At 38.5% G+C, this 72,089-nt stretch overlaps 1 pseudogene; it reads right to left on the minus strand.

The window, feature by feature from the left end:
• Positions 1-11,412: 11,412 nt before the first annotated feature.
• On the minus strand, positions 11,413-43,233 carry LOC142859209 (elongation factor 1-alpha 1 pseudogene; annotated as a pseudogene).
• Positions 43,234-72,089: the final 28,856 nt, after the last annotated feature.

Here is a 72,089-nt window from a genome sequence, read left to right on the forward strand (position 1 = left end):
TGGTAAAGTAGCATTTGTTATATGTGTCCCGGGATTACATATGTTTTAAATGACTTTTTTTTACTAATAAGGGCTAAGGAGATAGGTCAGTGAATAAGATAACATGGTATCCTGAATTTAAATTCCTAGCATCCAGATAAAAATAAGGTCATGACACAAATACCTAAAACCCAGGGCTGTAGAGTGATTGGAAATGGGAGGATCCCGAGTTTGCTGCAGATTTAGGTGTCATCCCAGAGACCCCATCTCAAGGGAATATGATAGAGGGTGCTAGGGCAGAACAATCTGATCTCATTCTCTGGGTTATCAGCACACATTTACACACAGGTACATGTGTGGGGAGTGCACACACATGACACAAAATAAATATTGTAGCTTAGAGTTCTTTGGTTAATGTTCGTTGGGTAAGTGAGTAATGGACTAGCAAAATGATTCAGCAGATAACTGAACTAGTAAGTCTGACAACCTAAGTTCGACCCACAGGACAAGTGTGGTGGAACCAACAGCTCCCAGTGGTTGTATTTGACTTCTACATCGTTGCAGTTGTACAATTCTCCCTCCCCTTCTGCCTCTCATATACATAAATAAATGTAACAACCATTTTCAAGTAAATAAGTACATCTAGCAATATGTAAAGTCAACCTCATTCCCATTTAGGTGAGGCAGAAATTTGGTACCTGTATTTCCAACTTAACCTCTAACTTGTATTGTATACCATCTTGTTATATATTTCATCCTGGTTGTGTATGTCTGGGTGCAAAATTGTTACACTCAAATATAAGAGGCTCTTAGCAAATTCCATTGAACTTGGTAATACCCAGGAAATACTCAACACATTTGATTTTTCTGTTATAAATATGCACTGCTGTTAATTAACATGATGAAACAAAGATTGTTCTAATAAGCATAAACCTCCCACCTTAGGTATTAAATTGTCTATTGTTTTATCTATGCTAAATGAGGCACTAAAATTGCTAGAGATATTTATTAAGAAGATAGAAGACTTCCAAAAAGAGAAGCATAAAAAATAAGTCCAAATGGGGTAGTGTTTACATAGACAATCTCCCACAGAGCCTTAATAATGTGTGGGGGGTGGTTTGATTGAGTGATATTCCCACAGGCTCATCTGCCTAAACACTTCATCCCCAGGGGTGTTGTTTGGAAAGGTTATGGAACATTTAGGTGACAAATTTTTTTTAGAAGAAAGTCACTTGGGTAGGCTTGAAGATCTCCAGCATGGATTCTCAACCTGTGGCTTGTGACCCCTTTGGGGATTGCACATCACATATTTACATTATGATTCATAATAGTAGCAAAATTATACTTATGAAGTAATCAATGAAAATAATGTTATGGTTGGGGTCCCCACCTCATGAGAAACTGTTTTAAAGGGTTGCAGCTTTGGGAATGCTGAGAACTGGTATATATTCTCAGGCCAATTCCTGTTCACTCTCTGTTTCATATGTAGTTAGAAATGTGATATCCTTACCGCATTCTTTTCCTGCCAACTTTTCTGCCATTATGTAATATATATCTCTAGAGCTTTAAGCTAAAATAACCTCTTTATTCTTTATGGTATTTTTGTCATGGTATTTTGTCACAGTGATATAAAAGTAACTAATGCAGCATTAGCTAATCTGATATAAACATATGGATATAAAATATATGGATATGTAAAATATGTGGATTTATGGAATACTGTATTATTTAAAGAATGAGATAGGAACCTTGTTCACAATTTGTTGCTTATTTTGATACATGATTATTTCAATAAATAGATACAGAACATAAGGTCATTCAGATTCAACTGAGTATATACTGATTATTCTTACCAAGCAGAGAGAATCACAATGTAAATCCAGCAATACAAGAGATCAATACATCATGACTACATGAAGTTTATGTCAGAAATATGAAGATTGATTCAAGTTTTAAAGAAGGGGCAGAGTAATAGTTCATTGGCAAAAAACACTTACTGCTCTTGCAGAGAACGGGAGTTCAGTTCCTAGTGCCTATATCAGAAGTCACACACACACATACCTGCCTTTCCAGCTTCTGGAGTTCAGGTGCCTTCCTTCAACCTCCATGTGTGCCTGCATGCCTGCTCACAAATACAACTACAAAAGAAACACATAAATGATTTTTTCCAAAGGCCTGAAAGTAAGAAGGCCGACCAGTTGAGAAGAGGAGGGGACTGGTGTTAGTTTAGCAAAGACAAGACAGGGTGAAAGAGTTCAGATATGATCAAAATACACAGATACGTGAAAAGAAAGAACCACCTTTCACCCACTGTGTATAATTAGCACATTCTAATAAAGAAATATGAAAATCACTATATATGACCTCATGAATAGAATGTAGAGAAAATAGAGGATACATAGAGGAAAGGGAGAGAAGAAGGTAAGGATAGTTAATCTTGCCCACTAGTCTGTATCTGAGGCTAACTATAAAATCAACCCTAGTCTCATAGAAGAGAGTGAATAAACCCCTGGCATTGCTTCTGCTCTTGAAGTATGGAACACTTTCCTCTACAGGTGTCTCCTGTATTAGATATTATTTTTTAAATCTTATCTTATGATCTATTTCTGCAGAACTCAACAAATCTATAGCAAACTAACACAAGCAAACTTATAGTTTTTCTTAAATAGTAGGAAATGAAGAGCACTAAAGCAGCACAAAATTGTGAACTGAATTGGTACAGGTAATAGCTAAGGAAAACTAGTCTTTAGAAAAGATTAATACAGTAAGCACTAATAGCCTAAAAAGAAAAAGAAAATAGATATCTGTTTCTCACATACCTGTGGCTAACCACAGCTGGGAGTGAACTGAGGATAAACAGCCCCAACTCCAAGACTAGAAAACTGTAGGCTTGACGTTGCTAAGTGATGGTGTGGCCTCAGATGTGCAAGGATCCTGATACACCTACTAGAACCATTTTTTAAAAATGGAGTAAATTTTCTCCAAGCAAAATTTTAAATATTTGTAGAACCTAAGTATATTTACAATTGTCTTCATCAAAGGGGTTCCTAATAAAACTCAATCATTTAAAAATTATCCATAATCAGCAGGTTGGATTGGTAAATTTTATCCACAAAGAATGAGTAAGACCATTATCATTCTAAATTTTCTACAAAAGTTGTATTCTAAAAATATTCAAATATTATATATTTTAATTATATTGTAGAAAAATATATAAGAATTTCCCATCTTTAAGGTTCACATACATTTATTACCAACTCGCTGTAAAAGCATTTCAGAAAATAAACAATAGGCCACTTGTATTTACTATTGTATTTCGAGAAATACTATATTGCCCTGGCTAGACTGGAAACCTATTATGCAGACCAGGTTGGTTTCAACCTTACAGAGATGCACTTATCTCTGTTTCCCTACTACAAGCATTAAAGGTATGTGTCACCATACCCATCTTAGACCATCTCTTGTTGTGTGGTGATGTTTGAAATTTTAAACACAGCCTCTGAACTATACACAGATGTCTCAAATGCTGCAAACATCTGTATTCTCACTCTCTGATTGATGTTCTCTGTTAACAATGACCCTTACCTGAGCAGTCCCTTTCTGAATGCCAGCAGCTTGGCACTACAGGGTATTCAATCTTTAAATTCCTTGCCAACCCATTAACTTTTCCCAACAATTGAATCACTGATTCTGATACAATCAGGAGTCCTGTGGTCTTCAGGACCATAGCATGCCTCCCTTATCCCTGCTGGTGCATTTTCCTTCTTAATACAACCAGAATGTATGAGTGTTATGTTTCTATCTTTATATTTATACGTCTGTGTTAGTGTGTATTTGTGTGTCTGTGTCCATATGTTTCTGAATCTATTCAAAAGCTGTGTGTGTGTATGTGTGTGTGTATGTGTGTGTGTTGTGTGTATGTATCTATGTCTGTATGTAAGAGCATGACTTGTGGCCTCATTTTCCTCTATGCTGTAAGGATATGTAACTTAAAAAATGTTATCTCTTCTTTCTATTGCTGAGTATCATACAGACACTTTCTACTATACATGCATTTTTGTTGAGGAGGGGATTCCTTTTAGACCAAAAGTATGAGCAGAACGTTTCAATATACTTATAAATCTAGGTACAAAAACATCTAAGTAATTGTTAACAAGTTTACTCTAGTAATATATTGAGTAATAAAAATATCCATGTAATAAAATAGTAAGAGCATCAAAAATATATTTTAGAAATATGAAAGAGGCTGAATGCAAGAAAATCAATTAATGGGCAAACTAAATCTAAATTCAGGAACCTATGAAGTTATCATTAGATATAGGTGGTATATTTTAAGTATTAAATAAAATTTAGATTTTAAGAATTAATGATAAATAAAGAGAAGCTATTTACTAAGTGAACTGGATGTTTCTAAAGATTTATTTTGATATTTAGAGAGAGAGAAATGTAATAAAATTCTTTGTGAGAACTGAAAAAAGACATTTCAAAGATAAAAAATAAAAATATAGTGGTTTATGCTACCTTTAAGAAATAAGTTCATTTTATATTGAACAAAGGATTAAATTTCCTCAAAATAATAACAGGAAGAATCACTGAAATGTCAGAGTAAGTACAAACTTGAAAAATCAGAAAGCACTATAAAAATGGTAAAGGCATAGACAGATATGTCATATAAAAGGCATTGATGGCAGTAGGGGGTGGGGTGGCTCTGGAGAAACAGCTCAGCAATTAAGAGCACTGGCTGCTCTTTCCAAGGTCCTGAGTTCAATTTTCAGCAACCACATGGTAGCTCACAACCATCAATAATGAGATCTGATGTGCTTTTTTTGGTATGCAAGCATACATGCAGATAGAGCACTCATATACATAAAATAATTAAATAAATCTTACAAGGAATTGATGAAGCTGTCGTTCCCCCTGCTCCCAACTCTGGGACTTCAGTTGCTCATGGGCATGTGCAGGCCACTCCAAGTGAGTGACCCAGCTGCCACTTGAACCGTCCCACTCCTGGACAAGATTCCCAAAGACCTATTTTACGAACCTCCTGGCCTTGCAATCTCACTACCAGCCCTGTTGCTGTGTCCCTAGTCCCAACTCACTCAGTATCTTCAATCCCCACTTGTCTCCTTATCACAGTTTCCCACCCCAAACTCAGGTAGAGACTCCACCCCCACCCATGCTGCACCAAATGCCAAGGTAGCTGCCAGAAGTCCAGTCACCAACATGGACAGACACTCCATACTGCATAGAGATAATGCTGCCCACCAGATTTCCTTGCCACAAAGACCAGGAGACCAGTGAGGAAACAGAAACCAAAGAACAAAATACCCATTCAACAAAGACAGACTCAGAAACTATCATCTAGACCTATAATAATCCCAATCCCAGATGCTTAAACCAATGTAAGAACACAATCAAAAATGTAAGGCAATATGGCAACACCAAAACCCAGTTATCATACTACAACAAGACCTGACCTGAATATACAACACAGTCAAAGCACAAGAAAAATATCTTAAAACCTACTTATGAAGATGATAGAGGTCCTTAAAGGAGAAATGGAAAAAATTCTTTTAAAGAAATCAAGGAAAGACAAAAAAAGCATCAGAGGAAATCTACTAATCTCTTAAAGAATGCTAAAACAGCCAAGAAAACATACAAACAGGTGAAGAAAACTGTTCAAGACATGAAATGGAAATAGAAGCAATAAAGAAAACATAAACTGAAGGTATTCTGGAAATGGAAAATCTAGATAAACAAATAGGAACTACAGATGCAATCATCACCAACAGAATACAAGAGATAAAAGAGAGAATTTCAGGCACTGAAGATTCAGTAGAAGAAATAGAGTCAACCAATCAAAGAAAATGTTAAATCTAAAATATTTCTAACACAAAACATCCAGGAAATTTGAGACATTATGAAAAGACCAATATAAGAATGATAACAGAAGATGTAAATAATCCCAGCTCAAAAACCAAGAAAATATAATTTACAAAATCCTAGAATAAAATTTTTCTAACATAAAGGATATACCAATACAGGTTCAAGAGGCTTACAGAACACCAAATAGATCACATTAGAAAGGAAAGACCCTCCTCCACATAATAATCAAATCACTATACATATAAAACAAAGAAAGAAAACTAAGAGCTGCAAAGGAAAAAGACCAAGTAACATATTTTAACAGATTGACCACATATTCTGTCACAAAGCAAGTCTCAGCAGATACAAGAAAACTGAAAGAATCTCCTTTATCAGCAATAGAAACTACAGAAAGCCTACAAACATGGAAACTGAACAACTCTTTACTGAACAATTACTAGGTCAAGGAAGAAATATTAAAGAAATTAAACACTTCCTAGAATTTGATGAAAATGAATGCATAACATACTATAACTTATGGACTGCAATGAAAACAGTGCTAAGAGGAAAGTTTGTAGCACAAAGTGTCTTCATAAAGAAATAGGAGAGATCCCATACTAACGACTTATTGGCACACCTGAAAGCTCTAGAACAAAAGTAAGCAAACATACACAGATCAGGAGATAGGAGGAAACAATCAAACAGAGAGCTGAAATCAATAAAATATAAACAGAGAGAACAACACAAAGAATCAATGATACAAAGAGTTTGTTCTTTGAGTAAATCAATAAGATAGGCAAACCTTTATCCAAACTAACTAAAAGAAACAGAAAAATATCCAAATTAACAAAATCAGAAATGAGGCCCTACAGTGGTGGCGCACTCCTTTAATCCCAGTACTTGGGAGACAGAGGCAGGTGGATATCTATGAGTTCGAGGCCAGCATTTTCTACAAGAGCTAGTTCTGGAACAGACCCCAAAGCTACAGAGAAACCCTGTCTTGAATAAGTGAAAAAAATCAGAAATGAATAGGGGATATAGCAACAGACACTGAGGAAATTTCAAGAATCATCAGGTCATACTTCAGAAACCTGGAATGTGCAAAATTGGAAAATCTAAAGAAAAAAAATGTACTAGTTTTTCAACTGATACCACATAGCAAAGTTAAATCAAGATTGAATAAACAATTTAAATACCTATAATACCTAAAAAAATAGAAGTAGTCATTAAAAGACTTCCAACCAAAAAAAGTTCAAGCCAGATATTAGCTTAGAGTTCTTCCAGATTTTCAAAGAAGAACTATTATCAACTCTTCAAATTATTCCACAAAATAAAAACCTAAACCACATAAAAATTCAACAAAGAAAGAGAATTACAGACCAATTGCCCTCATGAACATTGATGCAAAAATATCTAATAAAATATTTACAACAGAATTCAAGAACACATCCAAAAGACCATCTACCATGATCAAGTAGGCTTCATTCCAGTGATGCAGGGATAGTTCAACATACAAATATCTATACTAAACAATCTATCACGTAGAAAAAAAAACGAGAAGAAAATATCCACATGATCATCTCATTAGATGCTGAAAAAGCCTTTGACAAAAATCTAACATCCCTTCATGAAAATGTCTTAGAGAGATCAGTGATACAAAGAAAATACATAAACATAAAAATGGCAATTTACAGCTATTTATGACATTTATAGCATAATAATGGCAATTTATACCAAATGTTAAATTAAATGGAAACTGCTAATATCAGGAAGAAGACAAGGCTGTCCACTCTCATATCTATTTAGAACATTATTTGAAGATCTCACTATAACAATGAGACCACTAAAGGAAGAAAGCAAAGTATTACTACGTGCAGGTGATATAGTAGTGTACATAAGTCACCCCAAAAATTATTCCAGGGAGCTCCTACAGCTGATAAAACACCTTCATCAAAGTGACTGGATACAAGATAATCAAAAAGGAAAGATCAATTACCCTCCTATATACAAATGACAAATGGGCTGAGAAAGAAATCAGAGAAACAACACTGTTTACTATAGCAAGGAATAATATAAAACATCTTGGGTTAATGCTGCCAAAGCAAGTGAAAGACCTTTATGATAAATTCTTCAAGTCTTTCAAGAAAGATGCTGAAGAAGATAAGAGAAGATGGGAGGACCTTTAAGGCTCATGGATTTCTATGATTAACATAGTCAAAAATAAAATCATCTTACCAAAAACAATGTGCATAGTGAATGTAATCACCATTAAAATTCCAGCACAATTCGTTACATGTCTTGAAAGTACAAAATTCAACTTCATGAAGAAAAATTAAGAAACCAGGATAGCCAAAACAAACCTGTATAAAAAAGGAATTTCTGCAGGCATCACTATCCCTGATTTCAAGCTGAACTACAAAACTGTAGCAATACAAACTGCATGATATTGGCATAAAAACAGACATGTTAATCAATGAAATCAAATTAAACACCCAGGTGTATGGCCACACATACATATATCCCTGATTTTTCATAAAGAAGCCAGAAATATACAATAAAAAAGAGAGAGCATTTTCAACAGATGTTGTTGGTCTAACTGGATATAGAACAATGCAAATAGATCTATATAGTCACCCTGCACAAAACTTAAGTCCAAGTGGATCAAATACCTCAACATAAAACCAGATATGCTAAACCTGAAACCAGATATGCTGAAAATAATAGATGATAGAAGAGAAAGTGTGGAACATAGCTTTGAAAGCATTGGCACAGGAGACAAATTGCTGAGCAGAACACCAATTGTTCAAGTACTAAGATCAATGATTAATAAACAGGACCTCTTGAAACTGAATAGACTTCTGTAAGGAAAAGGACACTGTCAAAAGGGCAAAATGGCAGCCTAAAGAATGGGAAAAGATCTTCAACCAATTTCATATTTGATGGAAGCCTAATTTCCTAAAGAACTCAAGAAACTACATGTCAACAAACCAAATACTCCAATTAAAAATGGGGAACAGATCTATACAAAATTCTCAGCAGAGGAATTTCAATTGGCAGTGAAATAACAAAATGTTCAACATTCTTTTTAAAATATGTGTTATTTATTTATTGATTATGTATACAATATTCTGCCTACACATATGGCTGCAGGACAGAAGAGGGCACCAGACCTCATTACAGATGGTTGTGAGCCACCATGCGGTTGCAGGGAATTGAACTCAGGACCTTTGGAAGAGCAGGCAATGTTCTTAACCACTTAGCCATCTCTCAAGCCCCAATGTTCAACATTCTTAGCCATAAGGGAAATGCCAATCAAAATGGCTTTGTGAGTCTATCTTACACCTATCCTAATGACTAAGATAAAACCTACAAGTGACAGCTCATGCTGGTGAGGATGTGAAGAAGGGGAACACTCCTCCACTGCCAGTTAGGGTCCAAACTTGTATAGCTGCTTAGGAAATCAGTATGGCAGTTTCTCAGGAAATTGGGAATCAATTGGCATTAAGAATCAGCTGTACCAGTCTTGAGCACATACCCAAAGGATGCACCATCCTGCCATAAGGACACTTGCTCAACTCTGCTCATAGCAGCTGTATTTGTAATAGCTAGAATCTGGAAGCAACTAGATGTTCCTCAACCAAAGAATGGATGAAGAAAAAGTGATACATTCACCCAACAGTATTACTAAGCTGTTAAAAACAATGACATTATGAAATTTGCAGGCAAATGGATGAAACTAGAAAAGATCATCTTAAGTGAGGCAATCCTCAACCAGGAAGACAAACACGGTATGTACTCACTTATTAGTCAATATTACAGTAAAATAAGTGATAATCATGCCATGGTCCAAACACCCAGAGAGACTAAGTAAGGAGTGGGGGTTGGGGGTGGAGTAAGTGCAAGGATCCCCCTGGGAAGGGGAAACAGAATAGATTTCATGGGTGGACTTGTGTTGGGGTAGGTTGGGTTGGAAACAAAAGGGATCAGGTGGGTGGAATGATGGAGAAAAATACCTGGAGAAATGAGTGGAACTGGGGGGCATTGAAGAGATGGCAAGATGGAAATGTAGTGTGAAGGAAATCCATAAATCTACAAGAGTAACCTTAACAATGACTCCATTGATGGGGGACCCAGAGCCTGGACTGGCCATAGTTTGTTACCAGATAAGACCTCAAATGGAAAGATTGGGTCACCAACCCAGCCCCAAAACCTTTGAAGTGTCCTGCTTGCAGATGATTTTAGGACCAGAGCCTAGCAGAATCATCATTAAACAGAACAGAGAGACTTTATCTAGCAGCTGACAGGAGCACATGCAGAGTCCCACAGCCAAACCTTACAGGAACTCAGGGAGACCTATGGAGGAGGGAAGGGAAGATCAGAGGAACCAGAGGGGTCAGAGACACCTGAGAACAAGGTTCACAGAATCAACTGACTAGGACTCCTGGGGGCTCACAGAGACCTGGGAGCTTGTAGGGGTCTGATCTAGGTCCTCTGCAAATATGTTATGGCTGAGTAGCTTTGTGTACTTGTGGAATTCATAAGAGGGGGAGCAGGGGCAGCTGTCTCTGACGCTTTTTACCTGCTTCTGAGACCTTTTTTCTCCTATTGAGTTCCCTCATTCAGCCATGATGTAATGGTATATGCCTAGTCTTATTGTTGCTTGTTATGCCATGTTTGGTTGAAGTCCCTGGGACATTTGGTTTTTGTTTTTTTCTGAGGGAAGAGAATCTGGGGGAGTGAGACTTGGAAGATGAGGGAGAGGAAACTGCAGTCAGGATGTAATATATAAAAGAAGAATAAAAAATAAATAAATGGATATGTGAAAAATGTATTAATGACAAGTGACTTGAGAAAAATCTCCACCAGAGTCAGTAAATAATTCATCCTGACAATAAATGTTTTTAGAACAAACACACAAACAAAATCAAATCATTCCTAAACCCATTCTGTACACCTGTAACAATCTTGAGGCCATTGTTAGTTGTTGTATTACAGGAGAGAAATCATAAAAGAAATTTGAGGATATTGGCATGTAAGGAAAATGTAAAAGATTAGCCATCAAGTCAACAATGTCTTGAAGAATGTGTAAGAAGTTAGATTAAAAATTTCAAGAATTTTTTGATGGTTAAATTAAAGCTATTTTAATCTATGATATAGAAAATTCTATTATACTTTAGCAGTAACTAAAATGTGTTGATTGAAGTGTTAATACTCCAAGCAAAATATAGATCTAAAAACATAATCATGAGATTTTAAGGATTTCTGTGCATTTATTTATCATTAGTCTTGTTTTAATAGGTCTCAAGATTCTGTGATGAATTTTTGGGAAAATTGTTTCCATTAAAAAGTACTGATTCTTAAAAGAAATAACTTAAAACTGTCCCTGGCCAAAAAAAAAAAAAAAAGAAAATGAACCACAAAACATTCCCCTTTCCTTTTGAAGGCTTTGTTAAACTGTTATCATTGAGCAGTCTTTTACTATTAAACATAAATGCTCAATGGTGACAAACAGATTTGAGACCTTCCATCACTGAGTCAGAATGAAGTGGTATGTGTTAGGGATAATATTTATTTAGCCTTCTGAGATTTCTGGGCAGACTCGTTGGCCCTGCCAGCTCCAACAGCTTTCTTGTCCACAGCTTTGATGACACTCACAGCAACTGTCTGCCTCATGTCAGAAACAAAACAAACAGAAAAAGAACCCAGGGAAGGAGAGTCAACAATGTTCTCAACACACATGGGATTTCCTGGGACCATCACCAAATTTCAAGAATTTAGTCATCCTCCAGTCTCTTACCAGAAGTGATATTTTCTTTAAGCTCAATAAACTTTAATGCCATGTGAGCTGTGTGACAATCCAAAACAATGGCATAATCATTATTGATTTGACCTGGGATGGTTCAGGCTAATCACCTGAGCAACAAAGCCATCTGATTCCACTGGTGGGTCATTTTGTCTGCATGTAGCAATGTTGCCACGTCTAACATCTTTGAAAGATGTTCTTTATATAGAAACACACCGTCCCCAGTAAGAGCTTCACTCAAAGCTTCATAATATGTATTTCAGAAGACTGTACTTCTATTTTGATAGTGACTGGAGGAAAGGTAACCGCCATGTCATATTTGAGGACATATATATTCAGTCAGCCCACAGGAACAGTGCCAATACCACCAATTTTATAGACATTCTGGTGGGGCAGTCCTTAAGGCTTGCCAGTTTGACAAGTTGATGGTAAGATACAATCCCAAGCTACCAGCAGGGTGAATGTAGTCACACCACCATCTTTACAGGTGACTCTCCATCCCGTGAACCAAGGCATATTAGTAATTAACTCCAGCATGTCACTATTCTAACCAGAAATTGAAACAAATGTTACTGGGTCAGGGTTGTTGCTAATTTTCTTAATGTAGATGCTGACTTCTTAAACTCTTTATTTATATGTCTTTAGGCTGTAGGGTAGCTTGACGGAATCCATTTTGCTGACACCAAGAATTAGTTGCTTCACACACAGTGTATACTCCTACGGGAGTGCTCACAGGTGTGCCCATTTTTGAAGAATCCAGCTTCAAATTCACTAACACCAGCAGTAAAAATCAGTATAGCACGATCAGCCTGATATGTGACTGTGATCCTCTCTTTAATAAACTCTCTGTATCCTGGGACACCAAGATAGTCATATAGCATTTCCTGTTCTTCAATTTACACAGGAGATGCCAATAGTGATTCCATGTATATACTCAACTTTCAGTTTGTCCAACATTCAGAAATATTTGAAGGTACCTTTCCCCATTTTAGCAGCCTCCTTTTCAAACTTCTCAATGATTCTGTTAGGAACATTTCTTCATACAAGCTCCTTGCTGACGCAATATTCCTAATCAAGCCAAATCAAAACATGCCAAATTAAGAAATATCCAGGTTTAATGGGAGATTTGCACTCTCGGGTGGCCCTGAGGGGGAACCAAGAAACCGCAGGAACATGACCCCCAGGAGGAAGAAAGGGAGACCACATGTTCTTCTTTCGGGAGATCACTTAAATACCCTGTGGAGTGGCCCTGACCCCATCCCCAGGGAGGGGTCAGGACGTGGCCTGCTGGGATTTGGAGTCCAGACAAGACCTGCGGACTGGGATAGATGCTAGGGGCAGGGGCCTATGCTCCCAACCTGACAGATTTATTTGTCAATTCTACCAGATTTGAAGATCAGTTGGCCAGTTGTGGTAGACTTGCCTAGAGCAACCAGGCTACTACATGTACTATGGTCCTGTACTACGTGTACTATGGTAATATGCCTATAACCTACAGCCTTCACTTCTGAACCATTCACAAGTTGGGCAAGGGCCTGAAGATTGACACACACACAGAGACACAGAGAGACAGAGACATGGGTCATCTTTGAATTCTCCATGAAAGCCCACTTTATTGTGTTCCAGGGCAGCTTATATATGGATCCTTAACTGATAACCACACTACTGCCAAACCCACCAGAAACCATGCCCCTGCCACCAGGTACTCCTGAGGGTCTCGTGCTCAGAGCAGCTGCAAACACAGAAAAACAAGTTGTTATGCTCAGAGCAGTTCTGAGCATAACAAGTTGTTTACAGGAAATTCAGGGTTGGGGGGTTCACAGCCCCCAACACTTGCCCAGGTATACAAGTCTAATGATGATTTTGCTGATAAGAGATGGTATTACAAACACCTGTGTGAGAAAGACTGCTTAGTTTTTAACGTAGGTGTATTTTGTGCCTCTGTGAGTTTATAGCATCATTTAGAGACTAGAAGAGGGACCAAATGCACTGACTGACCAAATGCAGGTGATTGTGAGCCCTCTGATGTGAGTACTGGGGAAATGAACTCAAGTCGTCTGCAAGAGCAGTGCAGACTCGAAACTGCTGAGTCAACTTTCCAAAATCTAAATGCTAGATTTTTAACATGATAGCATGGATTTTAAATTTAATAAGAGTTGGGTTATCCAATATATTTTAGTAAATCAAAATTAATATGACAACCTAAGGAGCAGATAACTTTATTAAGATGAAATATTTTGTATGTACGCATTAAGAAAAGTATTAGAAATCTATTAGTTAAAATTCAGAAACCATAAGAAAAAATAATACATTTAACTATGTGAACATTAAAAATTCCCATGTAGGGAATACATCAAATTTAAACCAAGCGACAAATTGTAAAAGGCTGTTATACATTTATAACAAAGGAAACATATTATATAAACTTACCTATTATAAGTCAATAAGAAAAGAAAATGATCCCAAAGAAAATCCGTACAAACAATATAGAAAACCACAAAAGCGTAAATGTGAAATAGCAATATAGCATGACCAGTGTTGGGCAGGGATGCCAGAAAAAATGTTTCTCTGAAGTTTTTCTTTAATCTTCAACATGCCTCATCAGCTGGGTGCGATCTAGCGCCTCATTTTATAAATGGAATAACCAAAGTGGGGTTAAATTTATACACTGTCGTGGGTGAAAAAGAAAGGAGGTAGGAATAAAACATAAAATCCAGTTCATTGAGATGGTTCAAAGGGTAGATACACCTGCTGCCTCACCTGACGATCCTGGATCCACACAGGAGAGGTGTCTCAGGTAGGGTTTCCTTGCCATTAAGAGGCACCATGATGACGACAAGCCTTATAAAGAAAAGCATTTACTTGGGAAAAGCATACCATTTCAGAAGTTCTGTCTTTAATGGTCACGGAAGGAAACATGGCAGCACATTGGCAGACATGGTGCTGGAGATGGAGCATAGAGTTCTAACTATGGACCTGCAACAACAGGAAGAGAGAGTGTCACTGGGCCTAATTTGGGTTTCTCAAACCCCAAAGGCCTACCCCAGCACACATTTCCTCCAGCAAATCCATGTGCACAATAGTGTCACTCACTATGAGCCTATGGCATTCACGAGAGGCAAACACATACTTACTCAAGTTTTCCTCTGGCCTCCACATGCACACTGTGGCATTCCACTTTCCCTATCCATAGCACATTCAAAATAAATTACTTAATTTAAAAACTTGGGATTCATTTATCCTCAATAGACATTGCAAAAATGAAACAAAATGAACCATTTAGTAACTATGCAGGCTTGAAAAAATTGACAGTTTTATATACTTTCATCGGGTGACAGTATTTGGTTCATTGAAATGCAGCTTGATATTATTCAGACCTAGTAACATGAATGTCTGCATGAAATGGAAAGCTGTATGTATTAAATTGCTTTTTAAAATAACAAAGCACTGTAATTCACCTGAAAATGTACCACTGGAGCAAGGAAATGTGTTAAGCATGTGGTATGGAGAGGATGCTGAACACCTTGAGCTCTCCTGGAACTCACGTGGTAGAAGGAGAGAACTGACCTTCACATTCCACACGTGTGCCATGGCATGCATGCACTCTTGCTTGATCTCTTGCTCTCTCTCATGCTCTTACAATCAAATATTAAAGATGAGTATCAAATATCTCCTTCATGTATGTACTGAAATATACACACACATGACAATAAACTGAGCATCTTTTTCAGAAAAAAAATTAGCTAATATTTTGATGGCAAAGAAAGAAGAACGTGACTTTCATCCAAGATCCTGCTTCACATATGTGCCCACTGTTTAGTTTTATGATGTTTCACCTGCATCTTGGCTTCCCATCTCAACAATCAATGCAGCAAATGTGTGAAAATAAACTTTCCATCTCTGTAGTAATAGAGGTGGCAGGGCTGCGTCCCCAGCACCCCGGCCGCCTGCTAGCTTATGCCCCAAATAACAACACACAAACTGTATTCATTTAAACACTGCTTGGCCCATTAGTTTCAACCTCTTAACCCATTTCTAATAATCTCTGTACCACCACGAGGTGCACTTACCAGGAAGATTCTAGCCTATGTCCATCCTGGGTCGGAGTTCATTGCATCTGCCCGGGAGCTGGGAGCATGGCGTCTCTGAGCTCACTTCCTCTTCTTCCCAGCATTCTGTTCTGTTTACTCCTCCCACCTATGTTTTAACCTATGAGGCCAAGCAGTTTCTTTATTACTTAATCAATGACCTTCCTCCATCACATCTCTCTTTGGTGAGGGTAGCATTATTTTTCTTGGGAGAAAAAATATAGAAACATATTTCAAACTCCCTGAAAATATTTATTGAATTTTAACGAGGAATTCTAGTCCTGATTTGTCTTCCTGGTGTAAATACATCTCTTCAAGTTTGCGAGTGGACAGAAAGTTGATCATCAGCTAAGAGCACTGAAAGGTAGTCAGGCTTCAGTAACAAGGGTATGGCCATTGTTGGGTGCACAGTGCTGATGTAAGCATCTTCCTTGCTATCTTTTTAAATAATTCACATTGTAGTTATAAAGCATAACTCTGGAGTAAGAACTCAAAATTTGTGTTTAGCATATTACTGGAGAAAATGGAGCTTAACTGCATTACTACTGAGATGCATGGATTTTGCTTCTTCCACCATTTTGCATGACATGTCTGGTACCAACTATACTATGCTGCCAGAATGCTCAGTGACAGTTCCAGTAATATTCATGCTAAGAGAAACAGAGATCTTACCCTGCCCTGTGAAACTCTTTATTCTCTCTTGACAGTATTTCTTAGTGCAGTCCTTGTTTGTCAGGCTTCAGACAGGCAATGGCTTAATACAATCATTCAGAAACTACAACATTCAATTATTCCAGGATGCCTAAGAGCAATAATTATCAGTTCCATGTGTTCTGAGATGAGTCAATAGTGTTATAAATAAAGTACAGCTGTGCATGGTGGTGTATAACTTTAATGTCAACACGTGTCAGCAAAAGGCAGCAGATATCTATGAGTTCTAAGCCAGCCTTAGAACTCTACATAGAGAGCTTCCCAGCAAGGGCTATGTAGCGAGACCCTGTACCAAAACAAAACCACAAACAGAATCTGACATACAGTCATGATTACCTAAGCAATCATGGGAACACTTAGATGCAATCCTGTAAGATCTGTATCAGGGAGTCTGTTCAGGTCCCATGCAATATGGGATGATGGAAACTGTTGTGCTCATGTTTCTATGGTTAGAACTCTAAGCAGTGATGTGACTAGAAAAATGGAGATTGCTTTCTTCTCACCACATATTGGCCAATGACAGAATATTTTATTTATCATGTGAGGTTCATTGAATCATCTTGGAACATTGGTTTCCTAGCTTAGATTTTTAGAAAATTTTAGGGTTGATTTTGCTGTTCTTCATTCCTCACAAACAAACATGACTGGCACTAGTATGCACAGAACTATCTGAATGTATTCACTAAAGTCACAAATATGTATCGAAGGCATCATGTGTCAGGCATTTGATTCAGACCCCAGGAGCAGAGCAGTAACAGAAAGCCAAAATTATATGATGCTAGTCCCAGCCATGAAGATCTTATTGTCTACCTGTAAAGAAACAAAAATAAATGATGAATTAAACAGCATATTTAATTTTTTAAACTCTATAAATTTTTAGTAAAATGTCAAGCATCTGTGTGCTTCAAGTTTTTTTAAAGATTAATTTTTATTTGTGTCTATGTGTTTATGCACAGCTGTGTGCATGAGCACTTGCATATATGTGAGTACAAAGGCTGTGGATCCAAAGGGGGCATAACATCCTACAGAGCTGGACTTGCAGGGGTTGTGAGTTACCTTCTGTGAGTACTGAGACTGGAACTCTAGTCCTCTGTAAGAACACCCAGTACTCTTAACTGTTAAATCATTGCCTTAACCCTGTGTGTTTCAGTTGAAGAGAGCTATTAGGGGATGTTTCATGGAGCAGATGTGAGATAAACACTTAAGTGTGAGGGATGGCAAAGACAGAGGTACAGTTCCACACCATAGCCTTCAGCAGTTTGGAGATTCCCTTAATCTATTGGAAACATTTATTTAGGTAAAACCAGATCATTGGATTCTATAGAACAAACACCAAACCTCAGCATGAATTATTATGAAGCCAAGTTAGGATTTATTAAAAACAGAAATGTACTCAGGGAAAGAACAAAGCACGTCTGAGAGCATGGGTGTGGACTCCTGGAAAGGAAATCATGGTATATTAGAAGACATTTCCATCATAGATTGTAAGCATGGGGATTAAGAGAGAGGGGCACTAGAGAAAGATTAAGATACTCAAAGAGTTCACACAGGTTTCAAGGGAGAGGCAGTCTTCACTTTCGCCACATAAACGATCTTAGTAGAAAAGGTACATTTCAAAGATAACTGAGAAACTTTTTTTCTTCTTTTTCTTGATAAGTAAGATGTGGGAAAACTCTGAAGGTAATTTAGGTAGGATTGTCATCTCACAAATTGAAGCTAAAGTCCACTGTTGTTGCACAAAGGGGTTAGGACACATCCTTTCCCTGTATGAAGGGTTTATAGTGAGATTCCTAGGTAATTGCTGCAAGGGGGAAAGGTTGTCAGCATGTCCTTAGCTATGCTGGAATTCTTGACTTTTATCAGATCAAGAAGCTTCAACAAGACTCCCAGGAAAGCAACTCCTTTCCCTTGTTTGCACTTCTTGTTTTTCTGCCACAAAAGAGAGAGTCTGCCCAAGTGGGTCTAGGAAAATCATTCCCAAGAGAGAGGAGCTAAAATAAGGCATCCACAGAGCACCAAAGAAGACAACATGAGAGGGAACAAAAAGCTGCAGGAGGCTGGAGAATCCAAGATCAGAGATGTAAGAGGCTCATACCAAAGAGATGGACTCACTGGGATACACTGGAAATTCTGGAAGGAAAACTTGGCGGGCCACTGTGACATGCCTAGAATGGTGAAGGTAATCTAAAGAGATGCATATGTCCCTTATTTTGGATATAAGACTACTGAAATAATGGACCCCAATAAATTGGTGTCTCTCAAGATGGGGGAATAAAAATCTAACACCTTGACAAAAGGCAGGACAGTGGGAACATACTGACAACTTTTAAAATCACCTTACAGACGAGACAAAGGATGAGCCTGATTCTGTACTTAAATTAACCTCACTTCAGGACCCTAAAAATGGATTTGAGTTTGGGAGGATAGATGGGTCAATTTGTTCCTCTTTCTATGATGTGGCCACCTATAATTTGCCTCCTTTCCTTTTTTTTATTTCCTTTTCTCTATTAATTTGGGAGTTTTAATTGCCTTTTTAAGGATTGGTGGCCTAAGGTGGTTTCACCTGTGACTCTCAGTTTGTTATTTTCTGCCACACTGCTCTAAAAGCTCTAAAAGGTGATTTGGATTCCCCAAAATGCCGTGATGAAGTGTTAAGATCACATTTATAGGAATTCTACTGACCATATTAGAACCCCCTGAAAAGTCATGCCACCTAGATGAGTAAGGGAAAATGTGAGTAGGGCGTCATGGGCTTCGGCGCTGAGCCAGCTGTGAGGCAGCAAGACATGTTCTCACTGTGATTCTGCCAGGGAGAATTCTTTGTCAGACAGACAACACAATGAGGCATAGTTGTGGATTCACACTGCATATGACCACGGTGAACTAGACTCACAGAAGTCCTAGAAATGCCCCAGAAAACCTCTCCTCTACTACAACTGTATCCAGGCTCTTTCTGACTAAGGCAGCAATGACTTACAGACCTGGTGAACATTGGTTCCAATGTGTGAAGAAAATCATTCATGATCTTATTTACAATGACTTATAAAGCTGCTCCAATTTGGTTGAACAATGACAGTTCCCCAGAAGAAAGCAATTTTGCTTCCAGAACTAAAATAACTTGTTCTAAACTCTTGCCCTTCACACTGGGGTAGTTCATTATACATTATAGTCCCCAGAGACTCCTCCCTGCCACAAGCCAGCAGGAGAATGCCAGACTTCAATCTCTACTATGAACTACATATCTTCACTGGTGCAGAAACTCCAACTCCTTCTGAAGTGTATAGGGGATGTTATACTTCCACCATGGACCTGAACCTTGCTCAAAGCTCCTGCCATGATGTGTCTGCTGTCGGAGGCATTAGTGAATCTTTCAATGAAGGATACCCCATCTCACTGTCCCACTTGAACCCAAGACCTTTATGAAATTATATCTCAGCAAAGTTGATCAGTGTAAAATTGCATCATTCCTACTATGACTGAGTCTGAGCACTTCACATAAAAGGGTCACAGAGCCTGAAATGAAGTAATTGCAAACAGAAAAATTAAATGTGAATCCCAAGTAAATCCTTCATCACCTTAAGTGATGAAGCTTCATTCTCTTTTGTGGTGGTCTATAAACACCATTGCCAACTGAGTGTTGATCTATATGAGGCAAGAAGAAGCTTGGTTCAATATAACTCTGTAGTATCTGTTGGTTTGGACTTCTGCAGTCTGACACTGGGGAGTTATAGGCATATTTAAGCAGAACACAATTTGGCTAAAATATTTCTTAGTGATAATTATCACAATCCCATATGTACATCAAAACTTAAGACATACTTATTCTCTTAGTTGGGATTTCTATTGCAGAAATGAAATACCATGACCAAAAGGAAGTTGTGGAGGATGGGGTATTATTTGGCTTATGATTTTTAGATAATAATCCAGTTTTAGAGGACATAAGGACAGGAACTCAAGCACAGCTGGAGCCTGGATGCAAGAGCTGATGCAAAGTACATGGAGAGGTGTTGCTTACTGGCTTCCTCTCCATGACTTGCTCAGTCTGCTGCTTTTTTACAGAACCCAAGATCAACAACCCAGGGATGGAACCACCCACAATGGTCTGGATTCTCCTCCATCAATCACTAACTAAGACAATATCCTATATCTGGGTCTTACAGAGACATTTTCTCAACTGAGGTTCACTCCTCACAGACAACTCTTGCTTGTGCCAAGTTGATATAAAACTATTCAGCACAATTACATTGAAACTCTTGAAACGTGCATGTGACATCTTATATGAATGTAGATTTGACATATTAGCTCAGAAAACAGGCTCAAGATAACAAATGTTTATGAAAAGAGTTTGGAGAGGGTCGCACTACAGATTTGCTGTAATAAACATGAGAATCTGGGAGAGCCAGTATAGTCTGGTTATAAAGATAGTGCAGAGATCAGCAGGATATTAACCACCTCTTTGGCTAGCCATGTGGGCAGAAAGCAGGTTCTCTCTTTTTGATGAGACAACCCTCTATGTGTAGCATTCCTGGTTTCCCTAATGCTTATCTGTGACCACGAGGACCTCATGTTTCCTACACTTTTTCTTTGAAACAAGTGTAGTGAGTTCTACTCTTCTTGGCAAATAGAATTGCACTGTGATGAGAAACTGATTGTCCACTGGACAGACACACTGAAGGTGTGTTTGGCAAGCACAATGATAACACTAATTACATTTTAGTAACCTTAGTCATATTCCCTTTAATACATCAGAATAAAATTTTATTGGGAGTAGAACCCAGAACTTACAGATGACCTCTCTAATTTGTTTTATTTCTTTTTCTTTCCTTCCTTCCTTGCTTCTTCTTCCCTCCCTTCTCTTCCCTTCTCCTTTTCTTTCTCCTTTTCTTCCTTTATTTATCCAATGTCAGACTCCAACACAATTTGAAATCATCACTACTTTTCAATAAGACATATGAAACTATTTTTAAAGACAACGGTAAAATTAAAATATACTGCTTTTCATGACACCCTTCAAAGCCTTAAAAAATGCACATTTGCCTCTATTTTATTTTTTTCTCAAGACAGAATATAAGATTTCTCTGTAGCTTTGGAGCCTCTCCTCGAACTCGCTCTGTAGACCAGACTGGCCTCAATCTCACAGAGATCTACCTGCCTCTGCCTCCTGAGTCCTGGGATTAAAGGTGTGGGCCCCAACTGCCTTGTTGCCTCTATTTTAATGAGGAAAATTTCTTCTGAACAAATTTGATGTGGGCTCTGAACTACACACACGGAATGCTCTGTAAGAGATGTTAGTCTCTTAGAAATAAGACTGGAGACAGCTGTTTGAGTGCACTAAGTTTCTTTTTCCTTTCTTTTCTTCCTCCCTTTCTTTCTTTCTTCTTTCTTTTTCTTTCTTTCTTTTTTTATTCATTCTTCCTTCCTTCCTCCCTTACTTTTTTTTTTCTTGATTAAAGGAGGGAACATTTTCTGTTTACACTGAACCATTTTATTGCTTATTGACAGCAACCTTCTGAGTTTAGGTTACTCAGCATATATCTCTAAGGTAAATGGATCCAGACTATATTCTTTTGTATATAAATGTGTTAACCCATGAAAAAGATCCTTGGGAAATTTAGCATAGCAAAAGATCATTGGATTATTTAAGATTTCTATAAGGAGAAGATTACACCATGGTCACACACACAACTAAAGGGAGTCCTCCCCACAATGGAAGCATTAATTAGTGGATGCTAACAAAACAGACCAGGAAGGCACTGCTTGGCCAGCTGTCTCCCTCCCTGAATGTTTAGGAGTAATAAGAAAACTGTCACAACAACGCCACCTTGGATACATCTCACAAAGCTAGTCATTAGCAGCCATCTGGCATAGCCAGTCCCTCCCTCTGTCATGTCTCCTAAAAGGACGTAGCAGCTATTGGTCTATAAGGACGTCCAAAGAGACCCTAAGTTCCTATGCTCTGTTTCTCAGATGTAAGAACTGAACTCCTGGAGGTGAGACAGTATTTTCAGGACTCTGTGGAGAATTAGGATAGGGGGTGGCTCTAATATTAGATATCTGGGTTGAAGCTTCCAGAAACAAGTCACACCTCTGCTAAAGATCCTGTAAAAATAATGAATTTGCTAATCTTCTATTATTGTGGATAATTGCAGGGTTGTAGCTCCAGAAAGAATTTATCTGAGACTCTCTTCAGCCCATTTAATGGCCACCTATTGCTTACCTCCGTGACTGACCTAGCAGCATTGTGACTAGCAGGTACAATTGTTTTGGAAGATAATAACTGGCCCCTGGTCCACCAACTCAAAGATAAAGAATGATATCATATAATTTCTTAGGCCTATAGAAATGATAACCCTGTATTGTGTAACTCACCTACCCAGGGTTCCCACCCATGTATTTGAAAAATTCTTTGATTTGTCATTTTCTTTGTATTGTTACTATCAAAGATATATAAAACTATTATGATATTGGAGCATGGTATTTGGGGTACTCTAAATCTGTGTTTCTAGGTGATTGACACTCACAATTTGGTTCAAAAGGAACCAACACTAATTCCCTTTGAGGGAGAGTAGTTGTGTTCTTGAGTCAACATTGGTCGCTATGGTACACTGAAGAACTTTCATGGTCCTCCATGATAACTAATTCCTGGCTGACAGCTCAAGTGTATTCAAACTTCCACTACCAGCAAAAGATGTTCGAAATGCTCCAATGTGGGAATAAGGAGAGAGAGAGGGATAGAGAAAAGAAAGGAAATATAGCCTGTTTCTCCTGGCCCCCTCGGTCACACAGGCTTCTTTACTCTGGTCATGGTCCTTTGAAATCTTCTCTTTCCTATATGTGTCTCCTCCATGAGCTTGTTACTTCCTAGTAGTGGCTGTTAGACTCACTATCTGTGAGACCAGGAATGCTTCAGCGGTTCAGAACATGGACTGTTCTTGCAAAGGAGTCAAGTTGGAATCTTAGAATTCATGTCGGGTGACTCTTAACTACCTGTAAGTCAGTTAAAGGAGATCCGATATCTTCCCTCTGCAAGCATGCACCCTCCTCCACACATATACATTAACATGATTACTTAGACATAATTTTAAAATGATAAAAATAAATCTTTTTAAAAGCTCAATTGCTAGTCTTTCATTTTCGTTTCACAGGAAAATGCCCTGTTGCCTTTACTTTTAAAAAGCCCTCCTAAGGCATTTGAAAGTTTCATATACAGCCTATAGGATGTTTTCTTCATCTTACAACTTAATGGTCAAAACATAGGTATTAGAACTGAGTATATTACAAATGAATAATCTGTATTGGTAAAAGGAGTCACAGGAATAATCTTGATTTAGGAAATCAAGGGCAAAATAGAATCACAGAGCTCAGAAGGAAGAGGAGCTATTAAAGGTCACTGAGTCATACTCATGCTTTATGCATAAAGGAAAATGGGTTGAAATCATCACCACATCCATGTAAGAAGAGCGCTAGATAAGAGTCCTGGATAGTGGTTCTTGGCTATCTTACCTGCTGAGCAAACACTTTAACTTAAGGGACTGGGGGTTAGCTGGTGCATGGCAAAACAAATCTCAGAACCAGAAGCAGAGTCTGGAGGCCTGTAAGAATTACATATCCTTAGGCATCTCTGCAGGCCTGCACATCACAGATTTAGGGGCAGACCCAGGGCTCTGTTTCAATAATTTTTTAAAGCAATTGTGAGGAAAATTTAAAATTGAAGGCCCCTAATCTGGGCAAACGAATCTATCTTCAGCCATCTGAGAAAATCATTCTGATACTATTCATTCAAATCTGCTAGCACATAGTCATTTTCAATTTTATTTTAGAATGGCCCAAGGCAGTATAATAAATCTCTAAGGCTAGAGACATGAAAATTAACTTCACATCAAATATTTTATTTTCCTGTATGTTGCTTCATCTGAAGCTAGTTCCTTCCTCTGCAATCATTTCATTCAGCACCTACACTGCGCTCATTTCTGTGGCATTCTCTTAAGTTCTTCATATATCCCTCCTGTATCATGTAACCAGTTATACTTCTCAAACATACACCTGTCTCTGCTGTTTCAGTTGTCAATTCCTGTGAGTGATACATATAATACTCCCTTTGTTTTTCTCACTGCTCAAGTTTGTGCATGGTGATTCTGTTGAATAGAACTTTTGGTTTTTTTTTTTTTTTTTTTTTTTTTTTTTTGGTTTTTCGAGACAGGGTTTCTCTGTGGCTTTGGAGCCTGTCCTGGAACTAGCTCTTGTAGACCAGGCTGGTCTCGAACTCACAGAGATCCGCCTGCCTCTGCCTCCCGAGTGCTGGGATTAAAGGCGTGCGCCACCACCGCCCGGCTGAATAGAACTTTTGAAGAGGTCATTCTCGCCCCTGGGCTTCTATTTCAGGCTCCAAGAGACTACATAAAAGCAAAATGCCCAGTCATGTTATGTTTCGCCTCACCACCTAATCATACATATGAGAAATACAACATGGTACAATACACCAGCTGAAGAAAAACAAAAATAAAACAAAACAAAACAGAAAACCCGCAGGGGCTGCAGAGACAAATGAGCACTTGTAATCAGGTACTATTCTCAGAGAATCCAAGTTCAGTTCCCAGAACTCATTTAAGGAAGTCCACAACCAGCTATAGATCCAGCTCCAGGGGATCAGATACCTCCTTCTTGCTTCCTTAGAAAGCCATACAAATATGGTACTCAGCACACACAGACACACAGACACACACACACAAAAATAAAATAGAAAAACTTTATATTTTTAAATACTATTGCTAAACTAAAAATATCCTGATTTGATTTCTCAACTATTTGATGCATTTTTTTTAATATTTTGATGACTCCCTAGAGTAATATGTACAACTTATTTCTTAAAGTGAGAAATTGGTTCACAATACTTGAAAATTAGTACAATTCATTTTGTCAATAATCAAAACGGAATCTAAAGGGTACCCTTGAAAGATATAGAGAAAGGTTTTATAGAAATCCACATTTCCTCATGAATAAAAAACTTTTAAGATGAAATATAAAGATTCCTGAACCTAATAAATGACATTTGCAAACATAAACAAAGCTATAAACCAGTTTTATATTTGAATACAGAACGATGATACCTTCCAATGTCCACAAGAAGTAAAGGTTGTATTTTTTTCCTTAGAACTTCTATTCTATGTTGTATTAAGGGATATAGTCAAAAAAATTAAATACCAAAGAAATAATAAAAAGATATCCCAGTTGAGAAAGAAGTTTAAAAAAATTTAAACAACATGATCTCTGCTATAATAGCTGTTAAAGTCAGCTGGGCAGTGGTGGTGCACACCTTTAACCCCAGAATTCAGGAAACAGAAGTAAGTGAATCTCTGAATTTGAGGCAAGCCCAGTTTACAAGAGCTCGTTGCAGGACAGGCTACAAAACTATAGAGAAACCTTGTTTCAAAAAACCAAAATTAAATAAATAAATAAATAAGCTGTTAACATCCTAGAATAACAGAAGTTAATACACAATTTTAGGGAGGTCAGAGTATTGAAGGCAATATACACAAATAATTTGCACTTCAACCTACCAGTATTTGGTATTTGTTAAAAAAATCTGTGATCAAATTTGTTCAGGACTATTGTGACAGATCTATAAGAGAAATACAGCTAGATTGTGTAAGAGTGAGACAGGTTTGATTTACCTGCAAGTTCAAAAAGGAAAATAGATATTTATAGGCAAGGTACATAGTGGGATTGACAGTCAAACAATTGCCAAGTGGAAATCTCAGGGCCTAGAGAAGCATGGATAAATGCACTTAGCTTGAAGAGGGCAGAAGACAGGCCAGGGTTATTTGTCATCACCAAGGCTGACAGAAGAAAGGGGACCAAGATAAAAAGTAATCATATATTAAGGACAGGTAATTCTGATTAAACTGTTTTGGTAGGATTCTCACCCAAAACAGACAAGTTTTTAATGTTAAATGTCAGGGTCATATTGATAGTGTAGATTTGGGCAAACCAGGTAAAGGTTGGTCATGAGTGATGAAAGATAGAAGTTCTAGTTTGAAATATCTATTTATCATTGCACCAAACCCCAACAGAGTTAGTTGTGAAGGACATGAACTACGAAAAGAAACAAAAACATTTACAAGAAAAATAAGCCCTGTTGTGAATGTGTCTTGAAAGACACAATACTTCAAAATTTTTCCCCAAGGCAATTTCAATAAAATTTTACTGAAAATTTCAGCACAATATTTTAAAAAGTAACAAGGCCAATTTTGTTGTAGGTTTTGTTTCTGTTTATCCTGATACATAATAGAAAGTTCATTAGAAAATGACATTGCTCAGTGAAGCATAGTGGGACACATCTTTAGACCCAAGCACCTTGGGAAGCAGGTAGATCTGTGAGTTCAAGGCCACCCTGATCTACATATTGAGGTTTAGGATAGCGAGAGATACATAGTAAGATTCTGTCTTAGAAAACACAAAAACCAAAAGATGAGGGAAAGAAGGAAGAAAGGAAGAGAGAAAGCAACCAAGCAAGGAACATTGCTCTATGATAAAATTAAAGGTAGATTAATTAAATAGAATGAAGACCAGAAATAGAATAAAATGTATAGTCCAATATATACTAGTATGAACTTTATAATGGTATCTAGCTCTTATAGCTGGAATTTGAGGTATCTTCCAAAGACTTTTGTGTTAAAGAAAAATCTTTAGCATCTTAGATTAAGGAAGGACTTTTTAAGTCTATGAAAGGAAATCACAGTCTAGAGAAAGCAATCTTTATCAGAATAACAGCCTACTGATTCACAAAATTCATTATTGGGGCTAGAGAGATGGTTCATTAGTTAGGAGCACTTGTTGCTCTTCCAGAGGTCCAGAGTTCAGTTCCCAGCACCCACGTGGGGCAGCTCACAGATGTGTGTAACTCCTGCTCCTGGGGATTTAACACCCTTTTTTAGGCCTTTGAGGACACCCTCACACGCATCACAATTTTTTAAAAAAAAATCACAACAACAACAACAACAATAATAATAATCATTGACAAAAGAAAAGCAATAAACTAAAAATACAATTACTGAGCTACTGAGAGACTAGTTCATTGACTACACAATCAGATTTAATTCCAGTATTCAAGAGGTTGAAGCAAGAAATTTATGAGTTTGAGTCTGGCCTGGGTTGTATAACAAGTCAAAATCTAGACCCCATATCAAAAAAAATTAAGTTAAAAAATCATAAAAAATATTTACAAAGCATGTTTGCTTTCTCCCTTTCTCTGTGCATCTTATTTGTGTCGTTTCAGATGCTACAGCCTTGGGTCCCCTCAATTTTTTTTGACCTCTATGTTACCCCTTGCCTGCCCAGAATGCAGCTTTACAATTCTTTCTTTTTTAGTTTCACCTACGTGCAGTATTTATCCTAGTAAGAATATGTTATAAAGATCCAGTGAACAACAATGGCAACAAAATCCATCATGCACTGAAATTAAGCTTCCCAATGGCTATATGTCTCGGTGAACTTCTAAAAGGAACGGCCATTCTGAAACTGCAGTTTCACACTGTATATGTATGTATATATATATATATCAAATTTTCATCATCCATTTATCAGTTGGTGAACAGCTATGTGGATTCCAATTTTTACTACAGTAAATAAAGCAGAAATAATCTTGGGGAAGCATTATCCCTATGGTGTGGTGTAGAGTTTTCTGGGTACATAGCTAAGGTATATAGTAGTTCTATTTTTAATTTAATTTCTCACTGAATCTAGAGCTCGTGTACTTGCTAGACTAGGTGGCCAAATATGTGAATAGCTAACAATTACATGAAAGATATTCAATGTCATCAGTCCTAGGTGAAATTCAAATTAAAATCTCGGCAATGCAATCATGTCTACTAGGACAACTGTGTAAATTTTTAACAGGTAAAGAAATTGCTAACAAAACCATGGAGAGACTGATGAGAATGGAAAATGACTCAGTCACTACAGAAGTAAATTCGGGACGAGTGAGATGGCTCAGGGGTTAAAGGAGCTTTCTGCCAAGTTTGAGTCCTAAATTTGATCCTCAGAACCCATACAGGAGGAAGAGAGAACTGGCTTCTGCAAAGGTATCCTTTGACCTCTGCCCATGTGCTATAGCAAGCAAATGCACACACACCAAAAATAAGTAAGGCCTGTAGAGATTTCTCAGCAGTTAGAATACTCCCTGTTCTTGCAGACGACCAAGGTCTTATTTTTAACACCCATATTAGACAGCTCACAATGCCTGAACTCCAGCTCCAGGAGATCTGACACCCTTTTCCAGCCTCCACTCGTACCAGGTATGCACCTGACACTCACACATACATGCAGGCAAACACTCATATACATAAAATAAAAAGAAACAAACCTTTCAAAGAAATACATATACATGGAGGGCCTGCACTTTCCTGAAGGGAAGAGAAAAGTATTTGGGGGAAAGGTAAAGATTGGAGGGAAGGGAAGGAAAAGAAAAAATAAATAAATTCATAAATAAAGTTTAAAAACCAGGTTGGCAATAGCTCAAAAAGTGAAATATAGAATTAACTGAAGCTCAAAAATTCTACTATTCAAAAGAACTGAAACGAGGTATTCAAACAAGCACATGTAAACACATCTTGGGAACAGCATTGTTTACAATGGCCAGAAAATAGATGCATCCCAAACACCACAGAGGATGAGCAGACAAACAAAATGAAGTATATCTCTACAGGTGGGTGTTATTCAGTCCTAAAGAGAGAATGGAGCACTGACCTTGAAACTATGTGGGTGAACATCAGAAATACTACAAGTAAAAGGAGTAAGATACCAAATGACAAAATTTGAAGATCCCTCTATATGAACTACCAAGAAGAATCAAAACAACCAAGCAAGAATTTTGGTAGTTGCTAAGGTTCTGACCAAACCAGGTCAGCATGAGGGAGAAACCGCATACAGAGAGGGGGGTTTTCTTCTGAGAGATGAGATATTTTCTTTTTAGGGAGCCATGAGGACTGTGAAACACCACAGGTGGTGCTAAAGCCTGGGGAATTCTCATGCAAAAATCATTAATTTGAGAGCTAAAAGGATAGGTCAGTGGAAAAGGCTTTTGCTTCATAAATTTGAAGACCTCAGCACCCACATAAATTCCAGGCAGTCATCGTAGTCCACCTATAAGCTGGGCATTTAGAAGAAAGGGATTGGGTTCACAGGGAAAGCTGGTTACAAAGTTTAACCAAATGAGTGACTTCCCTATGAGGTATCCTGCCTCAATGAATAAGAAGGATGATCAAGAACATACAATATCAACGTATAGACTCCATGCATTCATATACATACAAAAAGAAAGGAGGGAAGGAATATTGATTCTAACTAAGCGAATGCAATTTCAACAAAAATTAGGAAGTGATATCTCTTTAAATATTTCTTTTATTTATATGTATGATTATATTACTAAAATTCATATTTTGGCACAACATGTGTGCTGGTGTCCCAAGATGAAAATGTCACCTCCTCAGGAACTAGAGTTACAGACAGATGTGGGTACTGGGAACTGAATCTGGGTCCTCTGGAAGAAGCACAAGTGTTCTTAACTGCTGAACCACTTCTGCAGTCTCATGTTTCTATTTCATGAAACATTTGCTCATGCCTCCCCTTTAATAAAACATGTCTCATGCAGGATTTTCTTTATTTGTTCTTCTTTGTCTATTATACTAACACAATGCATATATGTATTTACGCACACCAAGATACACAGGAGTGGGTACATTTATCTTTAGAAGACATCCGTGCCCTACTTAAAGATGAGAAGTTGACCTAAATCTTTTTGAAGGTGTAAGAGGCTTGCCCACATATCTTACTATAGCATTCCACAATGAGATTTACTCCCTGTAGCAATAGAAGATTTCCAGCTCCATGAGACTCTTACCCAATGAACATCATCAGTTAGCTCTTTTTAGAGCCTGAAAGACAGTCTTTACTTAGGTTCTACAGGTTCAAGCAGAATAAGCAAAAAGTAGACCCACTTGCCCAAATGTGACCTTTTACTAAGAAATCCTAGGAGGAAGATGATACTGCAAGTTCTTAGATATTGAGAAGGGGATGGACAGTCAACCTCCACCTCCAAAAATAATATGTATATCTTGACCAGGAAGAGCCACTAACAGCAAGAGAAATGCATACATTAAGACAAAGTATCTCAATTAAAATTATATGTATGGTAATTTCACTATAGCGACTTAACTGTAGTCGACTACTGTGCTCAACTGGTGTGTAGAGTGCTGCTCTGGTAGCTGAAGAATTACATCATCTGCATCTGTAGTATGTGTGTGTATGTGTGTGGTGTGGTGTGTATCATGTGTGCTTTCGGGTTTAGTGTAGGCAGAAGACTGCAAAGCATGTATGTGGAGTTCAGAGGACAACATGGTTGTCAGACTTCATCTTCTATTTTTCATGACACAAGGTCTTTACATAGGCAGAATGTACATAACTGTGTACTTCCGGGTAGCTATGGAACAAGCTACAGAGCATTCTCTTGCCCCTCCCTCACATCTCACATCATAGGCTCTGCAATTAGGGGCTGTGCTGCAGCATCCAATTTACATGTGTTCCAGGATTCTGAACTCAACTCCCCATGTCTGTTCAGCATGTACATACTGACTGTACTAACCTCCCAAAATTTTACTTTTTTAAAAAAATGTATATTTTTATTTTTGTGTGTGTGTTGTAAATGAGCGCAGCTGCCTACAGAGGTAAAAAAGGGCATCAGACTCCACTCTGCACCCAGAGCTAGAGTTACAGCAATTGTGAGTTACCCAACCTGAGTGCTGAGGAGCTCTGGTCCTCGGCAAGAACAATAACATGCTTTTTAACCACTGAGTTGTCTCTGCAGCCCATTTATCTGTTTTTAAGTGACTGCTTTCAGCAATTTATTTTAAGAGTTCTTCTAGCATGGAGAATGCACACAGCTCCTAAAAGTATATTTTGTTCTCAAATTTATCTACTTAGTACTATGAATTCATATTATGTTCCCAGAGCAATTCATAAAAAACACAATTATCAACCAACCAGTTTCAGAGCAGAATGTCAAGAGAGTCCTTGATTAATTTGTCCCATGCAGGCATCCCTGCCTGTGTCCTCTCCTTAGCAGTTCCTCACTGTGAAAAGGGAACAAGCCCACACCTGTTCAGTCAGCTGAAACCTCCTCCTCCCTAAGTACTCCATATACTTCCAAGCCTCTGTGGCTGTGAGAAGGTCATGTTCCACCTGGTAAACATCCCATATCTTCTTCACTCTCAATAATGAATTCATCTTCCACAAGCTACTGTATCATCTTTTAAAAGAATGTTTCTCAACTATTCCTGGAAATAAAATTCATATGGTCCCCTAAATCACTCAAGTAGGCATAGTAATCCATGAGAGACGGGTGAGTCCTTCTTTTCCTCCCACGTGTCTGGGGAGTCTGGGAGTAATTATATTCATAGAATATTTGAAATATAAATGATCATAACAACCCTTTGTGTAACAAATATACCTGATATAGAGCAAATTATGACAGAAGGAAGGGATTCTTAAGACTAAATTTAAGGGTAAAAGTCCATTGTGGTAAGTAAAGCATAGAAACAAAAATAGGAGTGAACTAGTCACATTGAATCTGCAAAAAGAAAGACAAATAATTAACAGGAAATGGGCTAGGCCATAGAAACTAAGGCCAATCTTTCATGACCCACTCCTTCCACCAAGGCCCTGCCTCCTAAAGGTCCCACAGTCTCCCCAGATATCACCAGAGTATCAGATTCAAGTGCTCAAATACTGAACCTATAGAAGCATTTCATATTCAAACCACAACATTCTGAACAAATACTAGAAAAAAAATAACTGGAAGGAGTTAGGCATTCATATAAATAAAGAAAGTGAATGAGTATCTTGTAGTTATTAGGAAGCCAAAAAAAAAAAAAAAACAAAGTCCCTGTGGAGACTTTGCACCATTAAACAACCCAGAAGGTCTAGGGTAGCCACATTCCAGTTAAGTTGATTTAGTCAACTTATGCACTCAGAGAGTTCTAAATGTGCAGAAGAGAAATCCTAATGTAAGCCGCAGAACTGGTGGCATGTTTCAACACATCAGGACACTTGCCACCAACCATGATGATCTGAATTTGGCCCCCAGAACCTATGTGGTAGGAGAGAACCACCTCTGGCAAGTTGTCTTCTGACTTATACAGATATGCTATGACATACTCATGCCTACTCCAAACACACACACACACACACACACACACACACACACACACACACACACACACACACTCATTAATAATGTCAGTAGTAGTAGTAGCAGCACATAAATGCAAACGCACACATACACACACACTTAGTAGTAGTAGTAGCATATAAATGCAATAAAAATAGAAATTTCATCCTGTTTCAAACAATACCTACTACAAAAGCTGGCCATGTGGAATGAATATGCATTACAATTACCATGTACAGAAATATTAGTTGAATACATAGGGGAATGGACATTCTTATGAAGGCTGATTGTGATGTCAAGTACACAGTCCATTGTGCTTTCCTACAAAATTGAGAACTAGTAGGAGACGTTGTGAAGTCACGTTCTAATTGAATTGATAAAACATATTTTATTTTTAGAAATCTTCAATAAATTTTCACTTCAATAGTCAAGATTGAAAGCAGGACTGCTTAGATAAATTCCGGCTTGGCACATCATGCACAATCTACTTCCAAGCAGTTATTGGTCATGTAGAGGATTAGAACCCACCAACGTGGATAGTAATACATGGGAAGGTATTTTTATTATTAGAATTAAATGAAAAATCAAAAGAATGTTAATGTGTTTGTGATATTTCAGTTCTTGCACCAAATAACTCAAGCTTTAAAGGAATATTTCATCTGACCTAAAGTCACAGAGACTTTGGTCCATGATGGGCTCCTTGGTTGTCTATCTGTTGTGAGTTTGTACATCATGGCAGGGGACCAACAGCAGGACAAAGCTCATTCACCTTATGGTTAATATGGAACAGACAGAAAAAAAGATACTGGCATCCCTGTCTGCCTTTCAAAGACATGGTTCCAAAAACGAGCCCATTAAGGAGATTACACCTAGGAAAGCATGTACCACCTCATTATAGCATAGAGGCATCTTTCCAATGAGATTAAAATCAGAGTCTGTATAGGGAAGCATCCACTACCTCCTAGCAGCACAGAAGCATGCTTCCAGTGTTGAGACTGCACAGCAGAGTTTACCTAGTGAAGCATCGACCACTTCCTCACAGCCCAGAGGCATATTCCAATGAGACTGCACAGCATCTACCACCTATTAAAGCACCAGAGTAGAAGCCACTTGGACCTTTGAGATTAATTAATGAGCCAACCTTCAGTATTTAATAGAGACAGGATTAATCTCTAAGGTCTAAGTGAATAGAGAAACTGGGGGAGAGCAGTTGGATATAAACACATAGCCACACAGACACACAGAGAGACAAACACACACACACACTCACACACACATACGCATGACTGCAGACATGCCTCCAAAGTTAAGAGTGTTTCCTACACTTGCAGTAGACCTCAGGTTGGTTCCCAACATCCTGATCAGTCTTCTCACAACCAGCTTTCACTCCAGCTCCAAGGAACCCTGAACTTACTTTTAATGTCTGTGGATACCTACATGCAATTTGTGCAGACACACAGAGTCAGATAAAATGAGTTTTTTTTAAAGTCCTGCAAGCATAAAGTCACAGCTGTTCTATTGCTAGATGCGGGGGATCATTTTTATTATCATTTATTTATACTATTTTGAGACAGTGCCTCATGTAGTCCAGTCTTGCCTAGAATTAAATATGTAGTAAAGGATGACCTTGAAATATTGATCCTTCTCCCTTCTTGTTCCCAAAAGCGGGCATTACAAGTGTGGGCAACCATGCCAGGATTGTGTGATGCTGGTGATAAAATCAAGAGTTTGGTGCTCGTCAGAGGAACACTCTACTTTCTGAGCTATATGCCTAGTCCTTTGGCAGAGTGATTATTTCTTAATAAATCAAATTTTTATGCAGTATGGAAAGAGCTTTTATATGTAGCTTACTAGGCTGTTTATAATAATAGGAAGAAATTCTTTCAGGTCCGTAAAAAGGGCCATTCATCAATTAACGCTTTGTTATTATGTTGGACTATAAATTAGGCTCAAGTTACCTTTACCACAGATGTGTCCTTAAATATTTTTATAAAAGCTTTCACAAAGTATATTGGTACACGGCCATTTTTCTAGCACTGAGGAGACTGAGGTGAAGTCTATGTTATCTTGGGCTCTCTATATAGCAACACCCTCTCTCAAAACAAACAAACACACAAAGAAACAGTCTACCTCTTTAATATGGTTTGCATGTTAAAACATTCTGATGATAATTAATATACTAATTAATGCATTTATTACTACTTACCATTTATTACTCTGTTGCTGCTGGGCCATTTTTCCCCTACCACTCACCCACCCAATATACTTTCAAAACATCTGATCTTTTCTGAATTTTAAGCTATGTAAGATGGCTCATTTCAGGAAATTACAAATACATAAAATCAATTACTATTCTGTGGCAGAATAATAGCATATTACAGTTGATCATACCTAAGGACACTTTTAAAATACAGCAATAAAACTCATAGCATTATGTGAATAATTCTCTTTCCCTTTCTCTCTCTTTTCAAGTTAACAAACCTAGGAAATAGCAAGCTTTGAACAAACATATGATTCAAAGGAAAAAAAGTTTTTGCTGAGTCCAATGTTCTGGAAGTTCCTTTGGTACAATTTCACTCATTATTCTGTACTAAGAAAGGAAACCTTTTTTGAAAAGAGAGCTCAATTTTTACAAAATCATATGTACTTTGTAACTAGGTTCAGTAAAAAAATATAAATTGGTATGATAATTTGAAAATTAATGACTCAAATCTACAAAATACAATACCATCTTCACAAAAATTGGTTATTGGGAAATGAGGATCATTATAGTCTAGTTACCACATGAAGGCCTGTGCCAGGCACCATATCCGTTTCTATGACTACGGGTGACACCACTTCCACATACCTGACATGAGCATCCTCTTCTATTTTGTAGATTTTCTTCAGTCAGTCTCATCAACCCACTGGTGAAATTATTTATGATTCTATTAGCAGGATGTTCTGAATAGAGTCTCAGAACCCCAGGCATAGATGTTTCTTTTAAGATTCTTAGGCTACCAAGACAGTGTTAGTAATTTCTTGCAAATAGTGCTTAAAATTAAACTGAAAGAACATTAGTGCTGATGCAAGAGTTCAATAACGGCCTTTTCATCAAATCTGAGAGGGGATGGCAAAGAAATCAAAGCATTGTCAAAAGCACAGGAACCATTAAATCTCTACCCTGAGTGCACAGGGCCTGATTCAGTGAACCATCAGTTCCATTCAAGACCAAGAACATAGCTTTTGAGTTTCTCTCACAATGTGTGAGGCATTCTCACTCACTTGTTCTAGTCTTCAATAAGTAAAGTTCTAGAAGTGGTGGGAGAGCTGAGCAGGCAGAGGTGCTTAGCCCTGAACCTGGTGACCTGAGCGCCATCCCTGGGACTCACATTGGAAAGAGAAAACAGACTCTGATGCATTGTCCTCTGATCTCCTCACACATGACATGGCACATGCACACATGCACAAAAAGTAAAAGTCAATTTTTAATGTAAAATTCTAATTGTTTGAAAGTATTACGCACATCTTCAATACCTTGTATGAAAAAAAAACCCATGAGCAGATGTAGAAAGTTCTCAAGATCCCCCATGCCTGACAAAGTAATTACAAAGACAAGGGGGAAGGGGTGTGTGTGCTGGAATCTTTACTGGGAAGATGCCACATGTGACCTGAAGCTAGTTTAGGCACACCTCTAGGAAGTCATTCCTGCTGAGAACTAGGCCCATGGTAACTCTTTATTCATGTAGTAAAGATGAGGATCAACAGTAGGGGTTATTTTCTGACCTCCATAAATGCGCTGACACAAACCCCGATCACACTCATATGTGCACTCTGACACACACCCTGATCACCCTCATATGTGCACTCTGACACACACCCTCATCACCCTCATATGTGCACTCTGACACACACCCCGCTCACCCTCATATGTGCACTCTGACACACACCGTGCTCACCCTCATATGTGCACTCTGACACACACCCTCATCACCCTCATATGTGCACTCTGACACACACCCTGATCACCCTCATATGTGCACTCTGACACACACCCTGATCACCCTCATATGTGCACTCTGACACACACCCTCATCACCCTCATATGTGCACTCTGACACACACCCCGCTCACCCTCATATGTGCACTCTGACACACACCCCGCTCACCCTCATATGTGCACTCTGACACACACCCTCATCACCCTCATATGTGCACTCTGACACACATCGTGCTCACCCTCATATGTGCACTCTGACACACACCCCGCTCACCCTCATATGTGCACTCTGACACACACCCTGATCACCCTCATATGTGCACTCTGACACACACCCTGATCACCCTCATATGTGCACTCTGACACACACCCTCATCACCCTCATATGTGCACTCTGACACACCCTCATCACCCTCATATGTGCACTCTGACACCCACCGTGTTCACCCTCATATGTGCACTCTGACACACACCCCGATCACACTCATATGTGCACTCTGACACACACCGTGCTCACCCTCATATGTGCACTCTGACACACATCGTGCTCACCCTCATATGTGCACTCTGACACACATCGTGCTCACCCTCATATGTGCACTCTGACACACACCCCGCTCACCCTCATATGTGCACTCTGACACACACCGTGCTCACCCTCATATGTGCACTCTGACACACACCCCGATCACGCTCATATGTGCACTCTGACACACACCCCGATCACACTCATATGTGCACTCTGACACACACCCCGATCACACTCATATGTGCACTCTGACACACACCGTGCTCACCCTCATATGTGCACTCTGACACATCCCGCTCACCCTCATATGTGCACTCTGACACACACCCCGCTCACCCTCATATGTGCACTCTGACACACACCCTCATCACCCTCATATGTGCACTCTGACACACACCCCGCTCACCCTCATATGTGCACTCTGACACACACCCCGCTCACCCTCATATGTGCACTCTGACACACACCCCGCTCACCCTCATATGTGCACTCTGACACACACCCCGATCACACTCATATGTGCACTCTGACACACACCGTGCTCACCCTCATATGTGCACTCTGACACACATCGTGCTCACCCTCATATGTGCACTCTGACACACACCCCGCTCACCCTCATATGTGCACTCTGACACACACCCTGATCACCCTCATATGTGCACTCTGACACACACCCCGCTCACACTCATATGTGCACTCTGACACACACCCTGATCACCCTCATATGTGCACTCTGACACACACCCCGCTCACCCTCATATGTGCACTCTGACACATCCCGCTCACCCTCATATGTGCACTCTGACACACACCCCGCTCACCCTCATATGTGCACTCTGACACACACCCTCATCACCCTCATATGTGCACTCTGACACACACCGTGCTCACCCTCATATGTGCACTCTGACACACACCCCGCTCACCCTCATATGTGCACTCTGACACACACCCCGCTCACCCTCATATGTGCACTCTGACACACACCGTGCTCACCCTCATATGTGCACTCTGACACACACCCCGCTCACCCTCATATGTGCACTCTGACACACACCGTGCTCACCCTCATATGTGCACTCTGACACACACCGTGCTCACCCTCGTATGTGTACTTTGACACACAGTGCACTCACCCCTATATGTGTATTCCAATGTACACCTAAACCCATCCCCACAAGATTCCTTTTTATTTATTTATTTATTTGTTTGTTTGTTTGTTTGTTTTTCGAGACAGGGTTTCTCTGTGGTTTTGGAGCCTGTCCTGGAACTAGCTCTGTAGACTAGGCTGGTCTCGAACTCACAGAGATCTGCCTGCCTCTGCCTCCCGAGTGCTGGGATTAAAGGCGTGCACCACCACCGCCCGGCTAAGATTCCTTTTTAAAGAAGCAAACCTGAGTCAGTAGAGGATATCTTCTTTTAGATATTCTCTTATTCTATCCTGGCATGTTTTAAGGGTCCAGAAACTAAAGAAAATATTCTGGCAGCCTTCCTACAAAGAAGTTAGGAATGACCATGGCCGCATTGGTAAAGTCAGAGGAGCAGAAGTCAGGAAGGAGGTATTCCTCAACAACAACAGCTAATGATCTGCAACAGGAATCAACAAAGCCATCCCATATGATTTCTATAAAAAGTTTCCTAATTAAAGAATAAAATGGAAATTTGAAAATGGTGATGCAGGGAGAATACAAAACTTTATTAATGGTGTGTTTATTGACTGGACGGATCAATATTGCCAAGATGTCTGTGTAACACAAATGATCTGATCTATGTATTCAATATAATCACATCAAAACACTGACTACATGCTTCACAGAACTAAAATAGGCAGAGCTATGATTACATGGAAGCACAAACAGAAATAGTCCCAGATACCTAAGAAAACCTGAATACACAGAACAAGGAGGTTGAGTATGGTGTTGCTCTCTTGTAATCTAGCACTGGGAGGCAGAAGCTGGCACATCTTTGTGAGTTTCAAGCCAGCCATAGCTACACACTGAGAATAGGTCCTACAGATGAGTAAACAAACAGAAAAATAAATAAAACAGAGAAATGAATTATCACTTTACCTCCATTCGTAGTACAAAGCTATGGGAAACAAAACTGTAGGGCACTGGCATATAAATATATAAACAGAACTATGGGCCAGAATAGAGAGGAAAGTTGCTCATACATAGCTCAGAGACTTTTGCCAAAAAGTGCTGGACCTCACACTGAAGTAAGCAAACTTTTCCAATAAAATGTCAATAAACTGTTCCAATAAACTGGGAAGATTGGTATCAGTATTTAGAAAAATAAAGCGAGAAATATGTATCTTACCAGTTAAAAGCACGAGTGAGGAGCTGGTGGCTTGGTGCTCAAAGCTCTAAAGACTAAGCACTGTTCTTGTCGAGGATGGAAGTGTTCTGTCCATCATCCATGTTGGCAGTTCACAACAAACTCTATCTCCACCTCCAGGGGATGCCATATGCTATTCCAGGATCCTCAGGCACTTGTGTGAGCATATACACATATTTTCCTACAGGGATGGAGGAGGGGGAGAAAGAGAGAGTTAAGAGATAACAACAAAAAAAAAAAAGGTTTAGAAGGTGTAAAATGGATTAAAGGCTTACACATTAGACCTAAATAGTAAAACTATTTAAAAAGGTAGAGAAAAAATAAGAACACTGAAATGAACAGGTTTTATTTTTGTAAGACCCTTCCAAATTACATGCAACTGAGAAAACTTTTAAATATATTGCATAAAAATGTCCCAGGAGAGAGCAGGAAGATCCAGAAGAGAACAACGGCTTTGGGTGGGGAGCCAACCATACACCTTGGAAACAGTATTGCCCAGAATAGACAAGGGCTTCAAGGTTCTCCAGGAAAGCAGGTCAGGTGGAAGTTAGTTCTCACAAGAATATCATAAACCTCAGGGAAATGAAAATCAAATTGAAAAGATGTCAATTAGCCCGGAATATAATTGTTATTTCCTAGAAGAGCAAAGAAGGGTAGAGGACATGGTTCAACAGTTTGGATTTTGTTCTGATCTCTGAGAGGACCTTAGTTTTAATCCCAGAACCCACATCAGTTGGCTCATGATCACTTGTGGCTCCAGCTCAAGGAATCATCGGACCTCTGCAGGCACCTGCACTCATCTGAATATAATCATCCACAGATAAACACACACACACACACACACACACACACACACACACACACACACATATATATATATATATATATATATATATATATATATATATATATATATACTCTTATTTTTTAAAAAGTCAAACCTACCAAGTGATAGGGAATGTGTAGAAAATATAGACTGTGTCACAATACTGGTAGAAAGGGGTGCCGGTCAGCCATTATAGACACTAATATGGGACTTCCTCAAACTCTTTGCTTTAGTTAGGGCTTCTACTGCTGTGAAGAGATGCCATGACCTACAGCAACTTTTATAAAGGAAAACATTTAATTTTCTGTCTTATACTTTCAGAGGTTTACTTCACTATCATCACGGCAGGAAACAAGGGGTATACAGGCGGGCATGATGCTAGAGAAAGAGCTGAGATTTCTACATCTTGATCCCCAGGCAACAGGAAGTGAACTCTCTCTCTGGGTATAGCTTGAGCACAGGAGATCCTGAAGCCCATCCCACAATGACACACTTCTTCCAACAAGGCCATATCTACTCCAACAAAGCCACACCTGTTATAAGTGCCACTCCCTATGGGGGCCATTTTCTTTCAAAACACTGTATCCCACTCCTTCACCACCACAGGCTTTTAGCCTACGTAAAAATGAATTTAGTCCCCATAGCATGTACCAGTCTCAAATTTATTTAAAGGTCTAAATTTCAAAGTCTCCTTTGAGACTCATGATAATCTCTTAACTCTAATCACCTATAAAATCAAAATAAAAAAATCAGATCTCATACCTCCAATATACAATGGCACTGGATGTACATTATTGTGGTGGTTTGAAAAAAAATGGCCCCCAAAGGGAATGACACTATTAGGAGGTGTGTCCTTGTTGAAGGAAGAGTGTCACTGTGGGAATGGGTTACTAGGTCTTTTTCTCAAACTTTACCCCGTGTGATAATCAATCAACTTTTGGTTGCTGGCCTCTAAAGATGTATGGACCTTCAGTTCCAGCACCACCTCTGCCTGCCTGCTTCCAAGTTTCCCAACATGATGAGAAAGGACTGAAACCTCTGAGCCTGTAAGTGAGCCATCCCAATTAAATGTTTTATTTATAAGAGTTGCCATGGTGATGGTGTCTCTTCACAGCAATATAAACCTAAGACAATTACCATTCCAAAATGTAATGACAGGAGTATCATGAACAAGAAAATGCTGGACCAAAACAAGATGAAAACCAGCTGGACAAACTCCAAATTCTGAGTCACCATGTCTGATGTCAAAAGGCTCTGCAAATCTCCAACTCCTTTCAGTTTGCTGACTGCAACACACTTCTCTCTCTTGGGCTGGTTCTACTTCCTGTTAGCAGCTTTCTTTATCAAGTGCCCCAAACTCTGCCAGCTCCATCATCTTGGTATCTCCAAGACAATTCAGACTTCACCTTCTCAGTTTCATCCAATGGCCTCTATTGGCCTCTATTCAGAGACACCCCTGACAAAAGACTGGCCTCAACAGCTTCCCTTAGTTACAGAGGAAGAATTCACAAGCTCTTTTCTCTATTGTTGATTCGAAAGCCAGAACCACATGGCCAAAGGTGCCAAGTTCTGCTGCTTTCTGGGGCTGGAAAATGACCCCCCTTATTCAATTACATCTTCACCAGCAGCCTGGTATTTTTGTTGTGTTTTGTTTTAACATAATTTATTCATTGAATCTTTGGGAATTTCACATCATGCACCTTAATTCCACCCACCTTCTAGGCCTTCCATATCCTTCCCCCACACTGCAATACCCCACAGAAGAAAAATTCAAAAAAACAAACACATACAAAAAGAAGCAAACAAACAAAAAGAAAAATGAAAAAAAAAACAACAACTACACCATGAAAGCCCTCCTTCCCCCATCTTTCCCGTCTCCCCAACACCTCCTCATTCGTCCTGGTGGCACTTGGAGCCGAGGTGTGTCACACAGTGTACCCTTTTGCTCAATAAGCTTTATGCAATGAGTCATTGGTCTGGTCAAGACCTCTGATTTCTGGCACACCATCACCACTGGACCCTTACCAAAACTCACCTTAGATATCTCATGGCTGCCACAAGTCATGGAGATCCTGCTGGTATCCTTCTGTAGGACCAGTCCCTTTACAAGCTCCAGCGGGTCCTAAGTACGGTAGATGTTAGGCGGATGAAGCCCAGACCCAGCAGTGAGCACTAGTGGTAGTTGAGCTGTTCAGTCCAGATCACTGGGGAATTTCCTTGAGGCAATGAATGGGAGGAGTCAAACCCCCCTATGCCCATGCCATCTAGGTCATTTCTCCTTTGCCCATAGTGAGTAGTGGGGCCATCTCTTCTGAATGCAGGAGGCAAGCTCTCCCATAAGGGTTGGGGGCCATCTCCCTTGATGCACTGCAAGCAAGGGGCCAGGGCAGCTTTCCCAGGGCCAGTGAACAGCCTGGTCATCTCAGCAGCACTCTGAGTTCATCGCACATGGCTCCTATGACTCTATGAGGTGATGCAGGCCACAGACATCAACACAGGCCCCAGCTGCAGCAGGTCAATGGACCCACACTTGGCCCTTGGCAGCAGCTTAGGCCCAGATGATATCCTGACTTTGGTTTGAATCGCTGGGCACTCAGGTTGGCTCTGGCGGCAGCACATTCCTGGAAACAAACAAGGCCACATGGTGTGGCCTTGACCCTGGTTTTCTGTGTTACCTTTGGTGGGCCTCCGACTTCAGTACAGACCCTGGCTGTGGTAGAACCACAGACCAAGACAAGGAGAATTCTTGGCTGCAGCCAGTTACGGATGTCACCATTGCCCCAGTTGGCAATGCAAACCACTGAGATAAGCATGACTCCAGCGGTAACATGGGCATTAGATGGTAATCCCTGAGTCTGTGTTGTCTGAAAGCCATGGTGCTGTGGGGCCATGCAGATCTGAGTGGCCTGAGCTGCTATCCAGTGTCATGGTGATGACAGAGTCCGAGCTACAGCTGAAGGCTATGTCTGGGTCTGTGGCCCTACTCCAGTCAGTATCTGTATTAATATCTGACATTCCTGTTACCTGCTTTCTTTTTATGATAGTTTCCTTCACTGCCTAAGCTTGGATGTCCTGAAACTCTATCTGTAGGTAGAACAGGTTGGCCTTCAATTTAGAGATCCACTTGCCTCTTTCTTTAGAGTGCTGGGATGAAAGGCATGCACCACCACATCGAGCTCTAACCCTTTGTTAAAAATTTTTTACAAATTGGGAATTTAGATGAGTAAGATCATGTCCTGGGGTCACCAAGCCCATTATTCCATTTTTTAATCTGTTTATCTCCCTGAACACAAGACTTAGTTCCAATCCACTTCCTGGTGGTTCTTTTCTCCTCAAATTGTACATTTTGTATTTTTTCTTGCTCAGCTTGCTCCCTTTCATTATATATCTTTGTTATAATTAACACTAATAACCATATTACAGAGTCTACACTAGGCTGTTTTGAGATTTCGTCTACTAGTGGAATTAATCCAAATCTCTTCACCTTAGCCTCAAGCAGATTCTATAAAAGAGGATAAAAAGCAGCTGCTTTCTTCACCAAAATAACACAAGAATGATTCTAGGTAACATACTAAAATCCATTGTTTTCGAAACCCCTTGAACCAGGCTTCGACAGTTCATCAAATAGTGCTCAACACCATTCTTTTCCAGGCCTCTACTAGAGTGGCCCATTGAGCAGCACTTAAAGCTTTTCTCATCCATAGTCCCAAGGTCAATAGCCCTTCAAACAAAAGCAAGGTCAGGCCTCTCACAGCAGTCCCAGTCCCTGGTACCAGCTTCTGTATCAGCTAGGGTTTCTATTGCTGTGAATAGACACTAATATCACAGTGTCTTTTATAAAGGAAAACATTTAATTTGGGGTGACTTACAGTTTTAGAGGTTTTGTCCATTATCATCAATGTGGGATGTATGGTGGCCTGCAGTCAAACATGGTGCTGGAGAAGAAACCAAGAGTTCCACATCTTGATTCCCAAAAAACAGGCAGTGAATTATGTCACAGGGTGTAGCTTAAGCACAAGAGACCCCAGACCCTATTCCCACAGTGACACATTTCTGCCAACAAGGCCATACCTACTCCAACAAAGTAACACTTCATAATAGTGCCATTACCTATGGAGTCATTTTCTTTCAAACCACCACACTATTCAAAGCAGACCTATTAAGGATGGGAAAGGAAGTGATCAAAATACATTGTATCCATACATGAAATTGTGAAAGAGTACATTGTTAATCACTGATAATATGATAATAGTCTTCAATTTGTACATTAGCATTACACTACTGCCCTGGCAAGATTAACTACTGAAATATAGAAATAACTATTGAAATTGAACATGCAGAGGTTTAATGACTCCTAAAGGCTACTTTAAGCATACCTGTATGAATGTTGGCAGAGGTATTCCTTACAATATGCCCAAACTAGGAGCAATCAAACTGTTCAAATTGGTAGAATGGACACACAGCTTGTGTTGTTTAAACCATGGTCAGGGGTTGAAATCAGTTATTCATGTTAATATACTAAATACCATGGATAATCACATAGATACTTCATGAAATGAAATAAGGCAGGTGAAGAGTAATGGATACTGTGTGATCTATCCCCTTTACAAAGTTAAAAAAAAATAGTCATCCATCTGCGTAAAGCCTCAATCAATGCTAGCTCTAAAAGAAGACAAGTTTTTGAGATACATGAAGTTCCCTTAATGCTAATGTCCTTTTACCTAGGTAATTTTTATGCTGTTTACTGTATTTTTAAAACTAATGTTGGGACGATGGATGGCTCAGTGTGTAAGACTGCTTGCTGTGCAAGTATGCGGACCCGAGTTAGAATCTTTGGCACCCATGTCAGAAGCCCACAGTGGCCAGAAGAGTCACAACATCCTCCTATCTTATGGTCCCAGGATGCTGTGCCTTACTGGCTGCCATCCCGGCTGCAAGTTCAAGGACAGGCCCTGTCATCAGAGCTTAAAGAAGAGAATGATGAACCAGGACACGACACAGCCTTCTTTGGCCTATGTGCCCACACAGGGACTCATGTGAACACAGACACACACACCACAAAATGCACATTTTCATATATTTCACATTAATGTTTATAAAATATACAATTATATTTTAAAATATTTTGAAAAATCTAAAACAAATAAGCATGGTATTTTGCCAATCAACTTATTTCTGATGCTTAATTGCACATTTGAATTTCTAATACAAATAAACATTACCCTTGACCAATTTTCTTTCTTTAAAATAGGTTTCTTCAAGAAGAGACAGAACTCTGATAGTTTAAGTTACAAGTGCCATCCAAGAATACACTGTCAATATTGGATATACTGAAACTAATTTAAAATTTTAAAATGTCATTTCAATTTAACTGCTCCGTACTCAAAACCATCTGAAGAAAAAGACATTTTCTTCACCTGAGTATCCAGACCCTGGAACTTTGAGAACTCTCTTTGAAAGATTAAAAAAAATCTTTTTACATCTACAAAATGCAGTATTTATTTGAGTCAAGAGAATCATCTGGGAGGCAGGTTTTATATTTGGTTCAATATGAGTTAAAGAATGAATAGAAATAGCATGTGCTTATGTGAGACTTTTTTATTTCACAACTATTTCTGCAGTCAGTATACATGGTTTTTGGTCTAATGTTTAATCAGTAACTAATCATGCTCAAAATTTATAATACAACACTCTCTCCATAAAACATTGAGAACATAAACACATGATCTTCTAGAAAGACTTTTGCAAGTTTATTCCCATATTTCTTTGGTTGATGAAGCCATTTTTAAGGTGTAAAATTACACCCATTAAATTGAAATAAATGTTCATCTTAAACAATTGCATAAGCAGGACGGACCCTAGAAAAATTTTTGCCCTATTTTCCATATTTGAATATATATCTTAAAATTTTTGTTTTTAATTATGTGTATTCATGTGGTATTATACAGAGTTCTTGAGAGGAATAAAACTAATGGAATAAGCATATTTATTTGTATTGGAAAACCAAACATGAAACTGAGCATCAAAAACAAGTTGGTAGACATGGTATCATGTTCATTTGTTTTAGCTTTACAAAATATTTTCAAATGATTAACTATACTTAACAGACTTCTTAACATTTTAAGTGAAATAATCAAAATTATAGAAATTATATAATTACACATATAGCATGCAATAGAATAATAATTAAATTATATATAAAACGTATTTATTAGAATGGTTTATAGGCTCCTGATTTGGACCTTGAGATTTCTGTCCGGTGCTCCAATGTGGGTCTCTGTCTCTGTCTCCTTTCATCGCCTGATGAAGATTAATTTTCAGGAGGATGCCTATATGTTTGTCTTTGGATTCACCTTCTTATTTAGCTTCTCTAGGATAGCGAATTATAAGCTCAATGTCCTTTATTTATGGCTAGAAACCAAATATGAGTGAGTACATCCCATGTTCCTCTTTTGGGGTCTGGCTTACCTCACTCAGGATAGTGTTTTCTATTTCCATCCATTTGTATGCAAAATTCAAGAAGTCCTTGTTTTTTACTGCTGAGTAATACTCTAATATGTATATATTCCATACTTTCTTCATCCATTCTTCCATTGAAGGGCATCTAGGTTGTTTCCAGGTTCTGGCTATTACAAACAATGCTGCTATGAATATAGTTGAGCATATACTTTTGTTGTATGATAAAAAGGAGAGAGAGCACGAGCAAGGAACTCAGGACAGCAAGGGGTGCACCCACACACTGAGGCAATGGGGATGTTCTATTGGGAACTCACCAAGGCCAGCTGGCCTGGGGCTGAAAAAGCCTGGGATAAAACCGGACTCTCTGAATATAGCAGACAATGAGGACTACTGAGAACTCAAGAACAATGGCAATGGGTTTCTGATCCTACTGCACGTACTGGCTTTGTGGGAGCCTAGGCAGTTTGGATGCTCAACTTACTAGACCTGGATAGAGGTGGGGGTTCCTTGGACTTCTCACAGGGCAGGGAACCCTGATTGCTCTTCGGGCTGATGGGGGGGGACCTAACTGGGGGAGGGGGAGGGAAATGGGAGGCGATAGGGGGGAAGAGACAGAAATCTTTAATAAATAAATAAATTAAAAAAGAAAGAAAGAAAGAAAGAAAAAAAGAAAAAAAATGGTTTATAGGCTGTGCTCCAGTTAATACAACAATAGTGGTTTACTAATGAAAAGTTCAAGAATACAGTAGTTGTTCAATCCATGAGGCTGGGTGTCTCAGCTAGTATTTAGTATATGCCAGAATCTTGAAGAAATAGGCTTTAATGCAGTGAAGAAATGACCTTGTTAGCCAGGAAAGGCAAACAGGCAAAGAGAAAAAGCTTCATTCTTCCATGTTTTTATTTAGGCCACCAGCAGAAAGTGTAGCCCATACTAAAGGTGGATCCTCCCACTTCAAAAGATTTGTATTGCCTTGCAGTGGGGGGCATACACCTTTAATCCCAGCACTTGGGAGGCAGAGGCAAGCAGATCTCTGTGGGTTCAAGACCAGCCTGAACCTGGTCTGCAGAGGAGTTCTTCCAGGACATCTAGGGCTGTTACACAGAGAAATTCTGTCAAAACAAACAAACAAAGATTTGGATTGAAGGTGATATTCCCATTTTAAATGACTTAAATTTAAAAAAAAAGAAATTCCTCACAGGTTTACCTAGCCATTTGAATTTTAGTTAATTCAAGATGTAATCAGGCTGACAACCAAGAATAGCCATCACAATGCGTGTCTGTATGGGGGTGGGTGGGAGGGTAAGATATCCCTCGAGCTGAAGTTACAGGCAGCTGTGGACTTGTGAGTACTGGAAACTGAACTTGGGTCCTCTGCTCGGTCAGTATGCCCTCCCTAAACTGATGAGCAATCTCTCCAGAACCCACATACTGTGTATTTGGGGAGTACATAATGTAGCTTAGTTAAGACAATGAAACTCACACAATACTCCCATGTATGTGTATACCTTCTGAGTATTTATCAGAATTGCTCTACCCACAATGACTTGTGTGTATGTCTGTGCAGGTGCACATGTATAGGTAGTATGTATGTAGCTGTCCATACCTAGGATGGGCATGCATGTGTGTGCATGTGTATGTCAAAGACCAACTTTGAGTGACACTCATTCTGGGGTGTGATGCAGTTAACATAGAAGCCACAAGGGTCAGGGACTGAACCAGCAAAAAGAGAGTTTAGTTCCTTTAGGGAGGACAAATTTGTGGAGACAGGAGCAATTCCCTCCCACTTCAGTCAGAGGAAATTTCAGGAAAGGGCCAAACATAGTGTTTTGGTGCAAGTGAAGTGAAGAGCAAAGGCCTTTCTCCCCCACCTCTGCCTGCAAGTACACAGCTGCCTGCACTCTTCAAGGACTTTCTTCCCACTATGTGTGTCTAGACGCAAGATGAAATGAGAGCAGAAAAATTTTATTATGATTTTACTAGTGATCTCTTTATTGATGATCTAGGCTTTGTTTTCACTCATAAAAAGTGTCAAATTTAATAATATATTCCTTTTAATATTCATGTAGGTGGCCTGGTGATGGAGGAAGGTCATTGGCTAATAAAGAAACTGCCTCAGCCCATTTTATTGGTGAGAACATAGGTGGGTGGAGTAAACAGAACAGGATGCTGGGAGGAAGAGGAAGTGAGCTCAGACTCCATAGCTCTGCTCTCTGAGACTCATGCGATGAAGCAAGCAGCCAGGTCAGACATGCTGAATCTTTCCCGGTAAGACGGGTGCTACACAGTTTATTAGAGATGGGTTGGCCGGGATATCAGAATTAGCCGGTAAGGGCTAGAGCTAATGGGCCAAGCAGTGTTTAAATGAATACAATTTGTGTGTTGTCATTTCTGGTGTAAAGCTAGATGTGCGGGAGCCAGGCTGTGGGAAGAAGCCTGCAGCTCCTACTACAGCCTGGGGTGTGTGTACATATGTATACAGGTACCTTTGGAGGCTAGAAGAAGTCATCAGATCTTCAGAAGCAGAAATTATAGGTGGTTGTGAGCTGCCTGATGTAGATGCTGGGAACTGAACTCACACCCTCTGGGAAAGCAGAAAGCATTCATATCCACTGGGCCATCATTCTAGCTCATATATTTTTTTCAAATACCATCAGCAGACATTTAGTATTCTTAATCATATTTCTTCTATACATAGATCAATATAACACTTACATAGTCAAGAGCTAAAAAGGAAAGTGTGTCCTTAGGGGGAACGTTACTGTATTATAAACTTGGGAAATGAACTTGGGGTGGCATGCAAATAGGCAGCCATTCTACCAGCTCCTGGAATGATTACTAAGATTTTCCCAGTTATTGTATTACAGCAAAAGCTTTAAATCTCCATATTTCACGCTTTCCCAAAATTTACAAGATTACAAGTATTTCTGGAAAAAAAAGAAAACACTGTTAGTTAGGAATGGGACTGCCATTTTCGAGACAGTTGGAATGTGCTGCAGTGGTTTGCAGTGCCAAAAAGCCCATGCTCCTCTGCAGGAATCTGAGTTAAATGACAATGATCTACCACCCATTTTCACCTAAGGGTTAGAATGGCCCATTAAATTGAAAGAATGGCAGTCTTTCTTTAGTGTACCTGCTGTAATGATTTTTCAAGTATTTCCTAACTCAGACAAAGTAAGTTTTAAGAGAAGCAAGGAGGAAGTGCTCAGCATCCATAGAGAAGCCTACATATCCACATTCTTGTCCGTTTCTCCAGCGTTCTGATGATAAAATGTAGAATAGTCTATCAAATTGCAAAAGACTAATGTGAGTTACTCACGGCTAGCTGGGGGCATTTCAGCTGAAAAATGGACAATTTAAAGGTGCTGTGAAGACTGAGCAAACTCACTTCTCTGGAGGCCATCAGTGAGGTGGCAAATGCTGAAAGAGGAGGGAGCAAAAGCCTCTGATCTGTTTCATTGCAGCGGCGCACACACCCTTAGCAGATGCCTAGTAAACACACAGATAATGGCTCAGTGCTGCTGGGCTGGGAGGATGGAGTGTGGGAGCACAGTCAGTAAAGTACTTGCTGTGCAGTGTTAGGAGAGGAGTCTTATCCTCTAAGACAATGTGCAGAGGGCAGGCCTTTTGATGTGCATCTGTAATCCCAGTGCTCAGGAGGTGGAGACCTGAGGATCCCTATGATATGCATACCAGCCGCTTTAACCCAAATCAGCAGGCCAAAGGAGAATGAAAGACTGTCTCAAAACACAAGAACAGATCCTGAGGATCAGTATGCACAGGTGAGTTTTATCTTCTTCATTGTATGTATTCATGTGTGCATTCACACACAAGTGCACTTGAACATATATCCACACATATACCATCCACAAAGCATGAATTAAAGTGATAGTTGATTTACACAATAATCTGACTTTGTCTCCTTGGTGCCTATAGGATCCATCTCAGGAACCCACTTCCTTACTTATACTAATGCCTCTTCTGCTCACATAGAGCTATGCTTAAATTTGTTTGCCATTTCCTCCTTTGGCAATGTAGTAATAGTAGAAAAATACCTATTTTAAAAAAAAGAAAATATAGCCATGCTATAGAGTCAAACAAACATTTCTTAAAACCAGAAAGGAATAAAAAAAATAATTAGGAGCACAGATTCACAATCAGGTAGAAGCACATGAGAACCTGATCCAGACTGTATTACTAGGAATATCACTTCCTCACAAAAGATGAAGAAGAAAAATACAATCAAGATCACTGAATTGAAAACAGAGCATGTAACCATTGTACTGGAAATAATCTAGACTGAGTGGGACACAAAACAAGACTGAAGGCTGTGAACCTGGGAAAGAGACTGATAAAGACATGGTGGGGGATGGCAACAAGGGGAAGAAGATAAGAGAAAGTGAGGACATAGTAATCAGACAATATTATGTACATGGATAAATATGGACATATAGGCATGAAATAGGCAAACAGCACAATTAATTATAAAAAGAGAGTGTGATCACAAAGCCTTCACTTATAAATGAAAGAGCACCTTCCTACTCATCCCTGGCCTTCTGGTTCATGTTCAAGCTGATCACACAGCACTGCTTCTTTCCCTTATCCCACACCTGTGAATCATCCTGTACTGATTTCTAATCCTTGCTGTCACCGTACCATTCTCAAAAACTTAAGGTGTGATACTAACACATGCATTTTAAAAGATGAATACCTGGTGAATACTTCTTAAACATTTTTCAGCCTTTTGTGTTTTATCTTTTGTGAACTCTTCTTCTGTTTTATGCCCCATATTTTAATTGGGTTTTTTGTTTCCTTGACTCTTCATTGTTGGAGTTATTTGCATATTTTACACACTATCATTCTGTCAGACGTAAAACGTAAATATTTTCTCCATGGTGCCTCTTTGGTGTCCTTTGCTGTACAGAAGCTTTTAACTTTATATGCTTGCTGTCTTAGGGTTTTATTGCTATGAAGAGATAGCATGACCATGCCAACTCTTGTAAAGGAAAACATTTAACTGGGCCTGGCTTACGGTTCAGAGGTTTGGTCCACTATTGCTATGGTGGAAAACATATGGCACACAGGCAGACACGATGCTGGTGAAGGAGGTAAGAGTTTTACATCTTGATCCACAGGCAACAGAAGTGACAGTGAGACGCTAAGGCAGCTTCTGAACCCTCAAAGCTCACTCCCTAGTGATGCTCTTCCTCCACCAAAGTCACACTAACTCCAACAAGACCATACTTCCTAATGTGCTGCTCCCTATGGGGATATGGTGGCCATTTTTTATTCACACCACCACAATCTCATTTGTCAACTGTTAGTCTTTCCTCTTCAGGAAACTCTTTCCTGTGCCTTTAACTTCAAATCTATGTCCTACTCACTCCTCTATAAGACTCAGGCTATCATGTCTTATGTTGAGGTTCTTTATCCATTTGGAGTTGAGTCTTGTGAAGAGGGAGATATATATAAATTCAAGCCAGGCCAAACCTCAGCATGGAGAGAGAAAGCAGACATGAAGGTAGACATGAATAGCTGAGGAACTATTAGAAATTGATGGGTGCTCAGAGAGGAGTTTTCTTTAAGAATGTTTGCCTTAGGTTAATGTACCACACTCCAGGAGAAGGTCCTACATCTAAGAATACACCAGCAACACAAATTTCATATGGTGAGTAAAAACAAATAGAATACACAGATTTGGGCAGGAAGGGGAAGGGGTGTGTCTGAGTGAGAGGCATTTCTGGGGGAGATGAATATGACTAAAACACAGGCAGAAAATTCTCAAAGAGAAAAAAAAAATTGTTTCAGTGGTAAAAAGTCCTTGCGTCTCTTTGGGTCCCTGCAGCCACATCAGTGAGTCACACTTGCCTCTGACTCCAGCCTGAAGGGAGCTGACTCTGTCCTTTGAGTTCCAATGATACCCACACACATGTGGGTACATTCACTATGAGACACACGGACACCCATACATACATATATACAAATGAAAACCTTTTAAATCTAAAAATAGCATTTTAAGTAATATTTTACTTTCATTGTTCCAAGGCCCTCTGTACAACTCCGGAACACTGGCTTTTTAATATAACTTCTGAATATTCAAACAATTATTCCAAGTCCTTTACATAATTAATAAATTACTTTATAACCATAACAGCAACTTGAAAAGTCAAAATGTGTGCAAATGAAGGTAGAACATGTATAATATCCCGACACTTGTGTATAATATCTTGACACTCTGTGGTTCTGCTCCTGAAGTTCAGAAACTGAGGTAAATGTAGCAAAATATTAAAATTAGGAAAACATTAGTATCAGAATCTACAAGACTCCTTAGGTACTGTTTTACATAAAAGCTTCTGGAAGTTGTTATAACGTCCTTGAAATGCTTCTGACATTTATTGTATAACTATTTCTTCTGAAAGAAAATATTCCCTCCTGGAGAGAATCTTGCTAAGACTCAGGAAATAAATGAAACTTATAGAGCTTAAGAAGAAAACAAGATTTAAAAGCTCCTAAAACTCATAAGACCACCTTTCAAGGTTCTACAAGCAGTGAGCCATAGCTGGGGCAAGAAGTTCTTCAGTAAAGCTCTCTACAAATTGTGTATTGATGGCATTTTTGTAACCTCTGAGTAATATTCAATTGTGTAAATACCACATATTTTTATCCATCCTTCAGTCCAGGGACATCTAGGTTGTTTCTGCTTTCTAGCTATTATTAATAAAACCTCAGCGAATGTAGCTGAGTAACTGTCTTTATGGAAGGATGGAGCTTCCTTGGGGTATATGACCAGGAGTAGTATAGCTGGGTCTCTCCTTGCCCACTCTCTCTGCCTGTGGATCAAGATATAACTCTCAACCACTCCTCCAGCACCATGCCTGACATGCTTGCTACCATGCTCCCCTCCATGATGATAATGGGAAAAAATTTCTGAAGTAAATGAGCACCCAAATAAAGTTTTATCTTGTTTGGTTATGGTGTATCTTCACAAGCAACAGAACAGTGACTAAGACACCCATAAAATAGACCTAACAGGTATCTGCATACTACCTTACTCAAAAGACAAGCAATATTCATCCTACACAGCAGTCCATAGAAACTCCTCTAAAATAAACCACATACTAGGACACCAAAGAAATCCTAATCAATTCAGAAAAAAATACATAATTTTTTCTGATCACACAAAATCAAGACCAAATAATCCTCTAAGAGTTATACAAATTTGTAGTGATTCAACATATTACTGAAAAATACATGAGTCAAAAAAGAAATTAAGAAAAAATAAAAAAAATAAGTTAAAATGAGAATATGACACAACAGACCTCTGGAAGAACGTTAAAAGCAGACTTATGAGTAAAATTTATACCTTTAAGTGCTTAAATTAAAAAAAAAACAGAAAGAGTGCAAATGAATTATTGAATGATGCAACTGAAGAACTTGCAAAAAACAAGCAACAAGTGAAGCACAAACCTAGTGTACAAGACAAAAGAGCAAATATTGGGAGAGATATTAATGAGTCATAATAAAAGAAAACATTATAAAGATTCAATGGATATAAGTGATGGCTCTTGGAAATGATAAACAAAACCAATGGATTAAAAACAACTTGTGCTTCAGCCTTAGAACACAGTTATTTCCTAGGTATCTGTAAGCACATTCAGTTGATGCAGAGAGGATAAGCATGCATGGTCCTCAGAATTCTATACGATTATTTTCACTATAAATTGATGAAATTCTGTATAATAATTCTATGCCTATCCTCCTCTAAAAGAGTCTACATATGTCCACAAATAAATTATATTTTAATAATGAAATAAGACAACCTCAGCAAATGCATAAAAATATCAAAGAATAATTTTGAGGCTTGCTCTTAAAGGCAAATGTGAGCGTTGAGGAAAAGAGGGCTGCAACCCAGGAAAAGGGGGGAGGAAGATGGAATAAGAGAGCAACAGCTGAAATATGGAAAATAATAAAGAGATCTTTGGAGAAAGGTGTTATGTTAATAAAAAGAAAAAGCAATTTTGAAAGCAGAAATATGTAGTCTAACCCTGGCTTTCCTTCTTGGTATTGAAGTTGACTGTTCATCCGACTTTCAAAGATTCAGTTTTCCGATTTAGTCATGTCAGAGTCCACAGAATGCATGGGGCTGTGAACCATGCTGTTTTCTAAATTCAGAAGAGATGTACAGTGGTCATTAACTGACACCCTATTCAGACCTGATCTTCACTTCTGGTGCCTTCTGAGTTATCTTTTACTGTGTCTTTATCAATGTCATTAACTGTCAGTTTTCCCTCAAAGACATATGATCAAATCATTGTTCAAGTAAAACTAAGCATCAAGAAATACCAGCACTGTAACCAATACTGTATCTATGTATAATTGCATGGGCACATGTGTGTGTTTCCAGGTGTACCTGCACATGGATACTGGAAGACAACCCCTTGTGAGAACTGCAGTTTCTTTTTGAGATAAGGTCATGAGTGGCTGACCTGAACTCTCCAGTCAGGCTATGGTATTTGGGTAGCTAATCCTAGCTCTCTATTTGTGTCTGTTTCTGCTTCCCCAGTGCCCAGCCTACAGCTATGTGCCACCTTGCCTGGCTGATTTTTGACATGGGTTCTGAGGAATGTATTGAAATTCTACATGCTCAGAAGGCAAGCACTTCAGGACAGAGTTCACCACCCTTCTCTATGATTTTTTTTGACAGCATAAGAATTTATTCTGATATAGAGTATAAAAACCCTAGTGAGATCAGAGGCATACAGTGCCACTATTATGATGAGAAAATGGTATCTATGACAAATAAGAGAGCTGTTTCTCTGAAATCTGGAAGAGAAAATGACTTTGTATTTAAAAAACAAAAAGCCTTCCTCAAATGTACTTTCAAAAATGATGGACTATTCTCATAGAAAAGAAATAGAAGTCGAGGGTACTTTAATTAGCTTTCTTCATTGATTTAAGAATCCACACTAGGAAGATGGAGCGTATGTTTTCTAAAATGTGACAAAGTAAAGTAATTACACATTATTTAATGTTTCTGATTCTAAAACAATTTAAATATTCCTTTTTTATATAAAAAAGTTTTCTAGAAGGATTAAGATACATAAGTGGGTCCCATATATTAATTGCTCTTCTCAGCATCTGTGCTATCAGGGTTATATGTAGGAAGTGGTTTCCTGTGCCAATGCATTCAAGTTTACTTTTCTCTTCTATAGGTTCAAAGTGACTGGCTTTATGTTACCATTTGGACTTGAGTTTTGTGCATGGTGATAGATATGGGTCTATTAAAAAGCTTTTTTAAAGCAAAGAACACGGTCAACAAGACAAAATGACAGAATGGGAAAGGATCTTCACTAACCCCATGTCAGACAGAGGTCTGATCTCCAAAATATACAAAGAACTGAAGAAATTGGTCATCAAAAGAATTTTAAAAATTGGAGTACAGACATAAACAGAGAACTCTCAACAAAGAAATCTAAAATGGCTGAAAGATACTTAAGAAAATGTTAAACATCCTTAGACATCACAGAAATGCAAATTAAAATAACAATGAGATTCCATCTTATACCTGTAAGAATGGCCAAGTTCTTTTTGGGTCTGGGTTACCTCACCCAGACCCAAATTTCCATTTGCATGAAAATTCAAGATGTCATGTTTTTTACTGCTGAGTAGTACTCTAAACTGTGTATATTCCACACTTTCTTCATCCATTCTTCCATTGAAGGGCATCTAGGTTGTTTCCATGTTCTGGCTATTACAAATAATGCTGCTATAAACATAGTTGAACAAAGGCTTTTGTCATATGATAGGGCATATCTTGGGTATATTCCCAAGAGTGGTATTGCTGGATCCTGGGGTAAGTTGATCCCTAATTCCCTGAGAAACCGCCACACTGCTTTCCAAAGTGGTTGCACAAGTTTGCATTTCCACCAGCAATGGATGAGTGTACCCCTTACTCCACATCCTCTCCAGCAAAGGCTATCATTGGTGTTTTTGACACCATTCTGACAGATGTAAGATGGTATTTCAAATGGGATGTACTCGCTCATAATTGGTTTCTAGCCATAAACAAAGAACATTGAGCCTATAATTTATGATCCTAGAGAAGCTAAATAAGAAGGTGAACACAAAGAAAAACATAGTTATCCTCCTGGATATTGGAAGTAGACAAGATTACCGGGAAAATATTGGGAACTTGAGGGTGGGAGTGGAATGGAGGTAAGGGAAGATCAGGAGAGAAAAGTGAAAAGGGGAGGATGGGGAGAACGTGGGGGAACGGTAGGGTTGAGATGGAGGACGGGTGGATATGGGAGCAGGGAAGTATATATCTTAATTAAGGGAGTCATTTTAGGGTTGGCAAGAGACTAGACCCTAGAGGGGTTCCCAGGTGTCCATGGAGATGTCCCCAGCTAGTTCCTTGGGCAGCTGAGGAGAGGAAGCCTGAAATGGCCTGATCCTATAGCCATACTGAAGAAAATCTTGCATATCACCATAGAAACTTCATCTGACGATATATGAAGATAGAGACAGAGACCCACGTTGCAGCACCGGACTGAGCTCCCCAGGTCCTAATGAGTAGCAGAAGGAGGGAGAACAAAAGCAAGGAAGTCCGGACCGTGAGGGGTGCACCCACCCACTGAGACTGTGGTGCTGATCTATTGGGAGCTCACCAAGGCCAGCTGGACTGGGACTGAAAAAGCATGGGATAAAACTGGACTCTCTGAATGTGGCAGATAATGAGGGCTGACTGAGAAGCCAAAACAATGGCACTGGGTTTTGATCCTACTGCATGTACTGGCTTTGTGGGAGCCTAGTCTGTTTGGGTGTGCACATTCCTAGACCTGAATGGAGGGGGGAGGACATTGGACTTCCCACAGGGCAGGGAGCTCTGACTGCTCTTTGGACTGGAGAGGGAGGGGAAGGGGAGTGGGGGGATGGTAGGTAGGGAGGAGGCAGAAATTTTTAATAAAAATAAAATAAATAAATAAAAAGAATGGCCAAGTTAAAAAAACTTATGCTGGAGAGGTTGTGGGGTAAGGGGAACACTCCTGCATTACTGGCAGGAATGCAAGCTGGTACAGCCCTTTTGGATGTCAGTGTGGCCATTTCTCAGAAAATTAGGAAACAATTTTCCTCACAACCCAGTAATACCACTTTTGGGTATATATCCAAAGGATGCTCAATCGTGCCACAAGAACATGTGCTCAACATGTTCACAGCAGCATTGTGTATTATAGCCAAAACCTGGAAACAACCTAAATGCCCCTCAACTGAAAAATGGATCAGGAAAATGTGGTACATTTACACAATGGAGTAATACACAGAAGAAAAATAACAACATCTAGAAAACATCACTTTGAGTAAGGTAACACAGACATAGAAAGACAATTATCATGAGTACTCACTCATAAGTGGTTTTTAAACATAAAGCAAAGAAAATCGGCCCACAAATCACAATCCCAGAGAAACTAGGCAACAATGAGGACCCTAAGAGAGATGTACATAGATCTAATCTACATGGATAGTAGAAAAAGACAAGATCTCCTGAGTAAATTTGGAGCATGTGGACCTTAGGAGCAGGTTGGGTGGGGGGAGAGTCAGGGAAGGGAGGAAAGAAAAATGTAGAGCTCAATAAAAATTAATTAAAAAGATAAATAATGGATTTTACATGATATGTGAAGATGGGCACTTAAATCCCACATTAGCTCAGAATTGAATATAATATAGGGCTATTTATTTAGGGGTATGCTAACAGTTACAGTCCTCTGCTCAAATGGAAAACAGTAAACAAATCTGGCAGCCAAAAGAGAGAGACCAGACACATGCTTTATATTGTCATATATAGTATAAGAGACCATGCCCAAATGGGTGGGTAGCTTAAAGGCTACTGAGGTAGGAATACCTACAGAACCTCCCCCTTTTGTTTAAATAAGAAAGTTCTAAGCCTGATACATAGTTATATACAATAAAAACAAATATCAGGTATAAAAATTATAGTTACAACCAGCTTAAACAATATCAAGCAAGAAACATGTAATAAATGTTTCAATAATTATCCTATCCTAATGGTATAAGTCTTGTATAATAAATAACTTGGCCAAGTCATAAGAGGAAAGTAACTACAACTATCTAGTCTTCAACCCCAACGAAGACCTGAGAAGGGAAATAATATTACTTGAGTAAGCAGGAAGTACAATCAAGCAACTTACAAAATGACAGAGACAACTGGCTACCTGGGCAATCACCCAAAGTCTCATTTGCAACATTAAAGCAAGCAATCTTGTCTAAGACCTAGAGTAACTGACAGACCATTTTCAGAGGCAGGAGATTTTTCAAAACTGTCTTACCCTGTCTTGGCAAGATTTGACAGTTATTTTACTTGTATCCTACTTGTCCTGTCCAGACATCATGCATTTTGTTGGTGGTCAATGCATCGCAATTCCTTGCCCAAAGGCCAGTTTTGTCAAGAAGAAAACAAGCTCAAAGTAGAGTGTCTTCTGTGCTCATGATTTTCTTGGAAATAGATCAGTGGTGCCAGGAACAAATGTGTCTCACGTCAACAGAATCATAAGTTATTTAAATGTCATATTACTACTGATCTTTGATGTGGTTGAAGATTACCTATCTATGCAGAATACAATCTCTATGTATCTAAAGAATCTGATTAGTCTATAAGCAAGACAAATGTAGATGATTATTGATCTATAATTCTTAATACCTATATAACTGACAAACTAAGAATTCATATTAGAAAATTAAACAATCTTTAAACAACTGTGCAACAAATTAAGACAATTACCTAAAAATGTAAACAATGTATAAGTATCTTGATCAGAGGTAGAAATGTATATTTCAATATGAAAACTATCCTAAAATTATATCAATATGCAAATGTCTTAAGCAGAGGTAGAAACATGCATGCATATAATATGACAAAAACACTTTGCCTAGATATACAAATATTGTTTACAAAATTAGGAATATATTTAATATAATTTAAATTTGTATCAATATACAAGAATCTACACCAATGTAAATTGCCTATAAATAATAGCTCACAAGTATTCAATCCATTACTCACTATTATTATTAGTGTGAGTAAGCTCACACTAATCTATTATCACATCCAATTTCCTCTTTTTTTCAAAGAAATCCCTGTTACTACATAATTTCTTCCCAACCCCTAATCCTATACCAATTATAATTTACCCCTAAATGATGTTCCTAACCAGTAGGATAAACTTTGTTGGGAGAGGGGACATTGCCTTTTAGAATTACTTCCAGCTGTCTTGGGGCAATATTCTTTTTATGGGATCCTGTGAAAGTAAAATGATGTTTAAGTTCCAAGATTGATTTCTGGTATAATTGCAAATAGTCTCTGAGTATTTGGTGGGTTTTTCTGAGGTTCCTATTTTGAGCTCTGGCCAATACATTGTAAAAAAGTGCATCATTTCAACTAACCAAGTTGGAACCATCTTGAGCAACTGGTACCCAAAATAGGTCTTATAATAGCACTGTCAGCAACACAACATCATATTAATCAGTTGGAGTCATTGTTGTGGGGCCCCAGCTTCTACCTCAAAACTTTAAAGATTAATACAGGAAAATTCATTGTTCATTGTGGAAAATGTAAACATTATTTATATAGACATGTACAGACATGAATATATATATATATTCAATGAAAGGTTCATTAGAGACAAAAGTGGGTATAAAGAAAAGTAAATTTTTTTCTAAATTCTTTCTTCTTTCTGTCCCATACCAGATGGCTCTTGACATGAGAAAGAAACTCTGAATTTTTCTTTTAACAACATGCTTGGATTTAAAGGATAGAGCCATTGTCCAACTCCAAAGCTAGTTTTGATTCTTAAGTGAATTCTATTTAGTATTCAGAGATTCTTACCCTCAGATGACATGTCCTTACAAGTGATAATTCTCTTTGCTTGGCTCTGCTATCTGGATAATTATCTTTTCCTCTTTAGATAGTTACATGTCCTGGGTCTCTTAACTTTTTAAAAATGAGTATTTTCCTGCAAAGACAAGAACAGAAACCTGCCCCATCCCTATATGGTTTCCTTACCACTTGTATGGTTGTCACCATTGTGGATGAGCTGTGATTTCTATTCTCAAAGCAAATCTGTATTAATTTTGATGGTATCCATAGTTTTTCTTCTCCTATAGAAAAAAGAGCAAACCCCTTTCCCCAAAGTAACACATCTCCTGGCTTCCATTTTGAGGTCAACACGTTCTTGAAATACTTTGACTGATTTAATTCAGAAGAATTATTATCCAATGTCTCTCTGATGCATGTTGTACCTTTCTCATTAGGATTAAGAAAATTCAAGGTTAATAAAGCATTACGTAAGCCGGGTGGTGGTGGCGCATGCCTTTAATCCCAGCACTCGGGAGGCAGAGACAGGCATATCTCTGTGAGTTCGAGGCCAGCCTGGTCTACAGGACAGGTTCCAGGACAGGAACCAAAAAAAAAAAAAAAAAACTACGGAGAAACCCTGTCTCGAAAAATAAAATAAATAAATAAATAAATAAATAAAGAAAGAAAGAAAGAAAGAAAGAAAGAAAGAAAGTATTATGTAATCTATTTCTTAGGGTATTTTCCACCTCTTCCTGTTTGTTTAACATATCCTTTATAGTGCGATTTGAACTTTCTACAACTTCCTGACCTGTAGGATTGTGTGGTATACCTGTAATAGACTTTATATTTTAATAAGCAAAAAATACTTCTTTTTTAGAGACATACACTAGACCATTATCTGCCTTTATTTGTGCAGGTATATCCATGATGGCCATAACTTCTAATAAAGGTATAATTACTGAATCAGCCTTTTCTGAGCTTAAAGCAGTTACCCACTGAAAATTTGAATAAGTGTCAATGGCGTGGTACACATGTTTTAATTTTCCAAATTCTGTAAAGTGGAACACATCCAGCTGCCAGATTTCATTCCTTTGATTACCCTTTGGATTAGTTCCTGCAGATAGACATGTTTGGTTATAGAAAGAGCAAGTAGGAGATCTCTTCATAATCTCTGTAACTTGTTGCCATGTAATAGAAAACTTTTTCTTTAAGCCTTTACTATTGACACAATGTTTCTTATGGAATTCAGAGGCCTTCAATACACTTCCAATCAATAATCCATCAGTTTCTGCATTACCAGATGCTAGAGGACCTGGCAGAGCTGTATGGGATTAGATGTGTGTTATGTATATGGGACAAAGCCTATTCCTGATTATATCTTGAAACTGTATGAATAATGAAGTCACTTCTGTATCATCTGGTATAAATTCAGCAGTTTCAATATGCAAAACAACTCTCTCTGTATATTGTGAAACAGTAAGTATATTAAGAGGTTCGTTAAAATCTTTTAGCACCACGAGAATAACATATAATTCTGCCTTTTGGACAGAATTATAAGGGCTTTATTCCACCTTACTTAATTCTTCTGATATGTAACCTGCCATCGCTGATTTATTTGCATCAGTATAAAAGGTATGGGCTCTAGTTATTTTAGCATCATATACAGTTTGGGGAAGAATTCAAGAAGTTTTCTTTATAAGGTTAAGTTTATCGTTCTGGGGATAATTGCTGTTAATTTCTCCCAATAAATTAGCACAAGGTCTTTGCCATGGTTAATTGTCTTCCATAACTTTTTTATTTCAGCAAAAGGCACTATAAACTCTGTTGGGTCTATTCCTGCTAATTGACACAGTCTCAATTTTCCTTTTATAATTAATTCAGAGACTTTTTCCACATAGGTTTTTAATTTTTTACTTGGCTTATGTGGTAAAATAATCCATTCTAAGATAATAATTTTCCCTCTGCATTACAATTTCTGTAGGAGAAATTCTGGAAGGCAATATGACTGGAACATAATTAAGATTTGGATTCCCCCTCTCCACACGTGTTCCTTGTCATTTCTCTTAAACAATTGTCAATTCCTTTTCTGCTTCAACTGTTAATTCTCTGGGACTAATTAAGTCTTTATCGCCATCTAAGGTTTTGTTCAAATGTATTATTAGATCAGGTATTATCCCAACAGCTGATTATAGACTGGAAATGTCTCCTAATAATCTTTGAAAGTCATTAAAAGTCCATAACCAGTGTCTCCTAATTTGTGCCTTTCTGGTCCTAATTTTCTGTAAACCTATTCTATAAACTAGGTAATTGACAGAATCAGCTTTCTGTATTTTTTTCAGGAGCAATTTGTAATCCCCATTTTGACAAAACTTTCTTTACTTCTTCAAACATTCTTTTTTTAGTTTTTTATTATTTATTTATTTATTAAAGATTTCTGTCTCCTCCTTGCCACCGCCTCCCATTTCCCTCCACCTTCCCCAATCAACTCCCCCTCTCTCATCAGCCTGAAGAGCAGTCAGGGTTCCCTGCCCTGTGGGGAGTCCTAGGACCTCCCACCTCCTTCCAGGTCTAGTAAGGTGAACAACCAAATAGCCTAGGCTCCCACAAATCCAGTACATGCAGTAGGATCAAAACCCAGTGCCATTGTTCTTGACTTCTCAGCAATCCTCATTGTCTGCTATGTTCAGCGAGTCTGGTTTTATCCCATGCTTTTTCAGACCCAGTCCAGCTGGCCTTGGTGAGTTCCCGATAGAACATCCCCATTGTCTCAGTGTGTGGGTGCACCCCTTGGGGTCCTGAGTTCTTTGCTCATGCTCTATCTTGTTCTGCTACTGATTTGGACCTTGGGGTTTCAGTCTGGTGCTCCAATGTGGGTCTCTGTCTCTGTCTCCTTTCATCACCTGATGAAAGTTAATATCCAGGAGGATGACTACATGTTTTTCTTTGGGTTCACCTTCTTATTTAGCTTCTCTAGGATCATGAATTATATGCTCAATGTCCTTTATTTATGGCTAGAAACCAATTATGAGGGAGTACATCCCATGTTCCTCTTTTTGGGTCTGGCTTACCTCACTCAGGATAGTGTCTTCTATTTCCGTCCATTTGCATGCAAAATTCAAGAAGTCCCTGTTTTTTACTGCTGAGTAGTACTCTAATATGTATATATTCCATACTTTCTTCATCCATTCTTCCATTGAAAGGCATCTAGGTTGTTTCCAGGTTCTGGCTATTACAAACAATGCTGCTATGAACATAGTAGAGCATATACTTTTGTTGTATGATAGGGCATCTTTTGGGTATATTCCCAAGAGTGGTATTGCTGGGTCTAGGGGTAGGTTGATTCCAAATTTCCTGAGAAACCGCCACACTGCTTTCCAAAGTGGTTGCACAAGTTTGCATTTCCACCAGCAATGGATGAGTGTACCCCTTTCTCCACATCTTCTCCAGCAAAGGCTATCATTGGTGTTTTTCATTTTAGTCATTCTGACAGGTGTAAGGTGGTATCTTAAAGTTGTCTTGATTTGCATTTCCCTGATCACTAAGGAAGTTGAGCATGATCTTAAGTGTCTTTTGGTCAAACATTCTTCTTACATATTTATGTTTGAGTCAGATAGCAAAATGTCATTCACAGAACAGTAAATTATAAGTTTAGGAGATTTTTTTACATTTTATTTTTAATGGCTAATTTACAAAGTATTGGCATAGTTTGAAGCTATTGAGCATTCCCTGTAGAAGGATAATCCACTTGTATCTTTAAGTAGGCTGAGAATTATTATAAGTAAGCACTGTGTCAACAATTTTTTTCTCTGTCTTTTTCTTGTAATGGTATAGTGAAATAAACAATATTTTAAATCAATAATTATGATAAGTCATCCTCTTGGTAATAGAGAAGGCAGGGGACTTCCAGACTGTAGAGGTTAAATTAATTCATTGAGAGCTCTTGGATCTGTCACCATTCTCCATTTACCAGATTTCATTTTAACAACAACCACAGGACAATTCCAAGGGTTGGTTGATTCTTCAATATGGTGACCATCCAGTTACTCCTGTACCAGCTGTTCTAAATCCTGCAGTTTGTCTCCTGTTAAGGCCCACTGTTTAACTCATATTGGTTTCTCAGTTAATCATTTTAAAGGTATGGCTGGTGGTACTCTAAAGGTTTGCTAGTTGTTTTTTTTTCTTGTACATCCTAAATAGCTGGTGACATTTGTGTGTAGTGCCTTATAATATCATTCTCAAAATTATGAGTTTCTGGGACTGCAGAAATGTTAATCTGGGCATTACATTGCTGCAGCAGGTCATACCCCATAAATTCGTTGCAATATTAGCCACATATGACATCTCAGCTTTGTTTTCTATACTTCTGGCCCTATGCATTTAGCCCATTTCTTGCTTTTTTTTTTTACTTGAGATAGGATCCCAAATTTTATTAATTGAGTATCTGTTTCTTGAAGAGGCCAATTTAAATGCCAAGATTCTGGAGTAATGATACTCACATCCACACCCATGTCTTCAAACCCACAACTACAATACCATTTATATGCACTCTTAGCTTTGGTCTTTGATTATTTATAGAAGTCTACCAGAATATACATTTCCTATTGGAATTTTTGATTTATCCTTTATATTTATTCCATCATCTAGAACAGTATGGTTTTTTACAGAAGGCTATAGATGTTTTAATTTTCCTGGTGAGACATGTCCTCTACAGTGACTGGGAATGACTAGACCACTTTTGACTTGAGGGCCAGTGAGAGGCCCCCTAAGGAGTTTCCCAATGGTATTGTGTTGCTTTGTCTGTCTTTTTTTTAATGGATGTTCACCTTGCTTGGTCTGTCTTTTGTTGATCTGCATTCATTGGTCTGGTGATGGCCTTTGCCACACCTTGTGCATATACCTGAAGGCTGAGTCCTCCTATTCTTGCCATTCCCAGAGGAAATATTATTCCTAGGAATTCCTTGTCTACAATCCATTTTCAGATGTCCTATTATACCCTAATTAAAACATTTGGCATTTTGATGTCTACTCATGCCTTTGGAAATTGCTTCTCCTACCCAAGATTCAGTATTATAGTCAAATGTCTCAATGTTCATCATATGCAGGGTCCTTTCTTCCATTGGGGATGATCTAACCTTTAAAGTTCCAAGTATCTTTTTGCATTCTAAGTTGGGATTTTCAAAAGCCAGAGATTCAATAAATACTTGTCTAGTATCTGGATCTGTTACTCCTATTTGTACAGCCTTAGTTAGCCTTTGTAAAAAAAATCACTTTAAGGTTCTCTCTAGCCCTGTTTAACCCTGGTATATGATTCAATTAGTTTTTCTGGTTCTTGAATTCTGTCCCAAGCACTTAAGGCTCATTTGTGGCATGGGGATAAGTTTTGATCATCATAAAGAGCTTGAGCCTGTGGGATAGCATAAGTGCCCTCACCAAGAATTTGATCTTAGGAAGTCTCAAGTCTTTTTGCTTGTTCCCTGTTGTTCTAAAATTTTAGTCTCTTATCCGAAATACCATTTAAACATCAGTTGAGCCCCGTCATCCAGGACTACTGAAACCAGATATGTGGTATCACTTTAGTGCTAGAAGCCCATGTATTTATCATCTCCCCAGCAAATGCTAAATGCAAGCCATAAGTTACGACAGCTTGCTTCATGTGTTTTAGATTATTCATTCCTATAGGTATACATGTACCTTCTTTGGATCCTTTTGGGCCTTTAGAACCTGATGCTTTGTCAGAGTAGATTACAGTGTAGGAAGCTAAATCCCTGGATAAGTTATCTCTGACAACTACTGGCAATGTTGAATCCTATCCTTGTACCTTCTTTCCCTGTTCATCGGCTCCAATAATTTCCTCAATTGTTTCAAATCTTTTTACTACCTTCTTTTGTAAAGCCTGAATCTCTTGGCCTGTATATATTTCTAGAGATTTCATAGAGGCTCCAAGCCTCTGGTCCTCATTCTGCACATGTGATTTCAAGGTCTGAAGTTTTTCCTTTAAAGATAACACCTCATCCTTGGACATTAGTGGATAGCATGAAGATTGTCATCCTGGAGAGATATTCTATCTGCTAACCTATCATAACTTTTTAACCCATTTTAATTGTCAAATTAAACAGTATGGATTCTTTTAAATAATTTCTCAGTATCTTTTGACACGGATTCAATTTTGTTCGTCAAATTTATTTTACTTTTTCAATAGTATTAATTTTTTCATCTTACATTTGATTTTTGATATTAATTTTGTCAGCTAGCTATTAATTATTAGTCTGTAAAGACTGTATTATTTCTAAAGCTGTCTCATTGTTGTCTCTGTTATCAAACCATTTTCTTAAGGATATGATATAAAGAAAAATGGATGTATCTTCATAACCATATAAGCCTTGCAGAATCCAATCCATAGCATTAACAAAAATGTTTCAATGGTAATTATGTCTACCATTACATAACTTTCAGGTTTATTGAATTATTAATTACCTGTTATGAAATCTGGTAAGTTGTTTTATGTGTAATTATCTTTATCGTCCAGCAAGTGTCTTGGTTGCAGAGTCATGACCAGCAGTGCACCCTGGTGCCTTGAACAGTCCTGAGACATTTAGGTTTCCCTGTCTTGATACTGGTTAAATATGGAGAAATATGCTCTACTTGACAAGTTAAAAGAAATTAAATCAATTCTGTATATGGAGCAAGAAGCCCAGAACTCAGGAGCCAGAAGTATAAACTGGAGTTGTGCAAATTGCCACATGTCAGGGAACCTGACAGTGGGGGTGGGGTGAGGCTTGCACATGCTTGGGAAAGTTCCAAGTCGCAACTTGCTCCACTGTGGTGGGGATTTTACAAAAACAACAACAACAACAACAACAAAACACTTAGTAGGTAAAAGCAGGTCAAGAGAATGGAATGAGAGACTTTCTGGGCTAAGGATCATTTAGGCCTTTAAGCTGATCAACCTGGTAGGTGTGGAATTCACATGCATGTGAAGCACCAGATGAAGATGGATGCTTTGAAGAATTCCCATACTAGCTCAGAACTGAGTATAATAGAGGGTTATTTAGAAGAAGACTTACAGATTTACAGTCCTCTGCCAGAACCAGGAACAACAACTGAATCTAACAGTCAGAAGAGAGAGGCTGGATGCGTGATTTACATCAGCATATATGGTATAAGAGGCCACACCCAAATGAGCAGATAACTTGTGGTAGGAATTCCTACAACAGATATGTAATTAGATGTTTTCATAATCCCTTTATAAGAATAGTCAGAAACATTTTTAATTCCTAATTTGTGAATGATTTCAATTATTTTTTCATTTTAGAAATATTTGAATTATTTCATAAATTTCCAATGCTTTTTCTTGATCACAAGATTTGTTAGATGTTAAGGAGTGGAAAGTGGGTCTGAATTCTATAACAAACCCTGAATATTGCATCTAAAAGAGACACTAAAGTGCCTCTTCAGAGAACATTAATCTAAACTGGGAAACTTACAACTAGGTCTTGCAAGGAAGATGCACCAAGTGAGGCAAGCAGAGAGTGACTAGGGACTTAAGATCAATGACACAGCCAAGCAAAACACAGGCTTTGAACATGAATATCCAGCAACTTAGTCATGACTCCTACATTACAATATTGTTTCTCTGACAAAAGATTTCCTTGAATGTGCAGCTCAACTATTTTTGTAGGTCCCAGTGTCATTTAGCACCAAAGCAGAAAATAATTTCTCCTAGAATTATTAATAATAACAGGAAGCATGCTGGTTTCTGCTTTCAGCACTTAATGAAAATGTGTTGGCAGGGTATTTGTGTCATTGCAATAATTGCTTAAGAGGTCAGCATCTTCTAAACTGAATCCTCATGTCTTTTCTGGTGAGTAGTCACTGTGGAGATGGCTCACCTCTTCTTTGATGTCTTGAACTTCTTAAGCAACACAATCCTCCAGGTTACACACTATTGTCTTCCACACCCTGGGACATTATATGCCAGTCTCATGGTAAAGGGTCTCCTGATACATTTATCATAAGTTAATTACATAGGACAATAATAAACCTCAAGATCCATTCACATATCCAGCCTGGCTCAATTGGACACCAACCCAGCACTCCAGCAACTGTCCACTGAACTCATTCCCACTTCCTTCCATCAGTTTGATCTCAGAGCTTTAGAGTTTGTCTCCCTTGTACACAGTTCAGAGACATTCCTCAGAAAACTTGCATGACGTATTTCTTAATTTCATTCTTGAAAAGAAAAATACAGAAGTTCTTGAAATAAAAACTACCGGTTTGAGAAACCCCAAGGTAACCATAAGGTCCTTACAGCAGGATCTTGTGAAGGTATTTCCTCAATTGAAGCTCCTTCCTCAGATGACTATAGCTTGAGTCAAGTTGACATATAAAGCCAACCAGTGCAGTAGCATTGTGGACAGATGCTTCATGCTTTTGCATCCATGGTGTCCCCAAAATGAAAGACTATATTCTCAAACAGTGAGCAATAATAAACTGTTCCTTCATTAAATTTCAATTGTTAGTTTCTTGTTTGAGCATCAAGAAAAGTAGCAACTACCACCTGATATATTTTGCAGTCTAAATGATCAGAAGTCAAGCCCAGTCCGCAAACAATTCTGTGCTTTGGTTCTATACCCTATCAGTTGCAAGTCTGTTATTGCTATAAAGTTAAATAAATAAGTTAAGGAATGAATGAGTACTGACAGATTTAATCCAGATTTATCATCCTTACATACTCTGACTTTTAAAAATATGAATAGAATTGAAAAAAGTGTTATTATTAAGCTTAAATAAAGGACTTGGTTTCTGCTTTGTTTTGCTAATGCAAACCATCACAGTTTTGACTCACTGTTGCTTTGGTTGTTCATATTAACACTTTTCCAGCATATTAAAATATGATTATGGGTGATCCTTGATATTTTTGATGTGGGAAGTCCTTCTATATATGCTTTTATTGATTAATGAATAAAGCTGTTTTGGCCAATGGCTTAGCAGAATAAAGCCAGGCAGAAAATCCAAACAAAAATACAGAAAGAGAGGAGGCAGAGTCAAGGAGACGCCTTGGAGCTGCCAAAAGAGATAGTTGCAAGCAGTGTAGTAATTAATATAGATTCTGTGTGATTGTTTGGCTCTTGGCAGCTGGGAAACCAAAGAAGAGGCACCATCAACAAAATGGTATCTGCCATCGGGGGCATGGAACCACATAAGATATAAAAATAACTTTAAAAAGAGGGCTTTAAGACCCACAAAATTGGGACCGAAGTTCAGTATCTTTGTAGCCACACTTTTTCAGACAGGCTCTGTTTGCTCCCATGAAGCAGATGTGCAGCTCCTTTAAGAGAAGGCTCCCTGGTTCATGTTGGTGCAGTTATAGAGCACTTAAATGTGATCTGTGAATAGCATGTTACAAACTGCTTAATGGCAACCTTGACCCACTGCATCCCTAGCAGGGGCATTGAACATATCTCCACTATGCTGAACTGGTCAGAACAAACAAAGAGAGACAGAGAATTGGTCCTAGCCATGAGTGCTTTGCATTTAGAAAAAAATTAGTGCTCCTGGTCAGAAAAAGGTTTCAGATAAGCAATTAAGACAGATTCAAATTAAAAAGACCTCTGAATAGGTCATAGTGTTGGATAAGAGTATGTAGGATTGGGATAGAGAAGAAAAAGAGTATAGATAGTTAGAGAACATTAAAAGTAACATTAAAGAATACAGACAGTCATAGATTAAAGGAGTAAAGAAAAATAAGCTACATAAAGATGGAAAATAACCAGAGTCTGGATTATGCATATTATTGCATTTTTTGGATCTTTTACTGCAGAGAGACATTTGATTCAGGGTGCTGCTAAGTTAAACCAACATAAAGGTATATTGACTTCAAAATTTGGGTCTAAGGATATGTTGCTTTGGAAAAGAGATTCTGCATTTATTTCCACACAAGATGAGAATCTGTGTATTTCTTCTAGGCTAATGTGGTTTGATGGAACAAGAGCCCCCAAAAATTCTCCTTGAACCACAAAGATACTTAATTCAATAAAAATCAGAAGGAAGTTTGGAAAAAAGATGCCCTAATTCCAAAAATGATTGTTTATAAATGTTTGTTTTTGCCTGGTGGTGGTGGTGGTGCATGCCTTTAATCCCAGCACTTGGGGAGGCAAAGACAGTTCTCTGTGAGTTTGAAGTCAGCCTTGTCTACAAGAGCTACTTCCAAAATAGGCTCTAAAACTACTAAGAAACCCTGTCTCAAAAAATGAAAAATAAAAAAAAAATAAATGTTTGTTTTCATTTAAAAGAGATTGGATATTAATTGCTAATGTTTACAGTCAATCTCTTTTTTGATAAAAAGTAAGGGATTTGGGGAAGATTGTTTCCTAGTTTTCTGAGAAATCACCATACTGCTGTCAAAAGGGGCTGTACCAGCTTGCACTCCCACTAGCAATGCAGGAGTGTTTCTTTTACCCCAGAACCTGTCCAGCATAAGTTGTCATCAATGTTTTTGATCATGGCCATTTTTAAAGTGTAAGATGGAATCTCAAAGTTGTTTTGATTTGCATTTCTCTGATGACTAAAGTATCTTTCATCCATTTTAGATTCCTCTGTTGAGAGCTCTGTACTCCATTTTTTTATTAGATTATTTGTTCTTTTGATGATCAATTTTTTTGAATTCTTTGTATATATTGGAGATCAGCCTTCTGTCTAATGTGGGGTTGGTAAAGATTTCCCAATCTGCAGGCTACAGTTTTGTTTTGTTGACTGTGTCCCTTGCTTTACAGAAGTTTTTCAGTTTCAGGAGGTATCATTTATTAATTGTTTCCCACATTTGGAAATATACTCAATGGATTCTCAAGCATACCATAAAGAAATGTGCTCAATTATGTTCATAGCATCTTGAAATTTGCAAGCAAATGGATGGAGCTAGAAAACATCATATTGAGAGAGATAACCCAGACCCAGAAAGACAATTATCATATGTACTCACTCATAAGTGGTTTTTAAACATAAAGCAAAGAAAACTAGCCTAAAAATCACAATCCCAGAAAACATAGACAAAAATGATAACCCTAAGAGAGATGTTTGTGGATCTAATCTACATAGGAAATAGAAAAAGACAAGATGTCCTGAGTAAATTGTTAGCATGGGGACCATAAGAGAGGGTTGAAGGGGGGGGGGGAGGAGGAAGAGAGGGCAGCAAGGAAAAATGTATAACTCAATAAAATCAGTTTTAAAAAACTAAAGGAGTTATGATATAGAGTTGAATTAACTTTACATTGGTATTGATATTAGTATAGTGATACAAATTTAAGGTCAATTTTGTTATATGTATTTCTGTTCTTGTTTAAGGTATTACGCTTAGAAATCTAATTTAAAAATGTAATGTTTAATTAAAAATTACACATCAATAGGTAGTCACTTATAATAGT

This window comes from Microtus pennsylvanicus, chromosome 10 (genome assembly GCF_037038515.1).
Source record: "Microtus pennsylvanicus isolate mMicPen1 chromosome 10, mMicPen1.hap1, whole genome shotgun sequence".
In the NCBI taxonomy this organism is placed as follows: Eukaryota; Metazoa; Chordata; class Mammalia; order Rodentia; family Cricetidae; genus Microtus; species Microtus pennsylvanicus.